Here is a 63,704-nt window from a genome sequence, read left to right as displayed (position 1 = left end):
TTGAGTCTTGACCAGACTCTATTCACTTTGGCTTGAGTCAGCTCAGTTCTCCACAGTTTGAGGTCAAGATGTCTCCCCACCCTCACCTTGTTCTCAGTGGCGTGTTTCTCCTTTTCCACCTTGGCCAATGACAACTCCAGGTCATCAATGTCCTTCTTCAGCTCTGAGCATTCATCCTCCAGCTTTCTTTTCTTTGCTGTCAACTCAGCATTCATCTCCTCCTCATCCTCCATCCGCTCAGTCATCTCCTTCACCTTGGCCTCTAGCTGGATCTTGTTCTTGATCAGCTGGTCACAGCGCTCCTCAGCATCAGCCAGGTTGTCTTGCTCCTGAAAGGGATAAGATTGGTTTGAGATGAATGAAAAAGGAGAATAGGGCTGGGATATCTAGGTCACTCACAGCCTGCACTTGGAGCTGAAGGTCATTCTTCTCCTGCAGCATGGAGACCATCTTCTCCTCTAGCTCCTTCCGCCGGGCTTCTGACTTCTCTAAGGCCTCCTTCAACCGCCCAAACTCTTCTTTCATGTTCTGTGGGAGACACAAAGGTGCCACATAAATCTCATTTCTTCCTTTTTGTCCCCACCTACCATTTCCTCTCTCCATCCACCCACCCACCTTCCCTACCCATGGCCCTGTCCTACCTGCATCTCTTTCTCTGTCTCGGCACTCTTCAACAAGGGCTTGATCTTGAAGTAGAGTTTCATCCAAGGCCAGTTCTTCACCCCCATGAAGGCCCTGATGTTCCACTGGATCACCAGCAATGAGTCTCTGGAGAAGCCACATCAAGACGTGGGTCACCAGGGGCTTCCACTCAACATGGATGCAACACCATCTCCATCTCACCACCTACCTGCGCTCTAGGATCTTCTTGAACTCCTGACGGGACAGGAAACCACGGACTTGGGCTTGCAAGCGAGTCATGATCCGGGCCAGGCGCTCATCCCTCATCTCCTCCAGCAGCCCCAGCAGCCCAGCCTTGAAGAAGACCTTTGAGGAAAGATGAAGAAGATAAGTGCTGCTGGCATTTGAAGGCAGGATGGGGGGATGGGTGGTGATGTGGATGGAGGGAGCTCAGATGGGCAGGTGGACAAGCAGATGATGGGACCATAGAGTCCATCTGGTCCCACCATGAAAACCTTGTGAATGATGGGACCACCAGAACTGAGATCAAGTGACCTCACCTTGGTGTGTCCAAATTTGTATTGGTTGTGGTCAATATCAAGGGATCCCAGGAGCTTCTCAGCGCCTTTGCGACTGTCAATGAACTGCCCCTCAGGGATAGCAGCAGGGTTCAAGATGCGGTACCTGGTGACCAGAGAGGACAGGAAACATCTGAATTCGGTCCCAGTGGGGTTGTCCACCCCATCCCCACATTTTCTCCTCTGTGCCTACCGCTGTCGGAAGTCCCCATAGAGGATGCGATTGGGGAAGCCCTTGCGGCAGATGCGGATGCCCTCTAGCACCCCGTTGCAGCGAAGCTGGTGCATTACCAGGGGGTTGTTCATCACACCTGGTAGGTCATCAAGACTGGTGAGTCAAGGCCTGCCCCAGAGCACTGCTCCCCACCACCACCTTTGGCCAGAGCCCCACAGGGTCCTCTGGAGCAACCCTCAGGGACTGACTCACCAGGAGACTTAGTCTCATTGGGGATGATGCAGCGGACGAAATGAGGGTGGGTAGACCGCAGGTTGGTCATCAGCTTGTTGAGATTCTCCTGAAAAATGGAGGGGAAGATGATGAAGGTACTGAAGACATCCCCCCAGCCTGTCCCACCAAGGTTTATCCCTTGCCCTGGGACATGTTTTCCATGCCCACACACCCTGGGGTCCACCAATAACCCTTGAACGCTCACCCGATGCAGGGCAGAGACAGTTTGGAAGGAGGAACCTTTCTTCTTAGCTCCTTTCCCCTTCTCCACAGCTGTTGGAGAAGAAGAGAGGATGAGATAGGACAGGGACAGGGTGGAAAGAACCCCAGATGCTGAGGAAAGGAGTTCCTCTTACGTGCATCAGCCCCAGCATAGTTGGCAAAGAGGTTGGCCAAGAGCTTCAGGGCTGATTTCTGGTAGAGCCCCACAACCGTCTCATTGAGAGGATCCTTGTTCTTCTGCAGCCACCCGATGATGTTGTAGTCCACTGTGCCAGCATAGTGGATAAGGGCAAAGTGGGCCTCTTGCTTCCCCTTGACATTGCGTGGCTTCCCAAAGTTGGCAGACTTGCCCAGGTGATTATCAAAGAGCTTGGCCTTGAAGGTCATGTCTGTGGCCTTGGGAAACATGCACTCCTCCTCCAGGATGGACATGATCCCCATGGGCTAGGAAGAAGAGACCTTGTTGGCTACAGTGAGCAGCAAGTACAACCCAACTGGCCAAGGAACTTTGGGGTTCCTGCCAAGCTGCAACAGAAAGGGCTCTTCCCCAGCCCACATAAGACCCTGGGGGAGGTGGTACCTTCTCAATGAGGTCAATGCAGGCCTGGAGGTCCATGCCAAAGTCAATGAACTCCCACTCAATGCCCTCCTTCTTGTACTCCTCCTGCTCCAGCACGAACATGTGGTGGTTGAAAAACTGCTGTAGCTTCTCATTGGTGAAGTTGATGCAGAGCTGCTCAAAGCTGTTGAACTGGGGAAGGAGAGAGGAGATGGCCAATGGGGTCAACAGAAAAACTAATATGTTCAGCGGGGTCAACCTGAGCCCCAGCAGGGTCAACACAAGTGAAAACAAAGTCATCTGACCATCCAGTAGGATTAAATCTATATCCAATGCAGTCAACACAACACAGTCAATCAGGGCTTACATCAAAGATTTCAAAGCCAGCAATGTCCAGCACACCAATGAAGTACTGCCGTGGCTGCTTGGTCTCCAGTGAATTGTTGATCCTGGTCACCATCCAGTTGAACATCTTCTCATACACGGCTTTGGCCAAGGCTCCGACAGCATAAATCACCTGGAAGAAGGATGCTCCACCAGTGATTGGGCCTCTTGGTGTTCTCCTTGCTGGAGATGGCACCATTTTGCCCCAAAAGGAAGATACTTTGTGATGTCCTACTCACCTGCTGGACATTTTGCCCCTTGGTGACATACTCATTGCCCACCTTGACCCGAGGGTGGCACAACCCCTTGAGAAGATCAGCTGAGTTCAGCCCCATTAGGTAAGCTGACTTGTCTGCCTCTGAGGATGAACAAGTGAAAATATGAACCTGGAAGGATCATGAAGTTCACCCCAGTTTCCACCTCAACCTTGGTTGGACCCAACCTTCTGTGCCATCTGGTTCTGCCTGCTCTTCGCGTTGTTTCTGCTTGAACTTCATGTTGCCGAAGTGCATGATGGCTCCTGTCAGTTTATAGATGGAATTCTTCTCCTCTGGAGTGAATCCCAGGACATCAAAGGCACTCTGTGGGACAAAAATGTGTTCAAGATCTTCTACAGCCCACAGAGACACATGCACACTGACTGATGGCCTCCCATCTTACATCCGTGGCCAGGAGCTCCTCCCCATCATCAATGGATGGAACTGTGGTCTCTCCTTGGGAGATGAAGGCATAGTCGTAGGGGTTGTTGGTCACCAGCATCATGTCTGAAAGGAGAAAAAGAGGTTGGGACAGGCAGGTCCCAAAAGGGGTGTGGGATCAGGTATTTATGGCATCAGGTTGGGAATATAGCTCACCCAGCAGCTCTGGCTTCTTATTGGAGAGGATCTGGTAGTAAATGTGGTAGTTTCTTTCAGCCTTCAGCTGGAAGATCACACGGGACTTCTCCAGGAGGTCTGGGATGGGAATGAAGAGGAGTGGAATTTGGGATGAGGAGATAGAGGGTCAGATGGATGAATGGAGGGAGGCTTGAGGATATGGAAGGGTAGATGGATGGTGGCATGAGGAGAAGGATGGACAGGTGGATGGAGAGATAGAGGAAGGCATGGTGGACAATAAGATGTTCTCTCATGGAGCCCTCAACCTACTCACAGGTCTCAATGTCAGCTGATGCCAACTTCCCAGTGGCCCCAAAATGGATCCGGATAAACTTCCCCTGGAAGAATAGTGGAAGGAGGTGGAGGTGGCCACCTTTTCCCAGAACACCCCAACCCACAGACCCTTCCCCACAGACTCCTCCCCCTAGACTCTTCCTTACAGACACCACCCCCAACACTCACAAATCGGGATGAGTTGTCATTCCGGACAGTTTTGGCATTGCCGAAGGCTTCCAAGGCAGGGTTGGCCTGGATGATTTGGTCCTCCAGGGTGCCCTGGATGGAGTGGGACAGTGTCAGGGGGGTTCTCACACTAAGGTGCAGGGAATGAAGGGTGTGAGGTTTAAATGAATGGGAGAACACAGTGAAGGTTTAGCAGGTGGTCGGGTTAGTGGACAGGGATGTGTGTTGATACCATGGGTGGATGGAGAGACGGTTAGTTGGTTGGATGGGGATAGGACAGATGAATGGAAGGTTGGATAGATGGTTGGTTGGTTGGTTGGTTGGTTGGTTGGTTGGTTGGTTGGTTGGTTGGATTTTTGTGTGTTTCGTTCAGTAATTGTTTGGGTGGTCGATTGTGTCATTGGTTGGACAGACAGGTGGCAGAATGTTGGCCACACCCCAGGGTGTCATGCCCCACCTACTGCCCTTACCTTGCCCGGGGCCCCTGCCTCCTTCTTGCCACGGTCACCGATGGCAGCGATGACAGCGAAGTACTGGATGACCCTCTTGGTGTTCACAGTCTTCCCCGCTCCGGATTCTCCGCTGAAGGTAGCCAAGGAGAGCAATGGTTGGATACAGGTGCTATGATGCTGGGGGTGGGAACTCACTGGGGAGGGAGGGATGGATAATGGACCATGTAGTGATACAGGGTTGGCCAGTGGGCATGACTTCGAGAGGGAAGGGGAGGGGCTGTGTGCCAGGTGGGGGGGTCTTAGCTGTGAGCAGGATTAAGACAGTGTTTACAGATGAGATTACTCACGTGATGAGGATGGATTGGTTCTCCCGATCTGGTGGGATAAAGAGAAGAAACATGAGGTTCTGAAGCTCATCTTGGCTCTGCCCCACCTCTCCTGCTCCCCAAAAAGGATCAGGGAATATGGTCATGGGGTCCCCATGACCCCCTACCTGTTAGCATGTTCTGGTAGGCATTGTCAGAGATGGAGAAGATGTGGGGCGGAGCTTCACTCCGCTTCTTTCCCCGGTAGGCAGCCACCACCTCGGCATTGTAGACAGGCAACCACTTATAGGGGTTGACGGTCACACAGAAGAGCCCTGAGTAGGTCTGAAGAAAGGAGTAGGTGGGTCAGAGTCAGAAGGTGCCACCCTACCAGGTGGTCAAAGAGGTCTGCAGAAGTAACCTCCTGTGGCTAGGCCATATCTTGGGTTTAGATGACCCCTGTGGTCAGGAGATGGGACCCTTCAGGTCTGGAGATGGGACATATTGGATATGGGAGACCAAAGAGGTCTGGAGAGAGTATGTCCCAGTTCTGGGTGGCCCATGTGATCTGGAGAAGGGACATTGTGGTTTTTAGTGACCCAAAGGGTCGGGGATATCTTGGATCTAGGCGGCTCAAGGGATGTAAAGAAGGATCATCCCAGTTATAGGTAGACCATGAGATCTGGAGAAGGAATATCTTGCACCTCTGTGGCCCAACGGGTCTGCAGCAGGGGCATCTGAGTTCTGGATGGGGTCTGAAGAACCTCAGGGGTTCACAACTCACATAGATCATCCAAGATGCGTAGCGGTCCTTGAGGTTGTAAAGGACGGCGGGCTCGTGGAGGAAAGTCAGCATGGCCATGTCCTCAATCTTGTCGAACTTGGGGGGGTTCTGCTGCATGATCTGGTCCTCCTTGACCGTCACTGTCTGCTCAAGGTAAGGAGGACCCCATGGAGCAGGAACACAGGGCAAGCAGTTGCCCCAGTTGTTCCCTCCCAAAGGGCTGGGAGCTGGGCATCTGAGTGTTCACTTGAGAGCCAGAGGAGGTCTAGGTGTCCCTCAAGTGATAGAGAAGATGTTTTGGGGTCTGTGTGTCTCTGGGATAATAGAGGAGGTTGGATGGGGTCTAACTGTCCAATGGGTTCTGGGAAAGGTGGAGCAGGGTCTAGGTATTTCCTGGGTTCTAGAGAAGATGCTGTGGAATCTGAGCATCCAGTGGGTGCTGGAGAAGGTTGGGGTCTAGATGTTTCTTGGGTTCTATAGAAGGTGGGTTGGGTTCTTTGTGTCCCATGTGGAATATTCTGGTGTCCCAGGAGTGGCTGGGGTCCCCCCACCTTGCCATGTTCGGTCTCAGCAGTGATCTTGGAGCCCTCACGGCTGATAATGGTGGCCTTGACATATTCCTCCTTTTCATCAGGCACGAAGATGTCCTTCTTCAGGTCAAAGGGGCGGGTCTGGGCAGCCAGCCGTTCCTTCTCCGACTTGCGGAGGTAGGGGGCGGCCTCCCCAAATTCAGCCATCTCCACATCAGGCATGGTGGCGCTGGACAGGGCTGGGTGAGGTAGGAAGGATCAGACCCTCCAAGTGCTGCCACTTCCTCCCAGCTGACCCCATTGCAGCTCTTTCCTTGGTGAACCCATCATTCCCTGTTCTTCTCCACATCTACCACTTCCTCCTGGTCAACCCAACTCCTTCATTCCTCCCCAGTGCTCCCAGTTCCTCTCCAATGCTCCCACCCCTCCCAGCTGGCCCATCCCAAGTCCATCCTCAGTGCTTCCATTATCTAGAGTTCCCTCTCAATGCTTCCAGTTCCTCTCCAGTGCTCCCAGTCAGCCCCATCCAAAGTCCATCCTTGGTGATCTCATCTTCTCCCATTCTTCTCCAGTGCTCCCAGTTCCTTTACGGTGCTCCTAGTTCCTGCCAGTCCTCATCTCCATCCCAAGTTTCTTTTTGGAAGTACCAGTGCCCTCCCCAGTGCTCCCTGTTCCTTGCAGTGCCTCACACTGCCTGCCCTTTATCCCACCCCCGTGCCTTCCAGTACCCCCCAGTACTCCTGCATCCCTCCCAGTCCTTTCCAGTTCCCTACAGACCCTCCCAGTATCTTCCCAGACCCTCCCAGTCACCCCCAGTCTCCCCAGACACCCCTCAGTTCCCTCCACTACTCAGCCCCACCTCTCTCTGTGGTCTCCAAGTCAGGGGGTGACAGTGCAGACTCAGGGCGGTTCCAGTCCTGCTCCGGGACACAACAACCCCCCCACAGTATGTCCCAGTACGTCCCAGTATATCCCAGTATGTCCAATTACATCCCAGCATCCCTGCCCAGCCCTGCCAGTACTTCTCCAGTACACCACCACACAGACACATACACACACAGACACACACACACACACACACACACAGAGACACACAGAGTACTGCTCAGTGAGTTCCAGAATCCCCCTAGGATTTATCTAGTACCCTCCCTCCCCCCCCAGTATCACTCCAGTCCCTCCCAGTTACCACATAAACTCTCCCAGCATCATCCCAGTCCCACCCTGTTTCCCCACAGATGCTCCCAGTATCATCCCAGTCTCCTGCAAAGACCCTCCCAGTTCCTTCCTAGATCCTCCCAGTCCCTCCCAGTCCCTCCCAGTTCCCCTATAGACCCTCCCAGTATAATCCCAGTCCCTCCCAGTTCCCCTATAGGCCCTCCCAGTATAATCCCAGTCCCTCCCAGTTCCCCCATAGACCCTCCCAGTTCTCCTATAGACCCTCCCAGTCCCTCCCAGTTCACCCACAGACCCTCCCAGTTCCTCCCAGTTCCTCCCAGTTTTTTCCCAGTCCCTTCCAGTTGCCCCTAGTTCCCCCATACCCCTCTCCCAGACCCTCACGGTGCTCCGAGTGCCCCCTGCCCCACCTGCCCCTGGGTCTGCAGGCGCTGCCTGGGGGACCCCCCTTATATCCCCCCCTCCCCCCTGCAGCTGCGTCACCAGGAGGGGGGGAGGGGGCATGCACAGTGACCTCAGGGCCACCTTACTGCCCTATAGGGACACGGTGACCCCTGTGGATCTACAGTACACTCCCCAAATCCATAGGGACCTCCCTCTGCTCTGTAGTCCCACAGGACCTTCACCGCCCCATAGGGTCCAGTGACCCCTATGGACCCATACAGCTCCACCAGTCCCATGGGACCCCCATATCTCACACCCACAAGGATTCTATAGCTGCCCCCTACCTCACAGGACCTACTTCCAACTCCATAGGACTCCCCCAGCCCCATAAGACATCACTCCAGCCCTATAGGACATGCAGAGAACCCTTGTCGGCCCCACAGGGTTCCCATTACTTCCTTTCTATAGGATCCCTGTAAGTGCACACAGCCCCATAGAATCCACTCCCAGACACCCCTCTCCAGTCCCATGGTCCTATAGGACCCATATCCAGCCCTATAGGACCTCTAAATATTTCCCTATAGGACCCTCGTGGTTTTCGCTCCTTACCACAGGCCACTACTGGCCCTATGGACCTTCCATACAACCCACTCCTAGCCTCACAGAATCCCCACAGGGCTCCCCCAGACCCACAGGACCCCCCAGACCCACAGGATACCCCACTCAGCCCCCATAGGGGCCCCCTCTAACTCCCCTTGCCCTCCACCCCCCCAGTTTATTATGGGATAGATGAGGCAAGCCAAAAGACTCGCCTGGATGCCTGGGTCCCCCTGGGCTGGGGGAGGGGACAGACAGACAAAGGACAGGTGTGACCCCCCCTTCCCCCTCCAAGGGAACTCAGGCATCTGTGCCCCTCCTCCCATCCCTTTGTTCCCTCTCCCTCCCCCCACAATGGGATATTTTTGGGACATCCCCCCCCACAGGCCCTGACATCCGATCAGCTTGTGACGCCAGTGGGGCTGTGGGGCACCTTCACCTCATAACCATATATGGGGCTGGCCCCACAGGTTCCCCTTCCCCCCCTCGACCCCCAAAGCTCACCTAAGAATAGACAGGGGCACCCAGGCATCCAGGCCCCATCCATCCCATTAGATGCCCTACAGAGAACCAGGTGTCTGAATTTCACCTAATTCTCCTTATTCCCCTCAAAGTTTTTTAATTTTTCCCCAAATTTCTTTTCCCCCTGATTTTCCTAAATGTCCCCCTGTTTGCCACAAATTTCCTTGGTTTCCCCCTGTTTTCCCTGTATTTCCATCAATTTGCCCTGAATTTCCTTGGTGTCCCCTAATTTTCACAAATTTTCCAGGTTTCCCCCCAAATGTCCTTATTTTATACTGCAGTTTGCCCCAAATTTCCTGGTTTTCCCCTTGATTTCCCCAAATTATGGCCAAATTTTGTTTTCCCCAATTTCTCCTAATTCCCTCACTTTGCTAGTCTCCCTCAATTTTCCCTTATTTCCCTGTATGTCCCCTAATTTTCTTATTCTGACCTTTTACACCTAAATTTCTCCTTATTCTCCCAGTATTTTCCTTAATCTCCCTCAATTTGCTCCACTACCCCCAAGTTTTTCTTTATTTCCCCTACAATTCTCTAAATTTCCATACATTTTCCCTGATTCCCCTAAGATATTTCATTTGTTTCTCCTAATTTTTATCACTTTCTCCAGATTTCCCCTAATTCCATCCTACTTTGCTGCAATCTCCCCCAATTTTCCCTCATTTCTTTAAATTTGACAGTTTCCACAGTTTTCACATTTTCCACAATTTTCTCAATTTCATCCTAATAGCCCCTGATTTTCCCCAATGTTTTCATAACTTATTTTGCTTTCTCCATATTTTACCTAATTTGTTCCAACACTTTATTGGATATGAGGGGAAACATAGCGGCAAGGATGAGGAAAATGCTCAGGTACTCAATGCCTGCTCAGCTTCAGTCTTTAAGAGTAAGAGCACTTGTTCTCAGCATACCCAGGACCCTGAACTGGAAGACTGGAAGACTGGGAACAAGAACAAGGCCCCCAAAACCCAGGGACTGTACCACTCAGGCATTTCCCTCTCAGACATTCCCTCCCTGAAATGCGCTCCTGGTCTTGCAGAAGCTCCTCATCTTCCTAGTACAGGTGAGGTTGGCTACAGCCTCTCCTTTGGCTGAACAAGATTTGACTTGAACTTGGTTCTGACTGACAGAGCCAGAGCTTTCCTTGACTTTTCTTTTGGCAATTTGGCCTTTTGTGTCCGTCAAGACAAAACCTCTCTGGGCTTCCAACCCCCTCCCGCCCCCATCCACTCTCTAATGACAGGGCTTCCTTTCCTGGTGCTTCCTCAGTGCCAAGAGTGGTCTCATCTATTCCATTCGACTATTTGTGTTCCCTGACCATCACACAGAGCTGTTTCTGTGCTGCCCCATCTGCCATCCTGCCTTCCATGTGTGCCAAGGGCTGCCAGCTGCCAGCAGAGCCACCTCCCACCCGCCCCAGCCGTGCTCCACTGCCCGTTTGTATCCCCAGCACAATGGCCATGCACTCAGTCTGGGGAAAATAAATGGGATCTATTGCCAGATAAAATTGACCCAATACCTGCCCCTCTTCTTCGCCAGGATCCCTGTGGGACCTGACTCAAGACAGTCAGGAGCTGTGGCTCAGGTTCCACAGTGGCCCAGCATCTGCAGCCTGAGGTAAGAGAAACCCCAGAGCGCTCCTTCTGAAATGAGAAAGGGAAATGAGTGGCCTTTTCCTCTGGTGTGTGACAGAGCAGTGCCACAGAGATCAGACTGCAGCAGCACATGTAAACACAGACTGCTGAGACTGGCCTTTCTTTACAGTACTCCCTTGAGGAGGACTCAAGACATGGATGGAGAGGAAGGTACGACTAAGGCAATTCTAATTCCCACCATGGAACTCTCTTCCTCTATCAGGAAGTCTGAGACAACAGGAAAAGGAAGTGTGGCCATAACAGGGCCTATTTAGTCAGCACCAAACTTTTGGCTGGCTTTGACAGGTAACTGGAGGAGAATACATGCTGGAGGGAGGAAAAAAACTTCTGCAGTGTGCCCTTCCTCACAACTCCAGTAAAGCCTGGGACCCCAGCCTGGTCCAAGCTTGGCAACAGCCTTCCTGTTGCCATCATAGATGGAGTCCTGCACTTCACTCTCAAAAGAAGAGACAATGGATTTTATTGATACACAAGCCAGTTAACAAAGTTCAGTAGCAAGCATGACAGTGACTGCACAACTCTCAAGGTCAGAGCTTCACTCAGCACCTCTCTTAAATGTTTTTCTTGCAGGGCAAGAAAAAGGGAGGAATAGAGGCATGGGAAGGCAGTTCCTATAGAAAACAACCATGGAAACCACAGGTGATTAGCTTTTTTCTTTTAAAAGCAGTCTGCAGTCGGGCTGCTGTGAGTTCAGAGGCAGCCGACAGGTGCACAGCATTCTGATCCAGTGCACGTCTGCCCAGTCTGAACTCACAGTTCCTGCTGCGCCTGGAGCTCGGGCAGACACAGGGAATGCTGCAAGGCACAAAGAGCAAGGGAAAGCTGCTGCTGTTGCCAAGTGTTTCCTATCACTGACAGTGGTCTCCTCTGCTTTCTTGCTTGTTTCTCTCCCTGAACTCTGGTCCTACCGAATGCTCTACCCCACTCTCTCTCCTTGCACCAACCCTGAACTGCTCAGTCCTTTGGGGCACTCTCCAAAATATCCTCTCTGTCCATCGGGGCTCAAAGCAGTTCTGCCCACAGCCAAATTTCTGAAATGGTCCCATGCAGAAAGTTGGGGCAGCAAGGCTCTAATGCTGATCAGAACCAAAAGACTCAAGTGTTCATGCCAGTACAATGCTTTGCTGAAACCTTCATGGGCCCAGCTCTGCCTCAGCACTACTCTCTATCAGCTGTGTGTGATGCCACAGACTGTGGGGACCCTGCTCTTGGGTCCAGCTGACCTTTGCCTGAATGGCCATGGTGGGTGACCAGAGGGTGGCCACTCAGAGCCCTGACCACAGGCCATGAGAGAGATGCACTGTGTGCTCTGGCATTGCACCAGCAGAGCCAGCCTTGGCCCAAAGAAACCCCAACATCCCCCACTGTTGAAGGGGACAAACACAGAAGGAGATGCAGGCCTGGTACAGTGCTGTCTCCTCTAGAGGTATTCTCCATCAAGCTGTCCCACGTGGTAAACACTGTCAGACACATGCCAAAGCTCTCCTTACACTTGGAGCTCAGTCCAAGATGGGATCATGCCTCAGGGTGCCTGCTCCTCTTTCTGTGGTCACAATGGCACTACAGGGGCTGCAACAGATGGACATCCCCTCCCCTAGAACATGCTCCTGGTCCTCCAGAAGCTTCTCAGCCTCCTGGGTCGGGTGATGTTGGCTACTGCCTCTCCCTCAGCTTCAGAGAACTGGCTTAGCCCTCCTGCAGAAGTTAAGCCCCCACTTCCTCTGAGGCTGGGGACATTGGCACATCCCTGTTGGCAGATTTTTGCTCTTCCCCTGCTCTGGTCACAGCAGGGGAAGTGCACCAAGGCAGAACAGAGCCCTAGAGATATTCTAAAGCACCACCCTCAGGTGTGAGCTGCAGAGACACTTGTTGAGAAAGGACAGGCAGACACACAACACCAGGGTCACATCTTCAGAGCCGTTGTTTTCTTGCAGGGCAGCAAGGAGGAAAAGCACCTTGAAGCCTTCAGTACCCATGCAGTTCAGCAGCAGACTCAAGAGCAGCAGTAGGGACTGCAGGTCTTGAACCTGGCATCCCTGGCTTGGACCGGCTTGGTCCTGCATAAGCCTGAGTCAGTTGTAGAGTTGTCTCCAAGTGCACCAAAGGTCACCTGGAAAGGCAGTGTTTGGCACCATTTTGTTAGGGATGAAGGGCTCTGGCTCCAGAGGAGAATAAGGAGCTGCTACAAAAGCTGTGGCCAGACCTCTCATCTGTGGGGGTGGAGAGGAGCTCTTTGGAAGTGGAAAGGAGATAATGAACACCCATTGCTCCTGTCACTAATGGTACCTGTGCTGTTGCTGTTCTCTCCATCTCAAGAGAAGGGTCAGGGCAGTGCCCTTACTGTTCAACAGCCAGCAGGGCTTGTGTTTCTCCTCTCCAGCAGCATTTCTTTACTCAGTTGAAGTTTGTCAATGACCCCAAACTGAGTGGGGAAGTGGACTCTTTGGAAAGGAGAGATGCCGTGCAGGAAGACGTGGATAGGCTTGAAGAATGGGCTAGCAAGAACTTTATGAAGTTCAGCAGGGACAAATGTAAGGTCTTGCACCTGGGCAAACATGATCCAGGAGGGCAGCACAGGCTGGGATCTACCTGGGTGGAGAGCAGCTACATGGGAAGGAACCTGGGGGGCCTGGTAGACAAGCAGCTCAACGTGGGTGAACAGTGCAGAGAAAGTTAACAGGATGCTGAGCTACATCAAAAATCATGTCACCAGCAGAGGCAGAGGAGTCATTATCCCATTCAGTACAGCGCTCATCAGGCCACATCTGGAATACTGTTCAGTTTTGGTCCCTGGTATGCAAACCGTATGTGTATAGGCTGGAGTGGGTCCAGAGAAGATGACCCAATGACTGAAAAGCCTGACACATGAAGAGAGGTTAGGTTTGTTCAGTTTGTTCATTTTCTGAGAAAAAGAGGCTTATGGGAGACTTTATTACCATGTTCTAGTATTTGAAGGGTGGCCACAAAGAAGACGGAGATTCCATATTTACAAGAATCCCATGGAAAGGATGAGGGGTAATGGGTAAAACTGTTCCTGGGGGAATTCTGTTTCACCACAAGAAGAACATTTTTCCCAGTGAAAACAATCAGTCATTGGAATGATCTCCCCCAGGAAGCAGTAGATTCCCCAACATCTTAAATGGATGCATTTAAGATCCAGCTGGGTGAGGTGCTTGGGCCATCTTGTCTAGACAATGCTTTGACAAGAAAGGTTGGATCGTCCAGCCATTCTCTGGTTCTATGATTCTATGACATGTACCAGAAGCGGATAGGGAGCAATTGGCTTCCACCTGGCACAGATTCCACTATAAACATTTACTCCTTTTGTTCACATTTTAATCAGTCTGACCACTGCTGTTTTGTCGGAAGGCCTGGAGACATTCCCATTGCCACAGGAGGTCACTGTTGGGCAGTGTATGTGTGCGTGTGGCACTGATAAGCACTGTCATTCCACTTCTGAAAGAAGCTGTTACCAGCTTACAAAGGACTGGCAGGGACTGAACCCTTGACCCAGGGAAGGAACATAAAATTGCATTGCCAACACCTATTCTTACACCTGTGCTAGCTGTTAAAACACTACCTTTAGGTGCAGCATGTAGGCCCCCTGTACAGGGTTTTGCCATCAAGTTTTGCTACACTGCCAATGACACAACAGGTCCAGTCAGGTAGCTTTTAAAATAAATGAATACAGAAATGTTGTCTTGGGCATGGAGTTTAGTGGACTTTGCAGTAACTATGTTGACCTCAGAGTAGGGATGTAGGAGGAAGATTAAGCCAGTTGTTTAAAAAAATGGTGTCACTAATCAGGAAATAAATTTATCAGAGGCCATGCAAGTTTTAAAATCCTGACAGACAGCAACTGGCAGTCACTGTATAAAAGTTTTGAACAATTTCCTGCTCTGAACCAACGGGAGCAGGATGCTTTGAACACCTCAGTGTGGCATCCAGGACATCAGGCAAGAATTCACCACTGTTGCTCTGAAAATGCTGGGTTACTTTGCAGTGTGTTTGAGGGAAAGGAACATGGGAAATGGAAGTGAAATTTACCATTACAGAGTAAATACAGTCCAAGTCATAAGTCCCAAAGAGCCAGCGATATCCTGGACATGAGTGAAATGTGTTTGTTTGCTGTGGAAAGTGTCCATCCAGCAAGTACAGTACCTATTCCTTGGAACTGCATTAACACTCCCTGTAGTGGGATGTTATCAGCAGAGAGAATGTTGACAACATCTAGAAAGTCATTATCCTTCATATATCAAACAAGCTTGACCCTTCCATTGGGAATTCACACATACTGTTAGAGAAATGTTGATGCGCAGTGCAACAATCAAGCAGACCTATGGATGTGGTATAATCAAGCACACCTTTTCCATGATATCAGCTGAGGCCCAGTATATTCAAAACCCACTAGTGAGGTAGTAAGAATCAGATATCTGTCTGACTGCCTATGCCTTACATTTGTTGAAAGATCTCTCCCAGAATCTGGCAACCTGGGCTTGGGTGGAGAAATTAATACATTATGAAGGACCCCCCCCAAAACAATCACAACACTATTGAAGCTCCTGCTCTTCTGTGTAAGTTTTTCCTCTTGTGCAGTTGTACATGTGTGAAATAACAGATAAAGCCACAAAGGATGGTGATGCCTGCTGGGAGACAGAACCATTAGAATTCATTTTAAGTCTGTGAGCCAACTAGCCATCAAGATTGCATCCCACAGGGGGCAGTAAAAAATTTGAAATTTCCCTGGTTTCCATTCCCACTAGTACAGCACTAGTAGTTAGTCAAGGATTTCCGAAAAGATTTGCAATTTTTACCTCTGAAGTTTTTGGATGTTCTATCCGGGTTTGATGGGACAACATTAGCTCAAGTATAATTCCATTGCTCATAGTGGATAGCACTTACATGTGAACAATGCTGCTGTCCCACCAGAACATCTGCAAAGTTAGGAATCTTTCTGGAGGATTAGGAACAGTCAGATTGGGCACAGGAGCATTGAACTCTATCAGTTCAGAAATCCTTAATAATGAAGTATCCAGTCTAGGACTATTAAGCAGACAAGCTATAATTGAACAGACCCTGGATATAAAAATGGCAAGGATGCAACTACCAACATCTTGATAATTAGCCTAAACCCTTGGAGAAAACTCCAGAAGATTTTCAAGGAAATGTATGCTGATGTTCCCAAATCTGTTTCAAATTTCAGCAGTGCCATTGCTTGTGTTGTGATGCAAACCTTTATAATAAATGAATTTGGACTGTAAGCCCATTGGATCCATAATGGGAATCTTGTGATGTTAAGGACTCAGTTATTTGGATTGATGCCAGTATCATAACTTCCACTTATCAAAGCTTAGGAGTAGCAAGCAAAAGCAGTCTGTTAGGTAGATCTGTGTAGCACCACACCACAAGTAGGGAGGGTGAAAATGAACCCATTTACACACCCTATTCCCTATTATTAGAGAGAATGTGCCTGTAAGTTCAAGGGGCCAAATGCATGGATAGCAAAGGTAACCCAGTCAATACCCATGGATGAAAAATGGGGAAGGCACTAATGGTACTGCCCTGAACACTTAGAGCTACAAGGCCCTTGTACAAATAATATGGCCTCAAGTAACTGCTGTTGAGGCTAGGTGTGTGATTACTGCATGGTTGTACTCAAGTCAAAATTGGGTTGTATATGCATTTGGTTTGCTTTGTGGTGTTTTCTGTAATGGCAGGATGACTTTATAGAAACTAAAAACCTAATTCGTGTTTTTGCTGCTGGAATACTATCTTGCAACTTGGACATGGCTCTTAGGAATAATGTGGGACATGGTACATTCTCAAACCAAAGAACTAAAAATTTTAATCAACAAGTGTAAGAAAACAATTGCTTATCAAAAGCAAATGACTGCTTCTATACTGACCAGACTGTCAAGACTGTACCAGGAATTGAAAAAAGCTGCTAAATATCATTGGTATGAGATTTTTATGGATTGTGCACCATCTTCAACTGGCATATTGCATCTTAGGTTGAAACTCAGGATCTTGCATTTTTTTCTGTATTTTGGTTTTTTATGCGTCCAGAGTTAGTGCTAACATCATGCTGAAAGCATGTTATCTAATAATAAACTGTGATGCTAGACTTTCCAATGGGAATGGACTTTCCAAGGCTCAAAGCTTTGCCCTACCCTCACTCACAGTGGGGCAGGAAGAGTAGCAGTACCCCACCCACTGCAGCGTGGGACTTACCAGAATTTTTGCCTATACTTAAGTGGGGGAGTGTGGCTGATTACTTGACTCCTGCCCAGGTTTTGGCCCAACAGGAGCAGCACTACTAAGCTAAAGTGAGAGCAGCACTGTCACTGGCTGAGAGACTGAGTTTGTGAGCTATTGCCTTTGTCAGCTAATGAATTTGTGAATTAGTGAAAATATAAATTAGAGAGTTTTCAACTAGATGAGTCTGCTGAAAGAGGATTGGGCCCTTGTTTGATTTTTACCTAATGAGGTAATGAAGTACAGATTGGCACACAAGAGAGCATTGTCCTTTAAATTTGAGAGATCCAAGTGAACTCTGGCATGCATGTAATTCAGAATCTGCTACGTGACTTTGCTGGCAGTCCACTGGCTGTTTGTTCCTTTAGCAAGGGATAGGTTTACATTCAGTTGAAAGCATTCGAGTGCTTTCTGTCCCCCAAGTATTGCTTAGCTATATTGGGACAGAAAAATTTGCAGGGAGCTGATACCTGTAACAGTACTGTGAAAATTGTCATTGTATGTTGACAACAAAAGAAAACTTCTTTCTAGTTTTGTCAAGCTCTGATGACAAGCTATGGTTTGTTTTCTTCTTTCTATACTCCCATAAAATTAAAGATAGCAATTTATTGGTGCAGGGAGAAAAGAGAAAAGATGAGAGGAATGGAAGAGCTTTGCATTTCTTAGCTTCATTTCCTATTTTTGTGCTGGGCGGCTCACTGAGATATCAGCTTTCACTGAACAAAAAAATTCCTTCCTCTGAGAGACTGGAGTCATGCCATCATGCTGCCTCTTGCTTGACAAGTGTATATTAACTTAAATGGTTTGTTTCATCTGCTCCTTATGGTGCTTTTGTATTAACACCAAGTGATGAGTAAGAAAGGTCTCTTTTCTTTTTGATTCCAACTTTAGAAGTCACGATCACAGACACATTGTAGGGTAATAAGGTATATAATTTTTACATGTTTTTTTCCCATCAAAAGAATTAGAGTTAGTCATGTGCTAAACAACATACTTTATTTCAATAGAAACACTACAGAAAAGCATAGTTAAACTTCATTTTCCATACATGTATCTCTTCTTTTCCTGCAACAGCCTGAGCCATTCATAATTAATGTTTCTCATTTTTTTAAAATGTAACTTTTTTACAGTTAGGTGAATGAAAGCATGCCAGATTTCTGTACAGCTTAGTTTTCCCAAGAGAAATTATGTATTTTATCAAATTATTTGCAACAAGCTTTTTTTTTCACCCCTAGAATTAATTCTACAGTATCATTGGGGTTTATGCCAGGAAGTGATTGCCCCTGAGCCAGGAGCAATCGCAATTTGCAAAAAAATTTACATTGCAAAAATTGTGCTCAGACACTTTTTTCAGATCATCCTGGACAAGTCGGAAATGCTGACAGGACAGGAGGGCTGATGCTGGTCTTTATAATATATATATATATATATATATAAATATAAATATATATAAAATAAAGATTATAAATAAAGAAAAAAAATTAAAATATTATAAGTACATTGCCTTAATAGAGTCAAGGGCCACCCCAGTTCCTTGAAATAGAGATTAAGGGTGGGACAAGGCAGGACAGGGCAGCAGCCTGGTGAGGGCAAGAAGAACAAGCTATGCCAAGAAATGGAAAACACAGGACAAAAGGTGATCTGTTCCATTCATCACCCCAGGTAGTATTTTTCCTATATTGCAAACTGAAACTGCAGTCAAGGAGTAGGAAAAGTGGGAAAGAAGGGGTGATTCCTGCACTGGTGGAAACCCTTGTCCATGGGAGCCCACCATAACCAGGTGGATGTGGTGGATGTTGGTGTTTGCAGAGACAAGGCCGTGGCCACAGGAGCCTGGGGAAGGCAAGGGGAGCTGCTGCCTGGGCAGCTGGGTGAAGGCTTGCCCAGCTCTGGGAAAGGGCCACAGACCTGCAGACAGGAGCCACAGCAATATCACTCACTCAGGCACTGCTGGCCCATGGTGGAGCAGCCTCATGCTCTTTTGGAGAGCTGGGCTGATTTGTAACCCCAAATCTGATTTAAAATGCCAGAGATGCAGCTCTTTCTCCTACCTGTTTCTCATCTACAACTATGTCACGCTAGCCACATGTTTGTTTTCTCCAAAGACACACCTGGGCAGCAGGAAGCTCGTGTTGAACAGTGTTGGTGATCAGGGATTAGGTAACACTCAGCTGTGAGGGACCAGAGTGGGAGGATTGAACACCTGGGAGCCCCCTGAAGTGACCCCTTTTTTCACAACTTTGTTCAATAGTGTGGATGTTGAAGTAAAGCTGACTCAGAGCAGGGGCAGCTTTTGCTGGGTGAGCTCCCAGGCAGCAGGTGCTTGTAAGAAGGCTTTCACCCACAGCTTTTTATTTGTAAAGAAATTGCAGATGGCACCTGGAACAAGATGATGCTTGTCAGTATTCAGATTGTACCTCAACTACACTTTTTGTGATGCAAGATTAGTCATTTTCTGCTTAATTTTTTTCCTTCTAAATGAAGATTTTAAACCCCTCCTTTGTTTCAGCTGCTGCAGATTTTAACTGAACAACAGGAAATCATCTGGGTGAGGTCTACTGTTCTTTTGGTTAAAAGATTCAGGCAGAAAAATTTAAGTCATAGAAAAATTATCAGGTACAAGGATATGTTTATTTTTGGTTTGCACAAGAGCAAGAACTAAACTTTCTGTGCAGCTTTAAAATCTGTGCCTTCTGCTCAATACACAAAGTTTCTGTACATTAACATTTTCCTATTTCTTCTGTCTATGCAAGTTAGTCCAATAAAAAATAAACTACCTTCTCCTAGTTGTCAAGAAGTTTTCATTTTTTTTACTAGTACCCAACTACTAAGTTCCCCAGAAGTTGGTTTTGGGTTGCATCTACAAAACACATACAGCCTTTACTTACCACTCCTAAAGGCCTGGGGAAAATGGACATAAATCCAAAATTTCTCAAGATTATCTCAAAGGAAACTAGAAATTTGAAAGACTTATAAAGCTTGCTTGAAGCTGCTGCTGGCCACCTTTGTTTTGAGTGAAACTGAGCCTGCCTATACTGAAGGAGTGATCTGGACATGGGATTCTCTCCAGGAAACACATTTATAAAAAAATGTAACGGTAAGTGCTGTCAGAGTTCTGAAAATTTGTAATGAATCATTCATTGCTACATATCGGCCTCCTCTTCTCCCACTGAGTCATAATTTTCAGTAGGAGTAAGCATGGGCAAAATGAAATTTTATTATCCCCTTTTGCCTTTCTCTGACGACTGGTCTACTGAACATCAGAGTTAATTAAAAGGCTGCTAGCAGGAATTGAATTTGGTGATATAAAAAGGGCAAACATCATCAGCTTCAGTGGTAATTGTAATAAGGAGAACAGGAGAGGCTCTCAGTGCCAGCTACAATATATGGATAAATATCAGGGTGTCATGGTTCAAAATTACAGATGAGAAAACATCTGTTCAGTTGCTAGCTAAACTTGAAAACACTTGAAATTCACTAGTCATGTCCCAGAGAAGTTTCAAGGTTCTATATATCCTACAACTGAAGTTCTGCATCTGCTAAAATATCTCTTGGCTGAAACTGGAAAGAGCAGCAGTGAAATCCCAAGCTATGCCCAGTTTTTCCTTGGACAGTGGTGTCGGTGGCCATCCTTCTGTCATGAGCCTGTGCTTCACCCAATCCTAGAGCTGCAGGGAGAAGGTGAATTCCATAGGTGCCTTTGTATTACCAGATGATAATGCCAAACTTGTGGAGCCAAGAGGACAAGAAGTAAGAACAGCCTGGACTCTGTGTATCTCTAAGATAATTGTATTTCTGCTCCAGCAGAGATCTGAATCCAGAAGTCCCATTACTGGGCAAACAACTTAGGGCAGGAAGTTTCAGGCCTTCAGCCTTGCTTATTTCAGAGCCACTGAATCAATTCTCTGTCTGCAGCAAACTTTCAGCAAACCCTCTGGAATAGAAAGAAAAAATGCGCTGCTCTTCTGCAACCCCTCAGGTGCCCTATGCAATTCAAGGAGAAAGACAGGCTGCTCATTCTGTTGTTACTGATGTTAGTTTCTTGGTAAACATGCTGGATTTGAGGCTGTTATGTGAAGTGTCTGATCATCCTCATGCAATGCACAGGAATCACAAGTATGTAGCTATGATGCCTTATATTTCTGGGGTGGGCATTTAAATCCTAGCCTCTAGAGCCCTTTTGTAAACTTCAAAGTATGGAATGCATCATTTAGTAGCATTAAAGATCTGAGTATACATCATCCCTGTATTATCTTCAAAATGTCTGTGTACTCTCAGGCAAACAGGAAGTTTTACCAAAAAAAAACTCTAGGGAAAAAACCCACACTGCAAAAACATACAACTGCTTCTAAAATGGCATCCTGTAAGAGCTGGTATAAAAACTGAAAATTAAAAGATGCCAGCAAATTCTCTGTGCTGACTCACAATAAGGAAGGCTTTTAGAAATTCTTCAGATCCTGTTTTACTTTCATCATGTTCAAGTACAATCTTTTCAATAACACAGTTTCACTGACTCCAAAAAACAAAAATCTCTACTTTACCTCCTCCATGCAGTCCTGGAGCTGTGATTAAGAATAGTCTCTGATATATCTGCATGGTTTAGATTCATGGACAGGAGCTAAAGCAATGGCTGTGTGGAGGGAGATGTTGAGTAAACATGTACTTTCTTTTGCTCTTATCTAGATAGTGCTGTTCCTGCCTTGGCTTGAAGGAATGACCATGATATATATGACAAAGTCTGAAAGATTTGGCCTCAAATTTATGAAGCTGGCATTCACGTCTAGCGCTGTACAAGTGTTTCACAACAAACTAGAGTTGTACCAAACGACCTCCTTCTGTGCAAAGTACTGCTGGGGGTACCTCAGCTGCATCTGTCAGACACGGATACACAATTGGAACAGGTTGCTCAAAGGTGTTGTGACATTTCCACTTCAAAAAAAACCCTCACAATATAGCTGGAGAAGATCCTGGACAACCTGGGCTAAGCTGACCTAACTTGGGGAGACTGGTAGTGGGGAAACCTCCAGACATCCCTTCCAGCATGTATTATTTGATGAATTTCCAAATTAGTGTAAAACTCTGGTAGAACAGGAGAGCAGTGAGAAAGAGACTTTGCACCAGTGAGAGCAAGGTGGTGGTTCTGAGCTCTTTTTAGATAATTTTAAGCTATAGGAAGATACCACTCTTGGATGGGAACTAGTTTCTCTCAAGGCAGCTGTGTGGGCAGGAGCAAGATCTGAGGTCTGTCTGCTCCTGCTGGTGTTGATGCATTTTATCAGCATAGCCTTGAGGTTCACATAGGAATGATTTCACCCATGTAAACAGTGAATCCAGACATTTGGAGGGCAGCTCTGAAAATCATCTTGTCCCAAGCCCTTCAATGAGTGAAAGACATTCAAAGTTGAGTTTCATGTAACTTCAACATGTCTGATATGAAGGCTCCTCAAGTTAAAAGAAAATCAGAAATAGTATTCACCTCTTATCTTTCAGTGTTGCAAGGAAATTTAGAATGGCTTCACATATTTTGTTATTTACCTTAGCACACTGAAATGAAAAAATACAAATAAATATTGAATAACAGACTAGAAATAACTTGCTGTGACTAAAGAGATAACAGATCATATCTAAGTTATTACTGACATTTGATAGATCTCATTTTTAGTTTGATTAATGAAATGCACTCATATCAGTAATGATCAACTCTGATGGAAATGTGGAAAGGAGCTGAAAATTTATGAAGCTGGCATTCATCTTTCCATAAATTCAAGTATTAAAAACATTTATGAATTAAGACTATTTAGTATTAACTATCAAAAACTGCAGAAAAAAAGTAAAGCTAAAAATGAAATGTTGAAGTAATGAAGAAACTAATGGAATTATGAGCTATAAATCTAAGATTAATATATTTCTTGAATAATTTTGTATCTGGATTAATTTCAAAAACACTGTTTTTTCTTTGGGAAAAATCTGCAGTTGGGAACAAACCAGACTCCAGTTCTGGGCAAGTTAAAATCTCTGTGAGTCCTAGTGTTTCTATCTGACAGCTGTTGAATAATTTATAGAATGACATCTTCTTTGTTTACATCTAAAAATAGTACTAGTAATCTAATAGCAAGTATAACTATTTTCATTCAAAATATCACTGATGCCCTTTCTGCAAAGGAACCTCATCTGTCTCTCTACTTGAACAATAGAAAAACTACATAGATGGTTTCTTTGGGTGTAGGGAGACAGGAAAAGGGTCTTCCAGAGGGCCTTTGGGGATCCAAGAGACTCCCTTTGACATGTACAAAGAGTCCTGTGTTTGGTCTCCCTTCCACTAGCAAAAGAAACTGGTAGGAAAATAGTAGGATCCCTTCCTTCACACACTTGTCTTTTTCAGTAAAGGCAGTTAAAAGATAAACTTTTCCCAAGTATACTGGGAACTAACTGCTAGGAGTTTCCTTGTTTATGTCACAAAATCTTCTCGGTCAGTGCTGCTCCGAGGGCTCATTCCCCTCAGTTTGAGTGCTTTGATGGCTGTTTACTCAGCTTTGTCCTTGGTGTACAGCTGATAGCAAGTGTTTATGGCTGGCTGGTGCTGCAGGAGGCAGTGGGACACTTGTGAGCATTCTCCCTGCTGGCCATGCTGACAGAAAGGATGGTTAGATTGCTCTGCACGTTGTGAGGTCATTGCAGGACACATGAAACCATGACTAAAAGGGGTCTTGAGTAACCTGGAGAATGGAAATTATAGCTTTGAGTACTACAGTACTTCAAGGAACTTATTTACTTCACTCATTAATTTTTTGCATCTTTTGCTGGTATGATTCCTGTTTTTACTTTTATGTTATTGATGAATACCCTTTCCCCTCATAACAGATAAAGTTGGGGAATTTAATAAGGAAAAATTCCATGAAATTTCTTTAATGCAAAGTTTCATTGGTCCAGAATGATATTGGTACAATACAATTTTCTCTTCTGTGATTCAGAAGCTCATATGAGTCATGCATTATTTCAAAGGCAGTCCCAAGGGCTCAGTCAAGGAAATATTTGGGCACCATTTAGTGCTGCTCTGTCCTTTGAGTCCTAGATGAGACAAAACCAGTAAAAAGGAACACAGCAAATGAGTGCCCTTGGAATGAAAAAAAATGGCATGCATTTATGTATTTTCTTTATTATCTTGTATTTTAATGATACTACTGAGAATGAGATTCCCTTTACATTGGTAATTATAAAGAAGAGCAGATGGTGAAGGCTTATCTTTAAGTGTTAATTAAAATAGCTTACACAGCCAAGCCTCTACTTGAATAAAGTACTTCAGGAAGATATAAGACATGAGTGAGTGCCCTATTCCAGTGAATTATTCTTAAATAAAGCTACCTTGGAGCAAATCCATCAGAGATACTTAACATCATGTCAGTGAAATCTCTTTCTCTCAAGTTCATGAAACAAGCACTAAATGACAGGTTCTAAGTGAATGTTTCTGGAAGTGAAGGGAAGTATGGGTTCACTAGGAGGATTTGTATTCCTGCCTACCTTAGTAGGTATTCAAATAAAACAAGTGAATCTTCCTCACTGTCTCTATAGGTTTGTTGGCAGGCATGTGCAGGATCACTTCTGTGTGGGCTGTGAGGAACTGGAGGAATGCCAATTCTCCTTCAGGATCCATCCCGTTAATTCATACAGGTGACTCAACACAAGACAATTGGTTCAGAGGTAGTGCCAAAGCCTCCCACCTTCCTGAAAACCAGTCTGAGGGTGGTAGCAGTCAGTCTGCAATACTCTGCTCTTGAAAGAACTTGGCTTGGTTACTGAAGACATGGTTTTAGATGTTTGGGGGTTTTTTTGGGTTTTGTTTGGTTTTTTCTTTTTTTAAATTTGGGACAGAGCTCTGTAAGTCCTCAGCAGCAGCACATCATAGCCACCTAGATATTTTGTAATGAAACGTGAAGTCATCCACTGGATCAAGGACTAGAACCCAGTTGCCCATATATGCTCTTAAATGATCACTGGACTAGTCACACATACAAACTTTTTTTTATTATCTGAGCCACTACATTTTTATTTCAACTGTAAAAAAAAATTGAAAGGCAAAGAGAGGAATAACATTCCCTCTTCTTCTTTTCTCCATTGACATTCTGAATAGCTGAACTGATGACATTGGAAGCTATGAAGATTGAGACTGGACTGCCCTCTTCAGTTCATTTTTGTGCTGTTAACAATTTTGTGCTCTGGGTTAAGAATATGGAAAAAGTACAAGTTACATTAATGTGTGCCAACTTCAGTGCATTCGTCTTAAGGGACAATTTTCCCCCAACCAGGTACTGTAAACTTCTGCATAGAGCTTTGTTTTAAAATAATAATAGGTGGGGGGAAACAGTATTTCTGTCAATTCTTTACATCACTTATATTGGGTAGGTTTTGGCAGTAAAGACAGAAAATATTAAAGATCATCTAGTAGGATAAACAAGATGTCAAATGCTTTGACTGCCTTTCCTTAAAGGCTCAAGCTCTCAGACTTTTTATTTTCTGAAAGGTTACAGAAATAGCTCACAGTTTGTCTTTCTAGCTGCAAAATTGTTCTTTAACCTTGGCTTGCTTAAAAAGTACAGTTGGCTACATTCTGGAAACATAACCAGTTAAATGGCTTCACAAATGTGTTTGCTGTGTTCTTCTGTCATCTGCCCTTTTTACTTGATGTCATTAAATGTTCATTTGTCCTGAAGTACTGAAAAATTCTGGATGAGTGAGAGGTAAACTGTGCTAAATGCTTCCTGATCCCTGAGCACAGCAAGACCAAGAAGTCAACAAGTTCCAGGCTGGAATCTTCAGTGACTTATGGCATTATGGTAGATCCCAAATACATCCTGGCCTCTTGAAAACTGGAAGGTGGAAGGGGTGGCTGTGGCTCACAGTGGAGGACGAGTGGGACAAGCACAGGAGAGGAAGCATTTTTTCTGGCTAAGCACTTCAAAGGAATTCTGTTGTTTGTAAATAGCCTACCTGATTTTTCCTGTGAAAAATTAGTATTCAGGTCATATGCAAGATGGGAAACTGCATTTTCCCTTCAGGCTCTTTTTTCTTGCCCTGTGTGCTTTGACCAAGTGCTTTGATGTTGCTGTTCTCCCAGTGTTCACTCTCCTGTAACAAGCTACACGTAGGAGCAGCTTATGCCGGATTTTGCCTGAGCACTGCACATGCCTTATAGATGCTGCACCTATTGTCAGAAAGTAGTCTAGATTTCAGACTTCAATAGGGTTTTATAATGAATATGGGGAAATTGGAAGCCCATTCCATTTTAAAAAATCTCTCTGATAGATTCAAATTTTAAGCAATATATTTTTTGCAATAAAGTCAACTATCTACCACGAACAGAATATTCTGCCCTCAGCATTTTAGAAACTGCAGTGAGGCTATTTATCCTCTGTCAGTTCCTACTGCATCCTGTCATTCCCAAAAGACAGTCCCTATTGTCTCATTCAGATTGCAAGCAGGAATTTAACTACTATGGTTTTAGTAGCCTCTCAGTTCTAAGCAAATCTCTCCTACCCGGTGTTCTGAGCATTCAAGGCTGCTCAGAGAAAATAAAATACTGCAAGGAAAAAGTCTGAGATATTGTCAGATAACCTGATATGAAGACTTTTTGTACAGTACACTGTGTGATTATTTTTTCTCCCTGTTCTAAAGAATAAAATAAGCTAACAAAAAGTCACTTCGGACCAATATTACATCGAAAAATTGATTTATGAGCCAGGTGCTAAGCAGATTCCTTCTAAATCTCACCTGACATTTCTGTTTCAATTTATAATTGGAAATATACGATATTAAAAATTGCTTTATAAATTGCAGATTTATTGCAGAGCTTATTCAATCATTACTCCATGCCATTACTTAGCTCCCATTGTTCATGCAGACTTAGCATGGAGATGCTCACTAAACAAAGGAGGTTCTTCCACCTCCTTTGTTTAGTGAGAACCAAAACCTGCACAATACTTTGACTTCTCTATCTGATCTCTGCAATGTCACGTACATAAAGAAACAACTCTTGTCTCCTCACTCTGCCTAAAGCAGATATCAGAGTCAAGCCATCTTGTTATGACGATGCAACTATGAATAAGCAGAAGTAAAAGTTAAAATCTAATTGTGAAGTTTGGATTCAATCACACACGGTCATTGTCCCACTGAGACCTTCCTCATGCTCAGCCAGAGAGGGGGGCAGGATGAGGCTCTTGGTGCCATTTATGTTTGTGTGTGTGCTGAGTGTGCCTGTCTGTCCTGCTTCTTGTGCCCAGGAATGCACACAAAGGCTTGTTTTTAAATAATAATAGGTGGGGGAAAACAGTATGTTTCCCTTGTATGTAGGTACAGAAGTACTCTCTGTGTGTAAGTATGTGTGCACAGTCTTGCTGGGAATACACGCTGGATTCAGCCACTCCAAATTCTGAATTCCCAGTGGAACTGGGAAAACTTCATCTACCAAATTTCATGATAAAATACCAAAGTGATATTCCCACGCATGATGTCCCATAAATCAGGGAACAGATAGTAGCTGATCAGGGTTCATTTGTTTAGATTGGTAACTGGGTACAGAGGCTCTTCCAAAACACATCAGAAGAACTGGTTATTACATAGGAGGAGATGGGAAGGGAAAAAAGGAAAAAGTGTAATGATGCCAAAAGAATACATTAATCTGAACAGGTCACAAGTAATTTTGGACCAAGGCTACAACCTAAGCCCCAACTAAGTTTACTTTTTGTGTAGCTTAAAGAGACTCTCTGTTGGGTACATTCATTGGGTACATTCATGGTCAGGTGTTGGGAAACATCTGAAGGAGAGGAGAACATACACATCATGACAGAATCCATTGGAAAACATGCTATAGGCAAGTATAATAGTCTTCTCTCATTTGTATTAAAACCACGCTGCCTTTTAATGATCTCTGTGTTATTATTAGCATGGACTGTCATCACTTCATAGTCTTTGACTGGCCAGTAGCTGAACTGATGCCTACATCGATGCTTTGCAATACAATTAGGCAGTGCTGTGCAGAATTTCATTATGTTTTCTGATTAACATTTATTAGAGCAATTTTGCCAGACCAACATAAGGTGTTTCACAGTTTGATAGGTCTCCTTTCCTTTCAATGATAATTGTACCAGAGAACATTTTGAGGCTTTACATGATCACACTTCTCGAGGGTTTCTAAAGATTGATTGTTTTGCTTCCTCTGATTTCATAAAATCCTTGCCAAAAGGAGTGATTGTGCATATAACTAGCATTTCTTTCTTCTCATCTACAGCACTAATTTAATACCACTCCAGAAAATTTAAGCTTTTGAAATTTGCGTCTTCAGTCATTAGTAAACTTTTGCATTCTATATCTTAATTACTTTCAGAGCGCCACAAAATGCTTGTTTACTGAGATACTTTCACGATTGCCAATAGCTTGAAAATGAGCACAAGTAGTTTTTATGGGTGACCATTTGGGGTTCTAAATTTTCCCACAGTGTTTCTGTCAATATATTTCAGTTCAACACTTCAATAGAGTATGTTCACCATAGCACATGTATTCGAACATCCTGACTTCTGCAGTGAAGACTTTTTCATGCTTTGAATTAGTCATAAAATAACTGATATCTGTATTCTCCAGGGCACAGGTAGAACCTCTTAATCTTTAATATTTGAATGGGACATTCCTTCACCAAAGAATAGTCTATAGAGCTTGTAGACAGAAAACTGAACTCAGATTCAGATGAAACTCTAGCTTCTGGTGGAATCATGGTGGAATCATGGATCTTATATTTAAAATATTATGGATATATTCTTTCTCTACTTCACTTTCTTTCTTTTTTCTCTTTTTTGGGGGGGGGAGTTTTGTTGGGTTTTTTTGTTTGTTCATTTGTTTTGTCTAAGATCAGCCTGCCTATGGAGGTGTAGAAATGGCCATCCTTACTGGAAATTTTCTCTCTATCTGGAACTTCTCTGGTTCAAAACTTTTTTTTTTTTTAATCCATCATAATTTCCATTTCTTGTTTGCAGAATTGAGTCAGCTAGGCATTAACTTCAGATTTTCAGTCTATGTTCACATGATTTTGATATCTGTTCTATGCTTTCCATTGCCGCTCATTAGTATTTATACCCTGGGCTGAGTCTGTAGAATAATGGTTGGGGAAGTTTCTGTTTGATTAGTAAACCTAAGACTAAAAAAGGCTCTTCCTGGTACATGTGTGATATGAATGTGATGAATTCAAGATGTTCTGTACCTTAAGAAGGGAGAATATCCATTAGGATGTGTCAGCTTTTTCAGGAGTCCTTGCTAGACCGTGGGCATGGTGAAAGTGGTGCGTGGAAGGATATATGGGAGAGTGTGCAGGACTGTGATGTGGTTGATACTTTGCCTTTCAAACAAATAAATTGGGATTATCTGACTGCCTGTGACTACATTTTCAGTCAGTTCAGTTATCTGTACCATTCCTCCTGATGTACGTGCAAGTGTCAGAGCCCTGGCCTGAGCACAAAGTAGCTGAACTGAACATGTTAAACAGCTGAATGTGACATGAAAAATTCATGGACTTAACAAGTATCTGAGTGAGAAGTGGTCAAAAGTTGCCGATATCTCTGTGAGGGACAGGGCACGTGAGGGGAGTTCTGTGAAAGGTTTGGGGTCTGTGGGCTCAGACTCTGTCTGTAATGAGAACTTGCACCCAGCCTTGCTGTGAGCTCCACATAAAGATTGAATCACCCCTACTGAGCACTGCCACTCAGGGCTGGAGAAATACCCAGGGTCCCAGCCCTCACTAGGCAGGAAGGAGAATTGCTCTGCATCCCCTATCACAGAATCATGGAATGGTTTGTTGTGGAAAGAACCTTGAACATCATCTAGTCCCAGCCTCCTTGCCATGGATATCTTCCACTAGGCTGCTCTTTGACAAGGTTGCTCAAAGCCCATCCAGCTTGTCCTTGAACTTCCAGGGATGGGGCTTCCACAGCCTCTGTGGGCAACCTGTTCCAGTGTCTCACTACGTTCACAGTGAAGAATTTCTTCCTAATATCTAATTTAAACCAACCATCTTTCAGTTTAAAGCCAGTTGCCCTTGGCCTGTCAATACATGGCCTTTAAAAAGTCCCTCCACAACTTTCTTATCTCCAGAATTTTTTTTTTCTCTCTGGTTCCTGTAGCAAACACACAGATACAGTGGGCATGCAATTGAAGTAGATGGGCTGTGGTCATGCAGAGTTAATTTTAGGTGTATACGATGTAAGCAACAACCTGTTCTGTAGTTGCCTTCATACTCACTGGGAACAGCACAGATACAAAACTATTTGCAGGGCCAGAATCCAAGATATGAGATGGTCTGACCAAATGATTTTCAAAAAACTTTTGCTGATTATTACTAAGGGGCTTCCAAGCAGTGAGCAAAACCTGGGATGTGTTCAAAATTAATGACGCTCCAATGTATTCCAATGTATTTTGCTATGCTACAGGTTGGTGTTGCCATGGTGTTTGAAATGTGAATAGGTTGCCAGAGAGTGAAATTTCTGGCTAGACATCAGGTGGTCATAGCTCTCTTGCTGGCCCCACTGTTGTTTATTTGAGTGCAATATGTGCAGACAACTTCGGGTGAGTGGTCTTTGAATTGGCCTAATTGCAGTATATTTGTTCAGAAAAGCACTTAAACACACAGGCAGCTGTGTGCCAGTGAGAGCTGTGCTGAGGGCCAGCTTCAAATGAGGTGTGTGTGCTAGTGCCAATCTGGCGTGGGCAGGAATCACAGAAGTAAAATAAAGCAGTGCAATGAGTGTTATTTTCTGCTTTTTGTCATGAAAGGTCTTTTGCATGTCAGTCTCCAAATTACAGACCTGGAAGACTCAAGAAAATAACTTCTGCAATAATTCTGAGTGCATGTTTGAGACAGGAAGGCTTATAACCAAATGCAGCTCTGGCATGAGCCTGGAGCTGGAGAAGCCTTAAGAATTTAAAAGTAAAGAGCCTGTTAGGAGATGTGGGGGCACAAAATGTGGGGATGCAGGAAACATTTTTACAGGTTGAAAAGGCCATTTTATAACATCTAGCTGCTGAAGGAAAGGGAAAATCTGATCACTCATGATCTGATGTGGGTAAAAGTAAAGCTTCCTCGCATTTTTGTTTACTTTAACAAATTTCACCACTATAGAGTTTAAAGTCCCTAAAAAGTTCGGGGTTTCTTTTTTTCTTTTATTTAAAATATGCTTAAAAATATAAATTTTTATAACAATTCCAAAGACAATGATAGAATGAAGTCCAGTAACAAGCTGGAGTTTTAAATAAAAAACATCAGAACAGGACTGAGATTTTTACCCTTCAGAAGAAATGTTTGCACTTATTGCTGTCAGATGCTAAAATTTTGAGGTCAACCTGAACTCTCTGTGAGAAAGAGAAGGCAGAGCAGGCCACTTTCATGAAAAGGGAATAGAAGTGAGAAAGAAAAAGGGTGCACAGATCTTTTCAAGTAAACTGCCAGCTGCTTGGCTGTATAGAGGTTTGTGTAATTAAGGCACAAGGCACAGGATTTCTACCTCCAGGCAGACTTATTGATACAGTGGTGGACAGATATCTTGAAAAAGAAACCTTAAGATTTGCTATAGATCATGGGAGTGGAATTAAAAGAGGGCTCTTTTTTTGAAGTTACACAGTTGTTGGCAGAACACCTTGAATATAGACTGTTTTTCCAAGATTTTTGCTATTGTGAAAACACAGGGGAGTGTCTAATAAGAAAAACATACTGTTTTCTTTATTACCAGATATATAACAAGATTGGAGATCTTAATTAGATGCAAGTTCACTGAAGGACCTGTTGGGAATACAAGAAAAAAGCTGTGCTGGAGCTGGGTGGAGAGCTGTTCTTGAATGCATTTCAGCTCTCCTTCTGCACCCCTCAGGTGGGAAAATCCGTCAGGAGGGAATGCACAGCCACACTGCCTGAAAACATTCATTGCCTTCGGGCCCAGATCATGATGGGTGTAACAGGGGAGGAGTGTGAGCATGGTCAGCACTGCTGGGAGATAAAGCACTTCTTCCTTTTTATGACTGGATGAAATTACATCTCAGGCAGGAGAAAGAGGGTTTGGAATTTCCTGTATGGTACAGTGCTTGGGATGGTAGGGGACAAGAGAAACTCCACCAAAAGTGAGGTGTGCATTTCTATGGCACAAAATATGCACAGAACAGTAGCAGATAGTAAAAGGAACAATCCTATGCTAGCCCTCATTGTAGCACATTGTACTGAAATAACTTTGCCTAAGGAAAAACGTTGATAAATCTGTGTGGCAAACTTATTCAAAGAACAAATTTCAGTACCCTGAGAAAGCCTGAATTTTATTTTTTTTTTTGCTGTTACCTTTCCTTGGTTTCATCTTCTGACTTAATCAGCAGTGAAATGGCAGCTATTATAGTCTTTGGATGTATGCCAAAGACTATAATACATCTGTCAGAAACATGCATGTTTTAGGAGGCCATTCCCCAGTCCTTTTATTTGTTTAGGATGATACAAACATGGCTCAGCTTCTGTGGCATTTCTGATGCAGGGGGTCAGCAGAACCTTCCTCAGAAGGTGCTTTAGGGGGCACCCCTATGGTAGCACCTGGTGCCCCCAGCACATCATGCTTGTGTTTACATGCCCAAGAAATTCCAGCATGTTGGAGGGGTGGGAGGCCTGCATAACAGTCAAAGGGATTATTTGAAATGCTACAAACCAGTGGGGTAAATAAATCTGTTTTGACTGTATAAAAAGAGCTGGTTGTCCCCAGCTGTACTGTGACTGGGAAAAATAATCTTAAAAAAGAGATGCAACACATATATATGCATAAGAATATACATATAATATATATTATACTATGTATATATATATAAAATATCTATTTGTATATATATATATGTATAAATGCAGAATAAAAACAGGGGAAAATTATGAAAATAACCCTTAAATATCTAACCAGAAAAATTGGTTACCATAGAAAAGGATTTCTCACCAGCTGTTTTAGAAAACAAATGTATATTAGAAACATCTTTTGAAACTTAAAAAGTGAACTTCAGGAAAAAAAAAAAAAAAGAAAATAAGAGCATGTTGTGGATGTTGTCTGCTGTGCTGCCATCCTCAAAAATACTGTACAGTGTTCTAGTTACTTGCAGCCTCTGTACAAAGGATTGCTTGGCTGATTCTCTTGTTCATTTTTTTTCTGTTGGAAGGATATCCTTTGGCTAATTTCCAGATACCAGAAAGCATGGTTATTTTTAGATAATTTGATACAATCTGCTAGCAAATGAGAAGATGAAAAGCGATGAGTAAACGTGGAAGGAATGGAATCTGAGGATTACAGGAGTCTTGATGTCATGCAGGCAGCCCAAGTTTTCTTCTACCAAGGAAAAACATTCAAATCTAGTTTGAATACCAAGTGTGTGTAATCCATGCCCTCCACCCCCACCATGCAGAAGCTCTTGGTTACAGTTTTCTCAAAAAGGCATCATCTTTTACCTCCTAAGAAAGCCTGCTTCATCCTTTTTAAAGCTTAAGTTGCCTTTTTCCTTCTGTTTCCTCATTTTGGGTGTCAAGAGTCATTCTTCTTCTTCTTCTTCTTCTTCTTCTTCTTCTTCTTCTTCTTCCTCTTCTTCTTCTTCTTCTTCTTCTTTCTCCTTTCATCTTTCTTTTTTCTCCTTTCTTCTTTCTTCTCCTGCCAATCTTGGATCATGACTCAAGGAGCATGACTCTGGATCATGACTCATTGTCCAGACTAATACGGTTTTGGCTCTGTTTGTCTCAAGTTTCTGTCTTGTGGCCCCATAAGACCTTAAAGCAATGCTGTATCACATTTTTGCTCTTTCTTTTTTCTGTGAACTTTCTTTCTCACACAAAAGATGTTGTGGGGAATTATTTTTCAATATTCTCCAGGGAGTCTCATTTTAGTTCCCCAGTCCATCAGCTAGTAAGTTTGTAAAGAGCTATTGTTTAAGCTATATTTAACTTCAAATTTTCTTAAAACCCCTTTAGATTTTTAAAGTTTTCTCTTCCTCATCTCTTCAGTTATATCTAACTTTTTCCTTTTATCTTAATTATTAAAATGCCTATTGGAAGCCTGAATCTACTTCACTCTGCTATTACTGAATTTCTCTCCAAATGAAAGGAGATAGAAAATGGTTTTAACGTTTGAAAATAGATTTTGTTCTCCTTTCAGCCCTGTGTTTATGTCCTTTCATTTTAAATATGTGCTTTTTAAAATGCTTTACTGATATGTGCTACCCACCTTTATCAGTGCAGTACCCAACTAGTTACTATCCATTCTCCCCTTTACTAAATTCTTTTGTTTCCAGATCCCGAAATATCAGTGATTTCTTCAGCTCCTCATGAGACTTTTTCTTTTTTTCTTCTTCTCCCCTGTGGTATTTGGCTTTTGACATACAATGGAAAGAGGACACCTCTGACGTTTGTGTGTCTGCAGAGTGGGCTACAGTTAGTGACACATGCTTCTTTAAGGATCTGAGTACAATCCTTGTTCCCACACTGGTTCACAGCAGGTGTAAGCATTAGGAAGTGACCTGGAAGGGCAAAGCATGACACAACAAGCCAGTGAGAGCCCCTGTCCTACCCGACTGCTCCACGTGAGTAATGTGTTCAGAACTCTGGAGCAAAAGAGTAAGGGAAAACAGACATGAAAAACGGAGTGTGGATAGAGAAATTGGTACATTTAAAATGAGGCAATGGTATAAAAGAAGATGATAGATGGGCATAAAACACAGATGTAAAAAAATACATTATTAGCTTTAATATTTATCAATAGTTTTGTCATACCTCTTTGTCTGTGTTTCTCCTGAGAACGTGAGGAAGATGATACAATGAATTACTTAATGATTTGAGCTCTTCATCTCAGAAAAATCTCACACCACAGCATAAAGAGGTAAATGTTTTATGATAATAGGATCAATAAAGACCATTTGCATTCATAAGGGAGGAAATGCTATGGCTTAATGACTTCTAAGATCAGGAAAAAATTATAGGCTTGTACCAGTCCTTCAGTCATATCACTATATTCCATGTGAATGGTCACATAGTATTTAATAGCTGAAGATTAAAAAGAGCAAAACCTTTCATTTACATTATCTGATAAAACGATTTTAACTTATAATTCTGCAATCAGTCTTAGTCAGCAAGTACTCAATGCTTAAATGTAGAAATGATTCATCAGATTACACAGCATTACAGCAGCTGTAGGTACTGTCCAAATTCTGTCATTTCAGATCAAACGGTGAACACCCAGCCCAATGCTTTACAAACTCAGACATGCCACTAATGAATGCATTATTTCTGCTGTTTTCTTTGCCTTTGGTGTTTTGGCACTTTTTTCCTGGGTTTGAGCTTCTGCAGGAGGTATAACTCAGATAAGCCTGTTTAAATTTGGTGAAATATTGATACAATAAGATTGTGGATACCCTGTGTTCCCATTCCTGCAAACCATGGAATCATTTTAGCTCATCAGTATGAGGTGTCTGTGCTCAAACTACACTGGAGCAAGCACTTCCTGAATTATGTTTGCTTCTGTTTTCTGCACTAAACACATTCTCTTCTCTCTACAAGGCCTCTTTTCACTTCCTTACCTTCTGTATAAGCAATGTCAAAGAGGTTCACCATGGTATTTTAGTCTGTAGTCCTGCTTTGTACTCTTTTCCACAGGCCATGGACAACTTTTCTACCATACAATCCATACAGGAAAAGCTGTGCAAGACTGAGAGGTGTAAAATACCAACAACAGACTTCAAAGATATACAGGAAAGAAATCTCAGGGAGTAGAGAATGAAAAACAATCAAGATTATATTAAAGACCCCTGTGGCTGCCAACCATCAGAGTTTGTTGTAAAGGGGTGGCACTAACTAACATGACTCTGGGTTCAGCTGCTGATCCTTTCAAAGATTCAAATTCTTGCAGGAAGTCAAAGGCTCACTTAAATAGGTATCAAGAAACAGAGTTAACATCTTTTGAGTGTATCTGCTTTAAATAATAATAATACACACAGGCAGAATGAAACACCTACTGCTGAGGAAGCAATGTCCAGATATGCTGCACATAGATATGCTTCTGGGAGCTTTATTTTTATCAAGCCTTGGCCTGATCTCATGTATTGAGGGGTCATGTGGAGCTGGAGCAGATTAGGTGGGCTGTTGACACACACCTTCCCGTTTAGTTTCATGGCAGAGTGCCAGAGCAGCAGCCAGCCTCCTTCATCGTGTCCTACACCAGTGGAAGCAGAGGAGTGTGCCCTCTGGAATCACTGTATTAGGAAAAGACAGAAAGACTTGCACTCAAAGTTTCCATGAGCCCTTAGTTAATACATTCAATGAAATTAGTTAACCAAATCACCTTCGCTAAGCCCGCATTACCATGGTTACATTATTATTATAATTTAGCCAGCATGTCATTGCCAGCCAAAGAACAGCTTCACTGTAACAAAAATATAAAATCTCTTCTTTTTCTCCAATAAACAAGGTCACTGTGACCTTTCCATTTAAGAGAGTGCTCTATTTATTAACCTACCTGTTAATAAATGCAACTCGGTTCTCAGGCCTAAGTATTCTCCACTCACAGTTTTGCAAAGCTGAAACACTTCAGCTGGGAAAAGGGCTCCCACTACTCCCCTGTGGTGTGGTGCACATCTCATGTCCCTCTGATTCTGGGCCCTGGAGCTTTCACAGTTCACTGCTTACTACATCCCAAACAAACCCATGTTATTGAAGTTACATCTGAGTAGTGAGCAGCCTGTTTACAGCTTAGGCTCCAGGATTACTCATCTCTACCCTATTTTCTGGTTGTCATTTATTCCTAAGTTTTCTGTACACCGCTAGGAACAGATAATTAATTTAGGAGTTAGTCCTGATTTCAATTGAGGCACTAAACTAGGTGACTTTGGGATGTCCCTTCAGACTTTAGGATGTCCCTTCAAACCCACACCCTACTTTGAATCTATGACCAGGAAAAAACTCTCTGTATATTTGTCCTGGAAAACCTTCAGTTCTCATAGCAATTAAGCATTTTTTGCAATGAGTGTTGTATAGAATGCTGTATACTATTGTCCACCTGGAAGATAAACCAAACCCAGAGTGATCAGCATAACAATGTGATCAAGCAACATGACTTTTAATGAAGGAATTCAAACTTGCCAAAGTCCACCTTATGAATGCTGAAAAAGCATTTCATAATACTAGACTTATCTAGATTTCTCAAAAAAATCCCCAAGTAGGCTGCTCTTGAATCACAGGATGTAGTAAATTTGTAAAGTTTTGTTCCTCTTAGTAATGTAAGGGAGGGAAGGTCCTTGATTGAAACTTCTCTGCTTACATTAGGTTTTATCAAGCCCACACATAAAGTAATTTAATGAGGCCTGTGTGATCTAGATTAATCCAAATTTACAACATGTCTTTATTTTGTTCAAGATAGACCTTTTCAAGGATCAAGGTATCTCGAGTAATTCTTTTGTTAGCTAAATACTTTTTAATGTACCAGACAACAGAGCCAAAAACCAGGGATAAACACTTGGTTAATGTTATAGCAAAACTAGCTTCCTGATCAGCTATAAATATATATATATATGTGTAGAAAAATATCTTTATATATATATATATATACACACACATACTCTTATATGTCACCTACCCTTGCATCTATATTTAAATTTTAAGAAAGCTCTGACAGAAAAGCCATATGTCTTTATTAGTTTTAAAAAATCTGCCTGGAAAGGCATAGACTATCCAGGGATAGACTATCTAATATCACTCATTGTACACTGAACCCAGTTTTTTGGTTATCATCAGTAGCTGGTAGAAAGGTTATACACATGTGGATCAAAACAAAATTAAATGGAAGAGGTGGTTCAAACTCCTCCTGGAATGCTCTTCACACAGATTTTTATGAACTATGAATTTTCAAGGTCATTCTTAATAACCCTTCTTTATCACTTTCAACAAGCACAGAGGGCTTTAGAAACTGGGAACTCAAGTACAGTATTCCTTGAAAAGGTGAAGGACAAAAAACATCTTGGAAAACACAAATAAGAAGTGAAAAATAGTAAAACTATTTCAAAATCAGTGGTTTTTATTTGGCCAGATTGTAAAACAGATTGCCAACCAGCCAAGTGTGTAATCTATTGCTTAAATCTATTTTGCTACCAGTAAAATAGAAAGTAAATGTCATGGAAAATTTTTAAAACTGCCCCTAGGTGTACGAGTCAGGAAGTCTGTCTTTGGTGTAAGGAAAACTGAGTGAAAGTGGAATGTAAGAGAAAATTAATAGATCTGTGATCAATGATTAAGCAAGCAAAAGTCAACACGGATTTTGTAGAGAGAAATTATCCCTCCAAATTCATGAATTGTTCTTTTAGGCAGTGAACAAGGAAATGGATAAGTATATTTGTATTTAAAAAAGAAAAAAAATCCAGTTAAGATGTCTCCTCAAAAAAAAAAAAAAGGAAAAATAGAAAGAATAAAAGAAAAGAAAAACCACTCATTAAAGGCAAGAAATAAAGGATGAGGCTAAATAGCCAGATCTGACCACAGTTCTCTTACACTAACAGGAATATACCCTAAGATGTAGGCTCAATATATTCACAAATTACCTAGAAATGCCGTTGAATAATGAGAAATCAAAATTATTAAAAGTTGACAAAACTGAAACTGATCTCAAAGATTTGAAAAATGTCTTAGAACTTTAAAAGGCCATCAGATCAAATGGCAGAGGGAATTCAGTGCTGCTAATGACAGAGCTGTGGGAAGGGCAGCAGGAAGCAGCCCTGGCTGCCCAGGTACAGCAATGAGCCATTAGTGCCCCTGACAGGAATCTTGGAGCTGTTGACAGTCATTCCTGCTGAACACTAGTGCCCAAGGAAGGAAAAAAAGGTAAATTAGGAATTAGAGAACCAAAATAATATTTTACTGTGCGCTTCCACAGTCTATTCCAGATTCCTGTTTGCCGGTTTGGCTGCACAGTCTTTAAAGGATGAGTCACAGCTTAAAGGTACGGAGGGATAAACAACAGTGAGCATAAAACCAGAAAATCAGAAAATGGAAAATCCCAAGTGGTCTCAAATGAGTGAAATATCATTATGTCTTTTGTGTTTGTTCTCATTTTGGAGGTCTCTCCTCAGCCCTAAAGCAATCACAGCCTGGCTGGCAGCCCTCCACAGCCCAAAGACTCAGTTTGAATAGTAACAAAGTGGAGGCTGAGGGTGTCCCTGAACGACCTCTGCCATCAGCCTGGGATGGCCCAGAGTTTACCAGCAGAAATTATCAGAGTTTATCAGCACATGTGCTGCCCAGGCTTTTGCCAGAGCTGAGGCAGAGCAGGAGCAAGCTCTGGATGCTCCCACAACTCCTAACATGCCCCACTGCTGGAATGCAGAAGGGAACTCGCTCTGGTGAGCAGGCACTTGCCTGGGCAGATCTGAGCATCATTTTGTCACAAGCATTTACTGTCTCATGTCCTATCAACCAGCTCCCTTCTTCACACTTGACACCTTGGGAAGAATAGCTCTCCTCTTGCCAGAGAGCCAAAGCTCCAAAAATGCCCAGAGTATTGCCCTGCCTTCTGTATGCTCCATGGGGAATTTCCTGAGCTGGATGTAGTTTAATAGTCAAAAGCCAAGGCAGCTTACAAGCACAGGCACAGGCCTCTTCATGCCAGCTGGCCTCAGTGCCAGGGTATGTTTGCTACCAGGCATATTCAGTTTACTGGTAGAAACACTTGTTAGGGTTCAGTGTAATATTACTTTCCCATGCTGTCTTTCTAATAATTTCTACAGAGAACTCTTGCTGCTGTTCCTTCTGTGATTTTTTGGTGAAGTCCTTTTGACCATGGATGATCTGCCTTTGTGCAGACTGCCTGGCTCTGCCTGCTCTCTGGCTGTGTATTTTTTGTGCAGGCACCATCTGCCCTAAGTTCTGAGGGCAGAAATAATCCTCAACAGCCCTTACCCACCTAGGACCTCCACCTAACACCCTGTCCCCAGGACCAGGAGCTCTGTTTATGCTCAGCTCTGAATGTTCTGTTTCTCCCCGAGCCCAGTCACTGGAGTATTGCTCTCCAGTTCAGCCGTAGTCCCCACTGACCCAGTCCCTGTCCTGCAGACTAAATTTCTGGCTTGGCCTGGGACCTGCCACAATAGCATGAACGTGTCTGGGGGTCTGGACCCTTGGCTGAAGCCAATCACTGTCCCTGGTGCTGCCCTACTCCCCTTGCAGAGGGGCTGTGGGACTGGGCTCTGGCTGAGACCCCTGCCCTGTCATCTGAGTTATTGCTCTTGATTCTTGTCTCTCCGTCCTTTAGGGAGAAGCAACCCATTGCTGCTCTTTGATGTGCCCAATCTGACTCCTTTTCAAAAGAATAATTGTTTCTTGCTATTAGGATTACTGAGACCAGGAATAGGACCCTGCTGCTGTGTGGTTTTGCTTCAACAAGGCAAGTGTTTTTGTACCATTTATGAAGTCAGTCAATTTGTGTTATGTAGGATAATTGCACAGCATTTTCATTCTGTCTCTGCATGAAAATCTGTTAGCTTAGCAGATCCCCTCTTCTGTCTCTTCTGTAATCTCCTGGCCCATGTTAACATAGTCCATGGAGTCTGGGGTTATATCTATTGACACAACACGAGTCAAACTGTGCCAAGCACATAATCTAATAGTGATACAGGATTCTCCAGGCTGATTAACATTTAATAAGCCCCAGTGGCAAGTGTTCAGCCTCTCCAACTGGCACACTCGTCAGCTGTGCCTGGGCATGGTCTGGAAGTGGCAACAATCCCAGCAGGCAGTATGGACAATATCATGCCCTCTGCCATGTTCACTCTGGCAGTCTTGGAGCCCTATCCCAGCTGACCTTGACACAGTAACCCCTCTTCCATGTTTATACTTCATAGAATCAGAGAATCACAGAATGACTTCGGTGAGAAGGGAGGGGACCTTGAAGTTCCAATCCCCCTGAAAGGCAGACGCTTCATTAGACCAAGTTGCTCAGAGCTCCATCCAACATAGTCTGAAGCACCTTCAGGAATGGAGCATCCACAGCTTCCCTGGAAAACCTGTTCCAGAGCCTCATCACACTCAAATTAAAGAATTTTCATATCTAATCTAAACCTAGTTTCTTTCAATTTGAATCCTTTCCCCTTTGTCCCATCACTGCATGCCCTTGTAAAAGTCCCTTTCCAAGCCTTTTTGTAGGCTCCCTTCAACTCCAGGTACTGGAAGGTTGAAATTAGGTCATCCCTAAACCATCTCTTCTTCAAATTGAAGAATTTTGAACAATCCAAATTCCCTCAGGCTTTGCTAGTAGGAGAGGTGCTCCATCCCTTTGATCATCTTGATGTCCCTCCTCTGGACTCGCTCCAACAGTTCCCTGTCCCTCCCTAGGCTGTGGTCCCAGAGCTGATGCAGCCCTGCAGGTAAGGTCTCACCAGAGCAGAGGGGCAGAATCCCCTCCCTCCCCTGCTGCCCACGCTGCTTTGGATGCAGCTCATGTTTGACTTTCTGAGCTGTGAGTGCCCACGGCTGGGTCATGTCAGTTTCTCATCCACCAGCAGCCCCAAGTCCTTCTCAGCAGGGCTGCTCTGATCTGTTCATCCCCAGCTTCTGTTGGGGCTGTCCTTTAGGGCCACATCAAACACAGCCCTAGCCCTTTCTCTACTACAAGGGAAATAGCTATTTTTCCTCCTTCCTAGAATATCAGCTCAAGGGAGAAGAAGTTTTTAGTTCTCATTGCAGTCAAAGGACAACAGATAGTTTTGTACACTGAGGAGATGGCAACCATTGCCTCTCTGTGTTAAGATCTCCCATAGGATTGAGGGTTTGGAGAAGATTTGGATAACAGCTGCTGTGTCTCTTGCCACTTGAAGAGAGTTAACACAGCAGCTGGGACAGATAAGCCACACATAGATGAGCAGCCATGAAAAAATATAAATGTTTAAGGCAGGGCATACAAAGGATCAAGCCTGCAGCCCATGTTCTGGTGTAGCTCAGCATGAATCCCACCTCTTTGATAAGACAGAGCTTTTGGTCACTGGCAACTCAGGCTGGAATGCAGTGGTTCCCTTTTGGGGACCCATTTTTCAGCTAAGCCTCTTGGCCTAGTGTGCTGGGAGGGGAAAAAAGAGGCAGAGGATGCCATTAAGGGCTGTTACCCCTCAGAGGGTATACACTGCAGAGGGTGTGCATGAGAGGGGCTTGCACTATTCCCCTGAGTGCAAGTGCTTGCACACAGAGCCCTATTTCATTCTTGACCAGGCGGATGTAGGGTCCTCCCTTCAGCCAGGAAAACTAATTGTGTGTGCCCATCTGCAACCCTGAAAATGTTTCAGCTCAACAAATCATTTTGTGAGTCAGAAAGCACCAGTGTTGCAACCCCCTGCCAAATGATGGATCAACCAGGAGATGTAAGGGTGGCTCTGCCTGACATCTGGCTATTTAACAAACAACACCTTGAAAACATCAAGGAATGCAATGAACCAGAGTGTTCCTAGTCTATGTACTTTTCCCTTATGGCTAGGGATGCCTGATATGAGGGAAGGGAGTATACAGAAACTAGTAACATGTCAAAGAATATTTGAAAATAGTATCTTAAATTAAACACTAGTGTCATTGAGTTTCACCTCTGATTAAAAAAAGCCTTAATTCTTTCCTATGGGCAAAGAGTGGGGATAGCTCAGTGGTGCTGACAAGGGCCTCATCTCTGGGTTACCTCTCTATTCTTTGTCCACGGCAGAATCAAGTCAGCTTGGTTTCCATGGTTTCCAGCCGGGGGAGAAGGAAGAAAACAGGGATAGATTTTTGCAGGGATCGGGTGCTTGGTATGCAGTGTACACAAAGCTGGGCAATATGCCATCGAGAGTGAGGGGAGAAATCTTTCATCACTTCATCAGATAGTCTCCTATAGCAACTGCAGCAGTAAAAGCAGGAGCTGCAGAGGCAGGCAGCTGCATAGCAACCAGCTATGTCATACCAAGGGTCCCACACCCCCTCCTCATGCGTGCACACTACTATTACAGAACAATTTGGTCAGGTACATGCATCTCCCAAACAGATCAAGCTTTGCAGGCACAGCACCCAAAGGATTCTGCTTCCCTGCCCTGGAAGAGGATGGAGTATCATACTTGCTGACCTCAGAAAGGTTCTCTAGAAAGTAACAAATGCTGCTGGATTTGCACAATACCAGTGAGGTGAAGCAGTGGTCATGGCAACAGCTCTCTGCCCACACCTTGTTAGCCACGACTGCACTGCAGGTTCCTTTGCCTCCTCCCTTGCCACCTCAAGGAATGGAGCACCTTCCACTTCACCATTGGGTGCCCTCATCAGCTCTCGAGCAGCCCTGCCTGCCCACTGCTGGTCAGGGATGCTCCTGGCCACTGAGCACACTGTGCAGGCTGCACTGCCCCCACCACCTCACAGCAAACCTGGTGCATGCTGTGCAGGGCTCTGCTGTCAGGGAGACATCTTGGGAGCAGGAGTGTTTACAGCACGGATGCCAGAATAGAGGGTGTCATGGACATGGGGGAAGGTGGTACCCGTTTGCTGTGGGCATGTTTATTCAGTGCTGGTGTCTGGGCACACCCAGGAGAGGACCAGCAAGGGGTGCAGTGGTGGCCACTGGCTGCCCTCCCTAGGACTCCAACATCAGAGTTCTTCATCTCATCCCAGTGGAGAGTCTGGGCATTATACTGGGCCCCAAGAGAAGCCCAAAATGCTGGAAAGTGATATTTCCCCCCGCCCCTAGTTATTGTAGAAAGATTTCTCCTCCTGCCATTTAAGGCCATGATTCCTTTTTTCTTTCCCAGGCAGGTAGAGGAGGTACTACCCCTGTCCTTTCATCTCATTGGTGTGTCAGGCCCACTGGGCTCTGCTCAGGTAATTCTGGCCAGCCAGTGTCGGTGCCTGGAGAAGGAGAGACATTGGGAACAAGAGGAGGAGTTGGACTTTCTGAACACCAGAGGAATATTGCTCCAGAGCTGATCCTTGTCAGGAAGTGTGTGTGCCCAGCTGTGCTAGCTGCATCCATCTTCCTTGTACTTGAAAGACAGCAGTCCATCTGACAGGGATGCTGGCCATGCAAGCCTGCTCTCCAGTGGCTGATCCTTTGGTTTGTTTTCAAGTCAGGCTGTCAGCTGAAGAGATGACAGATGGCCCACAGTGCAGACTCCTGTGTTTGCTGCCCAGTACCATGAAACATCTGATTCCAGCAAAAATCCAAGTTTTTTTCATTTTCCTTCCCTTACCAGCCAGAGGGAGAAGGATACTCCTCATACCTGCCTCTGTTCTCAAGGCAGATGCTGCGGGTGGTGGTGATGAAGCAGGAGATCTGTGTCTAATCCAGCAGGAAAAATAGACCACCCAGGAATGGCCCCAAAGAGGCAGCCTGTGATGCTGCAGGCCAGGATTCTGGCTAAAGACCATGGAAGCTGAGGAGGATAGGAGGTTTTGTAGGGTCTCAGTTCCCAGAGGCAGGGTACAATGTCACAGCCAAATATTCTGTGATTAGCAGAGTGGGGTCAGCCATGACTGGTTACACTGGATCAGCCATTCAGGTCCCCAGTCTGCCTGGAGCCCCTTGTGGAGCTCTAAAATTAACCCTGACACTGGCTCACAGTCTGTACTCCTCATACTGTCACACTGGGTCCCTCCAAACAGGGAGGGAAACATAGCAAAGGCAAACTTCTTCCCTCTCCTGCACTTTCTCTTCACAGGGAACTGCCAGAAGTGGGGGGAACCTGAATTCCCATCAAACCAGAATGCCCCTTTTCCATCTGCCAAAATGGAGGTTCATGCTACCCTGGGGTCAGATTCCCTTAAGCACATAAATTAGAAATTGTTAATGCTATTTCCCCAGGTAGATTGTTTAATAACCTTCTCATTTGGCTATTCATGGACTCCAGTGATCAGCCTTGCCTTCCTGTCTGCAAGTCTCCTTGGAGATAAGGCAAGGTACAAGCAAAAAAGTCAAACATCTGCTGCAGACTTTTGCAACAAGAGAGTACTGAGAATGATGAAAGAACAAACTGAAGAGGGAAATCATACATATAAATGAGGCAGAAAATCTTGGACATCTGGAGGTAGTGACGTCTGAACACAAGGAGGAAAAAAGTGAGCTGAAAGGGATCAGCAAAACAACCAAGGACTTAACTGTAGGAGGGCTGAAGTCTGGCTCTAAAGCAGAACAGCAGGTGCAGTGTATATATTATGCTGTGACAAGGTTAATTCATCAAAAAATCTTTGCTAATTGGATTTGGCACAATGATTTTGTCATTGTATCTTTTGGGGCAAAACATTCTTAATGCAATAGCAATAAGCTTTAAAGCTGAACTCTGAACTCGGTCAAATAAACACAAATGAGGACGAACAAAATGTAGCTCTCACTAACACACCCAAGCACATCTTATCAGCACAATGAAAAACAAAATATTAGCACATCTTATAGCAAGTACATAAATGAAATTGATTTTTGGTTCTAATTATGCACCCAGAACACTTGTCTGCAATAAAGACAACTTGTCATTTTCTTGAAGATTAGATCTACTTAGCATGTCCCAAAAGTGATAGCATCTCAAGACTGATAAAGAGTAAAAACATGATTTACAGTAATTGGAAAATGCATTAGGCCCTTGCTTGTGTATGGCCCATTTGTACCAGCATTTACACCTTTCTCTTCTACAGGAGGAGCAGTCAGAGCCTTTCAGGCTTTTGAAAGCTTCACAGTCTTGTGGATTTGGAGGCCAGGGACAGCCTTAGCTACCATGACTGCGAGATGGTGGAGTTCAGGGTTGTGAGAAGAAGGAACAAGACAAATTGCTGAATAACAACTCTTGGCTTCAAGCTCAAGAATAATTCATCCTGACATGTAGAAATTCAAGAAAAAGTAGCCAGCAACTTTCAGTAGCTTCTGACTAAAACAGGATCAAGGAGTTCCTGACTGAAGACACAACTAAAAAAGTGTACAAGAAGTGTAAGCAAGGAGATATCAACCAGAAGAGACACAGTGTGAGCCCACAAGGGTGGGGCTGGGGAAGCCAAAACCCATCTCATGTTAAATCTGGTGAGGGACATGTAGGAAAACAAGAAGAGCTTCTACTGATGTACCACCAACAAACAGGAGAGGTAGGAAAACAAGGCCCAGTGCTGCATGGGGCAAGTCAGGAAAGAGCATAGTGCTCAGTGCATCTTGGCTCAGATTTTACCAGCAAGAGCAGCCTCCAGGAGGGCTCCAGGCCCCTGGAGCAGTGGAACAGGCTAGGGCAAGAAAGACTTCACCATCATTAGAGTTATTAAATTAGGGATTGTTTAAAGAAACTGGACAGGGTCTGTGTGATCGGATGGGATGCACCCACAGATACAGAAGTTGCTGGCTCAAGGGATATCCCTATGACCTTACATAACCTTATCCCCCAGTCAGAAAAGGATCTGCTGCTTGCTTTGCCTTACAGTTAAGGCCATCAGAGACTGCTAAAATTCATTTACATAAAAAAGTAAAGTACTACAGTTCTCATTTCAAAAGCATCTGAAGCATCAGGTAGAAGCGCAGCCTTTTGCAGAAAATCAATGCATTGATTTGCTTGGCTTTTTTTGTTAAACAAAGACAAGGAGAGAGCAGAGAAAGAGATAAGGGTAAAATGAGAGGGCCAAGCACGAAATCAGATATTTGTTTTGGAGCAAGGAAGCCAGAAGCAGCAAAAGAAAAGAAAAGAGGAGCAGTCTTTGCAGCAGGCATATATGGAAATTCAATTTAATTGAAGATACTGTAATTTCTTTTTCAATCTGGTGGTGTAGTGATGGCTTGATCAAAATAATGCAATTGACATTGCATAGGGTGATGGCATTTTAATTTCCACATAGCTGATCAGACAGACACATTTGTTGTTTTATTCCTGCTTTTTATAGCCATCCATGACCATTTGCACATCTGGTCATCAATCTTTAAAGAGATTCAGCACATCACAGAAAATTGCCCACATTTCAGTTTTCATCCGCTTTGTAAAAAGAAATGTTCCATAAATGAAAGGGGGAAAAAAAAGCAAAACACAAAAAATCATAAGGCTCAAATTGCTTGCTCATGAGCAGCAATTTCTCAAGGCTGTTATCTTATTTAGGAGAATACTACTACAGTTACTATTATGTGCACCTATGATGTCTGAAACATGTAAGGTTACCATTAATTTATCACTATGTCTAATAGAAGGGCTTGACTTTGTGATTCTTTTCTAGGAAAGAATGAAAATAGATCTTTTTGTAAGAACAAATATTTGAGAATAAAATATTTTACCTGAAAAAAATTTAAAAATCATTTTTAAAAAGAAACAACTTATTTTTAAAATACCTACAAGCATCCTGTCAACATCAGTAAAGGAGGGCATAGGCAGAGGGAAGTCATTAAGAAATCTCTAGAACCACTGGCTCTTGCCATGCATAATCAGGACAGGTGAGATTTACTAGAAATAAAAAAGCAAATACACATGAGAGGGGAAAATTAAATGCAGAAAAGCCATGGAAATTATCAGTAGGACCTACACAAGTAATTTGGAGATAAAAAAGGCAGCACAATATTATAGTCAGGCATTTTAAACCATCAGGAGATTCAAAGAATTGATGTCTCTTGTGAGTGACACATTTAGAAAATGTGTTCCTTATACCAGGGATTCTGAAGAGAGTATAATGGCAGTATCAATGCTTCTATACCACTAGCATTGTTGTGGGTTTTTTTTTCTTTAAGAAATTGAATTTTCAGGAATCAATGCATTCTAGAACTTGTAAATTACATTAAAGTGTTGTCCTTTTCAAGAAATAGGAAATAAGGAGCTATAAAAATGCACTGAAAAGTGTATCTTCCTTATTTTTAAAATTTAGCCTGCTTTGTGGGGAGAAGTGTAATGGTAACAGGCTTTGTCTACCCCATCACAAACCTCAGTCAATCAGAGTTCCATTTATGTAGCAACACCTCTACAGATTTATTTAAGCCATCCCTAATGTGTGCAGCTCAATAGGTTTCAGTCTGTAGTGAGGGGCATGTTTTTAAAGAATGCACTTTGAACTCCTGATTTGATAACTGATATACTTTAATCATACAATGGCTTTGCAGAATAAGAGGTTTAATCTCTATGTGATGAGCCCTATAATGGCAAGAGGGCAAAAGTCAGCCACCACTTATTTTTTCAATCAAAAAATTGTTTCATTTTTCCATCCAGGCTGTTGATTTATCATAGAAATGCAGTTCTTTACTGAATTTCACTTAACCCACATCTTTGATTTGCCTATGCTTCATGTTCTAATAGTTCAAAAGACAGATGCAATGCATCTTCAGACCTCTGCACCATAACCAAAATATAGTCAGGGTCATACAGACACCACTAAAAAAACCAAAAAAACAAAATAAAAAACCAAAAAACCAAAAAAAAAAAAAAAAAAACAAACCCCACACAACCCAAAAAACAAACAAACAAGAAAACTCAACAAAACAAAACAAAGAAAACCCAAACAAACAAAAAAAAAAGAGACTAGAAAACAATTATTTAATTCTTATGCAAGCCTCTAAGTGAGTAAAACAAGACAAAAATTGACAAAAGTAATTGAACATACAACTCTGTCCGGAATAGATGAGAGTTATATGCTTTAATCTTTTGGTTTAAGGCAGTTTTTTGCAAAAAAGGAGTTTGGCTGTCAGCCAAGGGTAGTCCACCACGCCCCTTCAAGAAAAAAATAATGTTAAGGAAGCTATTGAAATTAAAATATTTCCAAGCAATACAACAGTAAAAAAAAAAATCACTGAGTTTTAAACTTGTAAAATTATAATAAACTTGAAAAGGGATTTCCCATAGCTTTAAATTAATCTGACAGGATCTTCTCTTGTTTCACAAGAATTTATGCTAATGCTGGTCTGTGGTTGGATTAAAAAGAAACCAGCATTAATAGAAAAGTCAATTTATTGGAATTCAATCACAGATTTTCTTCACAGCTCTTAGCTAAGAAAACTTGGTTTAATACAATTGAAGAAACCTTTTGTTATATTCTTAAACAAAGAAACAAAACCCAAAAAATATTTAGAAAATGAGAAAATATTACCTCTTTGTGCTGCTCTTAAAAATGCACTTTTCACCGAACTCAGAAAAGCTTCTTTTGTGTCATCTTCAAAATTTTATGTTTTTCCTTAGAAATAACAGGGCAGATTCTGGGGCTTTGCCTCCAGGTAGAACCTGATGGAAATCAAAGATTGTTTTGCGCAACTACAAAAAGTGATCAGCAATTCAAAACCCATGTTCTTGTTTCAGTTTTACAGATACTTCAATGCATTGCAGACAGTAGTATTTCTTTATTTTATTCTAATAAATTCTGATCTGGACTAGGGTTTCTGTTAAAACTGTTTCTTTTGTGAACACATGAAAAATTAGGCCTCTTTCACTCAGAGGGAGTGGAAGAAATTCTACATTTTATTTTTCTGATGTTGTCTCAAGAACAAGAAGGCATATGTAATTGCTTGCGTAGAAGTTTTTGCTTTCCCCAGCAACAATTCCAGCGCTGCAAATGCAGTCCAGCATCTCTGACTGTAAACACAGAAATCCATCAGACTTTGCTGGGGGATGAACTCAGTCCTTACTGCCAAACGTTGCTATTTAATGAGATGGTCTCTGCTGTGTGTTGTGAATATAAAGGAGCTTATTGACTGCTGCTGTGAACCAGTGCTTTTAGGTGAGGGGCACAGGGAAAGGCTCTGTAGTTTTGCTGAAGAGAGAAGATGTAAAAGTATTTCTTTGCTGTATTATTACAGCTTTTTATGTTGATGTTAGTCCCGAGGAACTCATGTTAAGCAAAGGAGAAATTCCTGAGTATGCTTCCTATTGAAAACATTATGTTTCTTTCAGCTGTAACACTGAAAATGTGTCTTCTACATCACAAAGGGAGATGAAAGGATATTTTAATAAAAGGATGACCCTCTCAGTAAAGATGCCTATTTTCCCCATGTGCAGCACGTAACACCTGCTGTCTCCCTATAAAACAAATGATTGATTCTGAATCACTTTGTATGGCAGAGTTACCTTGGGAACAAAATCGTGGAGCAGCTGTGTCACAGCCATCACTCAGCAATTAGCTGAACTGGTCCTCAAGCAGAAACAATGTCACTTTATCTCACAGGTCAAAGATTTCAGGTCAAAAGAACACAGCTTTTTATTTAATTTCGTATATCTAAGTCAGTCTGCAAAATGCTGTAAAGAGACTTATGGGGAAAACTAAGAGGAAATCTTATTCTGTTGCACAGAGATTTAATAAACTGAAACTGGCCAAAATTAAATATTGCACTTGTTCTCTGAAAAACATATTTCACTTTCAATACTGAGGCAACAGACCTTCCCATAAAATGTTACCCAGCTGCTAGATGAATCATGTGATAATTATGATAATCATGGACTTCATGATGTTAGAGGTCCTTTCCAACCTAAATAATTCTGATTCCATAAAATGCAGTCTTATTCTTGTAACATAATATAAAGACTAAAGATTTGTTTAATTCTTGAGTATTCTGTATTTTGAAAAAAAAAATGCTAATTTAATCAATTCAGGATCCTTTATTAGTGAAACCAATCCTGCTAAGAGAGCTCGATGGTGACTTCACAAGATTATATTTGCTGTATTGACCTCAAACTTCCAAAAACACTGTGGTTCTGCTATTTTGCTCATAAAACCATCTTGAATGGTGGGACCCCAGTTCCCTTGGAAAGAATTCTATTTTACTGAAGGCTTACAGGTCTACAGCAATTCTTTGAGATTACACCTTCCCTTATGAACCTGGATGCCTAGGCATGGCTACAGAATAGAGTGCAGTGCAGGGGTGCAGGTGCAATGAATTTTTTCAACCCTACCCATTCCTTCTCTCTCTTTCACACAGGAGGGAAGCAGTGAGAGGAGCAACGAGTCAACATATTCCGGAGTTAAAGAAAACAAAAAAGGCAGCAGCATGCCAGCCCTAAAAGTATACAACTCTAACTATTGTGAGTGCCAGCTTGCAGCAAGTTCAGTCTGGAGCCCTGGACCTGAGTTTGGTCCTTGAAATAGTTTTGCATGTTTCCCTAAAATTGTAGGAAAAGTTTTGCTGAAAGAGATCTCTTGAGGTCTAGCACAGTCCCCAGATGCTTGCTCTCATCTTTTTACTTTTGTAATACATCATCCCCACCACTATATTTTTTTGCAAATGACAAAAAGTATCAGTAAAGGTGATGCAGGGCAAGGTGGAGATGGATACAAAACACAATGAATACAAAAAGAGGTAACCAGCAAGCTTTAATCTTTCACCAGCCTTGATGACAGAAGAATGGAATGTGTGAAAACCAACTAATCATCTGGATTCCTAGGAACCTTCTAACAGGTGCATGGCAGCTACCCATGGAGAGCAAGGCTTCTTTGTTCTATAGCTCCAGCTTCCCAAGTTCAAGCAATGGCCTAGGAATGTGCAATCACTGCCAGAGGTGACACTCTGCTTTACAATCATCACTGATAGTTCCTTGCAGTGCAGACATATCACACTTGGGACAGGATTTTGTCTGAATGTATGGATTATCTTGAATCAGGAAACTAGTTACCCAGGGAGTTTATCCTATTTGGAAGGGAGGGGAAGGCTTCTGAAGGCATAGGAACTAACAGACACTTTTCAATGTAGAAAAGAAACAATCATTCATTGTTCCTTTACAATGAGGCTATTATGAAAAAGGTGAGTTGGGTTGTTTTAATAGTGAGCTGCAGAGCAGAAGTGCAGCGATCTTGATCAGATTTAACTGTTAACACTATCCTCTGTCTTTCTAAATACCTCTGGATTTGCATGTTTGGGTGCCTAAGAAATATTCACACGTAAGATGGTATCCACAGTCTGTTGATTGAGAGAAAATATTGGGTAATATTTACAGAGGAGGGAGTAAGTCATCTATTGCTACAGAGATAAAGCTACAACAAAACTAAGAACTAGTCAAGGCTGTAAGGGATAGGTTAGGAAATTATTAATACTAACAGTAACAAAGGTTACAGTGAAGTTTTCCTGTAAAGGAAAAGCCTCCAATTAAGGTAAAGGCACAATTTGTGTGTTATTCTAACATGAAATAGTTAATATTGCTTTAAAAATCCTGGACATTTTGAAATATCTGACAGAGATGAAAGAAGCAACATGTAGAGGTAAATTTTTATCTTTGATGACCTGTCATGAAATGTATTGAGTACCAGCTGCTGTGAATTTAATTTCAAAGTTGTTTTTGACAGCTTGTTCCAATTATATCCTTATTGAAAGGCTAGATTTTTGGTAGATTGACAAGTTTCCTTTTTATTTTTACCTTCTAATGAGCAAAACAATCTGTTACAGTATATTGATCCAGCTTATTTATTTCTGGATATTAAGAATATGGTCTGTTGTTCTTCTCTTCAGATACTCTTACCACCTGCAATACAGCAATAAATACACTTGCATTTTCAAAAATAGGTGGGGGGAAAGGTCACTTTGAAGGAATTAGTGTTTTTTCTGTGAAATGAAACTATATTAAGAGCTGTGGGCTTGTCTTACTTAGAGAGAGGATAAAAGTATTTGAATGTGATGGACATAGGCACACTAAGGGTCATTAGTCCCCTCCAAAAACCTAATAGACCACATAGCTCCTTAAATGGCATGGATAATGACTAACATTTAGATACTCTCAGTATCTGTTGGCATGGTTCTGAGCAGGGCAGGAGGACCTGATTGAGGATATCACAGTTGCAGAGTCATCCTGTGAGAGTGATCGTAACACATGCAGAGCGTGGGAGCGGCAAAGACAGCCCCTGCATCCATTCAGCCCTGCATCCATTCAGCCCCAGGAGAGACACCATCAACACTGGAGAGCTCCTCAAAGCATGGGAGACAACAGCCACAGCCAGTAGCAGGGGACGTTTTGAATGAGGCAAAGAAATCTTTACTAAAGCAGGTTTAGACACTGCCCAGAGAAGTGACAGAATCACCATCCTTGGAAGATTTTAAAAGCGCCCATAATGAGGCCTTGGCCAACTTGATCTACCTTTGCAGTTAGCTCTGCTTGGAGTAGGTGACTGCAAGAGGAGCTTCCAGCATAAAACCTTCTCTGAGTCTATTATTATTTTTTTAAAAAGAAGCTATCAATTAAATAAACTATTCACCCAGACAACAGAGAGAGCATTCTGATCATCCATCACCTTGGAAATCCAGAGTACATTCCACTTACTGGGGAGAACTTCACAAAGTCCAGAAAAGAACTAGAATGGTTGAATGGTGGTGCAAAAGAAACAAGAGCAAGGACCATTACAGTCCTTCAGTAATAAGGAAAAAGGGAGGATGATCAATACTGTTGGATTAAATGTAAAAGTATCCTAGGACTGTCCAGGCATGAAAATTAAGAATAAATAATTTTTAAATGCTTCAGGAGATGAAAGGCAGACAGACAATCAGCAGAAATAATAAGGAAAGGATACAAAAGGGACAGAGAAAATATAACTCAGCTGTAGAAAAAATACTTATCACCAGTTTATTATTTCTCTACCATTTCCATCTTAGAGGATACATGAAGGATCAATATATTGTAACATGAAACCAGTTCAGGGATACAAAGTTGTTTTAAGCTTTAAGATAGGAATGCTGCAAATGAACCAGCAGAAAAATTACCAGAATAGAAGTTCACAAGGTTAAAAGAAGGACCTAGTCCTGAGATTGCAACTGATGGTATAATCAATGGAGTACAGCTGATCTGGAAAATTCAGCAATGGGGGTTGGGTCTCAGCTTTGTTGATATTAATTACATTAAATTTTCATTTAACTTGCTTTTCCTGTTAATTTAATAGTGGTGCAAGGTATTAATGCTATTACAGCTAAAGTAGCATCTTAATGAGATGAATCAGATTATGGCCATAATAAGAATTTTCACCTGTGTGAGCATTTGAATTTCCATTCTGTGAAGCAAGAATGGAGATTTCAAAAATACACCTGTGGCTTTTCATACCATGCATGAAAATGTACACATGCACCTGGAACATCATTAATACTGCAAGACTGCATTACTAAACATTCTGGTCAGGACATATTTCTACAGTAATTGTGTTCTTGCTTGTTTATCTTGTAGCCTCAATGTTAAATTCTGTATGCAGGGTAAAAGCACATTTTTGTTTATTCTGCTGGGACAATGTGCATTCGTACTTTAGTAGTATATAATATAGATTTGATTTGTTGATAATTCTTAAAAGCATGCAAAATATTTTCCATCTGTTCATGCAATGGGACTGAGAATCAGAAAAGCATAAGAATTTCACCTTATGCTTTGATGCTGGGAAATGCTGAACACATTCAACTCCCATTTAACTTTAGGATGGTTAATCAGAGTTTAAAAGCTTTGTACTATGGACAAGGAGATAACAATGTTAAATTTGATACTGTTCATTAAAATAAAAATTCATATATGTTCATCTAATACAACATGCCCTCCCCAAATATTAAAAATCTGTGAAACCTTATCCATAGTTTCAGAAATTATTGGAAACAGACAAACCAGATAATTAATTATTTAAAATATCCTAAATTAAATAAAAATCAGATTGGTTTTTGGGTGGTTTTTAGCAATGATGTGCCTAAATATTTCTGACAGATGGCTGTTCAGTTTGATTTAGTTTCTAGTAACTTCCCTGTATATGGTAGATGATTCTATCATCAGGTATCCCATCCTTCATTCACAGTTTTCAGCATTCAAAGTTAAGCACAAAAATATCAGATTTTATTTCCTCCTTTTCTGCTATTTATTATTTTAAATGTCTTTATTTTGCTTTTTGAGGGAAAAAAATAAAAGTAAGCTCAGGCATTCTTTATCTGAAAGTAATTCTGTTATTTTGAAGAAACATAAGAATGCACAGAGACCCTTATTAAAGGAGATGGAATATCGAGTATTTTGCAGTTCATTGCTTGAAGAGAGTGCACAAAAAAATCAATTTGGCTAATTGAATATAGTCCTACAATGTAGTTAAATGTCTTTAGAACCCTTCCAACCAAAAAAGCAGGTCTGGTTATATTCTTATACATATTCCATCAGAGTTAAAACATTTTTGTCAGCCAATGCTTTATCCCACAGCTAGAAAGGTTTTCTGCACTGCAATCTAAATTTCTTTTATTGTGATTTCATCATCTTTATCCTTATTAATGTTTCTCTTTTCTGGTGTTAATGAGTTTTAACTACTTGTAGAATAAACTCATGGGTTTTAAACAAGAAACACTGGCTGTTATTGCTTTACTGTGCCATGTATCTTCTCAGAGTTGAGATCATTTTGACTCTCTGCTATCAAATCTCTCCAGGATGTCAATACTGGGTAACAAGAACAGCCAAACAAGATTGCACATAGAGTCTTTGTTGCTTAACAATTGGTTAGAGTGCCTGTTCTTTTCCTGGTGTGAGATGTTGTTCTTCATGTGCCAAACAAAACTTGGCAAAACACGCTGCACTCTTTCTGATTTATTGCCTAGTCTCTTCCAGACTTTATATTGCTGAAAGGCAAGGATACTTGGGCAAAGTCAGTTTAACCCTCTCTTCTTGTTGTGCAGCTCAGGGGGAAATAACCATCCACAGGAGCAACTTGGAAGGGCTCCCAGTGTGATAAATTGGGAATAGCAGTTGTTTGGGAACAGCCACAGGGCTTTGCTATAATTTTTATCCACCACTCAGTCAGATAGCATTCTAACTTCTTTTTTAAAAAGACAACTTTCATTTGAAGAGAAATTAGAGTATTCTCTAAGCATGTGTAATTTGCCACTGTCTTTATTAAAAAAAAAATAGTATACTTTCATCTATTTGGCCCTTTCATCTAATTGGCCCAATCGTCTTTATTGGCCCTTTCACTTATTTATATCAAGGCATACCATCCTCCTCCTGTCTCCAAAAGGAAAAATATGCAAAGGAAAAAAAGACTGAGGAGAAATAAATATAATAAATAAACAAATAAAACTAACATGAGGGAGAGAAAATGAAAGTAAAGGAAAGGAGTCAAAACAGTAAAGCTGAAAAAAGAGCATGGGAGTGTATCATCCTTGTCCTAAAAGTCTTGCATTCTCTTGATTTGGCTTTAATATTATTTATTGAGTTCACCATCTGTTCATAGATACTGATGAGAGCTTCTGCCAGCTCTAGGGCAACACTACTCAAGATGTTTCTTCCCTGTTCCCACTAAATTGTAGTGTTAATGAATCAAAGCAAGATTTTTGACTGCACAGATTGAAAGCACTGAACAAACTCTCATAAATACCTTTTCAAAACATCCGTGTGAATCACATACTTGTGATTTATTTGTGATTAACCTACTTCTGCAACGAGAAGTACAATGTTCTTCTAGATCACAGGTATAATGAGAAGTAGAAGAGAATCTGTCATTCCTGGTAGGCATTTTACCTGTCCAGAGCCCCGGTGGTGGCTCCCCACATGGACACTCATCACACTTTCTCAAGATCAGCACCATTCATTGTCATGCTTGCAGTAGTTAGGGCACCTTGCCCAAGCAGCCTTCCTTCCTTCTAGCCCTCTCACTCTCCTTCCAAACTGCCCCAATCTCTTCAATGTCAATTTGTTGCGGCACCTCTGGGGATGCCTAGCAGGTACAGGAATGGAGAACAGGGACGCTGACTGATCCAATTCAGGGAAGTGGAAAAGTCCTGCTGTGCTACAAGTAGGAACACGTTTTGGATGAGCAATTTAAGTCATTAAATTGAACTTCATATCTCCCTGAAAACAATACCTAAAGGGTTTCCCCTGATTATGGTTTTACGACCTTCCTTCCTTCTGGCAGCAGCTCACTGTGTGCCAGTAAATTCCCCCTCTTGCAAAATCTGCAGAATCTGCCAGCTGGAATGATGTGCAGTGGTGTCCCATGGACATGAAGAGTGCACTGGTTTTTGGCAGTGCTATGGACAGCTGAGGAGCACACTCAGCACTGCTTTGGAAAGGATCTACATTGGACAACACTCTTAGGCACACAGTGTGATTCTTGGGGTGTCCTGTGCAGGGCCAAGAGTTGATTTAATGATCCTAATGGGTTCCTTCTGATTCAGCATATTCTGTTCCATGATTCTATGATACACATCTGCACCCAGGGTTCTCCTTCTACCTGATGCAGAATGCCTATGGAATGCCTCTGTGGACATGTCAAGTGAAGTCTAACTACACTGAGATGAACTGCAGTATCAAGTGGGGAGCAGGTACCAAATCCTGCCTGGTTTAGGCAAATTCATTAATCCCTACAGAAGGCAGAGTCTGACGGTACTTCTATGCCCTTCTCTTCTGCAGACATCTTCTAAAAAAGACTAAGGTATTCCTAAGGTATTCCTCTATAGATAGGAACAATTTTGAATTTGTTAAGTTGTGTGACCAAGCCTTATTGAAATTTTTGAATGACTTTTTGTCTGATCCTTTTCACTAAAGCGTCTATGACAGACAAGGGCAAATACCCAGTGGACAATAATAACCCTTGTTGTTTTGGTAGGAATGTCCAAGAAATGTTGAGGCTGTATCTTCACTCTCCAGTCTAAAACACTTAATTCATAACGTTATGTTTTTTCTCTCTGATGGATGATACAAATTTTTGTCTCCCATCTGTATCTGTTTCATCAGCTAGACACTGCTCCTGGACTTCTAAATTGTTTCATACTTCACAGGAAGAAGATGTGCATTAAAGGCCCATTTCAACTGTAATAAAAATAGAATCTAATATGGAACAACACATTAAAAGAGAAGACATCTGTTCACATTATTATGAGAGTCTCAGTCCAATTACATTCACTATAAATTATGGAAGAACAATTGAGATAAAAATGTGCATATTATTGTTTCAGAGCCTTAAGCTGAGTTGAAGATTAGGGCTCTCTGCATCCTGAATTCTGAAAGCATTCCCTGAGATATCACAATCCAGACTTAATGCAGTAACATAAAAAATTATATTCAAAAGCAGGTTAAACACAACTTTGTAAATATATTTAAACATTTGTTGGCCAAAAAACCCCCCCAGGATTTAAAATATCTAGGATTTAAACACTGTCTCTAAATAAGAAACTGTGTCATGTCATACTCTCCTGGACAGATACTCTTCCAATATAAAACTGACCTTCTTTTAAAATTGATACTTGGTTTACATAGAAATCAGGAACATTCAGTGCAATTCCATTCTTTGATGCAGCCATATCACTGGTGAATTTAACCTACTGTTTTAAAAAAGACATTTCTAAATAATCTGGCTCTGCTCAGATGAGAAAGGATTTCATCTTTTCTGCAGGCATCAGCAGGATCATAGGATTAGAGAACTTTATATGTTGGAAGGGACCCATAAGGATCATTTTAGCTCAAACTCTACCTCTTAACAGACACAACTTAGATCCCATTATTCAGGGCATTGAGCAATTACATTTTAAATAATCCTGAAGCATGACATTTAATGAAGTCTCTCAGCAATCTCATTAATTTTTTCCCCTAACAATTAATTAGAATTTCACACTTTGCAATGTCTGTCCATTTCCTCTCACCCTATCATTTTTATCCCTAAAAAGCATCTCTCTCTATCTTTTCTAAACCTTCTCTTTTAGTAGTCAAGGAAAGCAACAGGATCCTTCTCTTATCCTTCCAATAAATATCAATGGAGTGGCAAAACTGGGCACAGTTGTCTTGATACAATTTCACCGGTGTTGAACAGAGAGGGGAAAACTTCTCTGCCTTCTGGCTTCACTCCTGCTTATGCAGTTTCAGTATTCTTTGTGCTTTATCACAGGGCTGCAGGGTTGACTCACCATGTTGTGTTCCTGAAAATCCCCAGGTCCTTTCTGACAGCAAATGACATCAATGAAAGGGAGCTGTTTAAGGCTGGCATTATCCTGGCATTATTTATTTAAAGAAAAGATTTAATAAACAGGAAGAATATGAGATGGGTCCACATGCTGGCAATTGAGTTTGAGCTTATCAAAAACTGTTGCTACAACTTCAGTGTGTCACAATCTATTAATACCTCAGAGCTTCCTCTTACCTCCATAATAGGGCTTTTTATGAAATTAACCATAATTTTCTTCTCACTTTTGATACTAATAACCTATAATTGTTGAAGAACGTGAAATGCAGTCTGTATCTACTCTGTATCTACTTTGCTGGCTGCCTTCAGTGACTCTCTCTGGTCAGCCACTGGAGGCTGTCAGGCTGCTCTAGTATTCTGGTGTATGAGCACCTTCCCTTCACATTTCCTGATGTGAGTGTAGGTTACTTGCCTCTGTGCTGCAATTAGACACAGGAAATTCGCGGACAAAAATTCCTGCTGGTTTCCCTAACTTCTGGTAGGATTCCATATCTCACATGCTCTTTACTGGTTGCGATAAGAAAACCATAAGCTGGAAAGAAAATACATGTGTTACATCTTGGTTCACAAATGACTGACAGAAACCTGGAAAACACTTGAAATCTCTAACAATTGGCAAATGGGAACAGCAGTGATTGGACCACAAGGAAGGACATAGGTTCAGGCTTTCAGGTTATATATATATATACACATATATTTGGTATTTAACCTCCATATAGGCAGTGTCTGGATTTCAGTAGCTTGTAAGAATGTTCCTTCTCATTTCAGCACACAACCTTTTGGTTCCCAGGAACACTACAAGGATCTCAGACTTCTGCAAAGACTGAAAGTAGGTTAACAGCTTGGAATGATTATGTCCTTAATTTAGTGCTGCAGGTACAGCAAATGCATTGTTATTCATTCAGTAAATGAAAACTAAACTGGGTAAAGCATATCCACCACAGAACCATCTACTTGGGTATCACCTTCCAAACTAATTTTCTTCTCCCCTACATATATTTGCTGATGGAGAGATAATGCTTAGACAACAAAATAGGAAGCCATAGGTATGCAGAATAGGTAAGCAGATAGGTATGCAGAATTATTTTATCAACATATTCATATTTTTGGAATACAGATGTTTACCATAACTGTTATCATCAAGGATGGCATCTACCAGTCTTACATTTCTATCTTGCTAAGCTTTTCTATTTCTTTCTTTTGTAACACGGAAAGCCAAGCAATTTTATCCACCTTTCTATTGCTTTCATCTATTGCAGTAATCACTGCTTTTCTTTTGCAATGGATAAATAATGGGTATTTTCCCCTTTTTTCCTGGCCTAACTTATTTTCTCAGTCCCTCTCTGCACGACATGCTTTCTAAAATGCTCATATCCTTCCTCTTAGAACTCATTCACCAGCCCCTGGATGCAGATCTAGTCTGGTTTTCTTTGCATGCCCTGAGGTCTCTGAGCTCCTGTTACAAAAAAACTTCCTTTGTGTTGGGATACCATCACTTGGGGTAGATCTGTTGCACCTTTTTTTAAAATTAACCCTACCAAAAATATCCAAAGATCTTTTTAACTCTAAAGTTAGGTCTCATGAGAACACAGACTGGACTGCAATTATTTTGCTGACAATGAAAATTCATGTATTTGGGGAGAGATAATTCATAACCATATACATAAACAACAATAAATATACCATAAACATAAGGATAACCATAAACAACTTTTGTAAACAACTTTACCTGTGCTGATTGTCCAGGCAAAATTATGTCAGATATTTAGCTATAAGAAATACCTCACTGGAAATGTGTGCGAAGCCTTTCTTCAAACAGCCGAGGGGAAAAAAAAGAGAAAACCACACCAAAACCAACCCAAAACTAAAGAAACTCAATCCAATCTTCAAAAAAAAAAAGAGAACTTACTCTGAGCAAGTTTCAGACATGTTTTGTAACACATGAAATGAGCTGTGTGCGTACCTGGATTGTCCTTTTGGAGAAGATATGACAATATCTAGATTTTTAGTGTGACCTTGGTTTTTGGCTATCATCTTAGAGTGCAAGGATCTCCTGGTAGGAGTTGGAGATTGTTCCTTCCCTAGGGAAGAACTGGGTGTGCTTATGGTGTGGCATGCAGGAGAAACAAGTGACAGCATGGAGACAGAAGTCTACAGCCAAAGAGAAATCTGAACAGCTTTAGACTTAGTTTGTGCTTTTCTTAATAGGTCTGAGGGAACCTGTGCTTGACTTGAAGTGCATAGTCTGAGGATTTCTTTCACATTTTGTATAAAAAGTGGCTGACTTCTTACATGCATTTAAATATTTACTTTGCTGCTTCTCTCTATACATCAGCCATTGAAAGACTGTCAGAAATGATAACTTCACTGAGGCAAATGTGCTACCCATTGCTCAAATACTCTGTGCTAAATAGATTTGCTCTATCAGCAAAATTATCAACCACTTTCATGGTGTTTCTGAAATTTCTTTTATTACTGAATCCAAATCTCTGGTCCAGCATATGTCAAATTATTACTCTAGATAATAAAAAATATTATCTGGGTACATCTGTCCTATCAAGTAGTTTAAGTTACATGTTCATGTTACATGCCAGTTCCCTGGTGCCCTGGTTGTTCAAAATACATACCCACATGTAGGTTTATTTTTTTCTGAGCCCCACCTCAGAGTAAGTCCAACTAGTTTACTCTGCAAAAAACGTAAATGCAGTTCCACTGCATCACCAATTGAAATGGGAAATATGGGTAAGAGGATGGCAGAACTGGCTCTTTCTGCCAAACTCAACCATCTTGACACAAGGACCCATGGCCCAGAGCACATGGGCACACATTATACCAATGTTACAGAAACAACCATCTGGTGGGCTGGAACAGAATCCTTCAGGGTGTCCCAAAGGCTTTGAATGAAAAACCCACGACACCTAATAACTGTATCCTGGGGCCATGACTTGGCTTTTGGTCTACAAAGACCATGTGGTTCAGGGAACCATCCTCTTGCTCTCAGCTGTATGGAGCCAGCCTTACTCAGCTCCACTTACCCAAACCAGGTTGGCAGTGTAGGGGGATAGAATATAAGAAAATAAAGATAGTGTAGAAAGTAATCTCACCCCTAAGGAGTTGCAGCTGGGCCAATTATCAAAGATTAGGAACAGGCCTGACTTTAACAGGCCACAGCTGTAACCAGTGAGAAGAAGAGTGCTATAAAAGAGTGGGGTGGCTGGGTGAGAAGGGAATTGGGGTCAGTTGGTTGTTCTGTGAAGAAGAAGAAGAAGATGGTGCCAGTGTTTGGAGGTGCTGCCCATGCACAACACCAAGAAAGTATGAAACTTCTGTAATAAGGAGACAACAGTATTGAACCCCTGTGATAAGATGACAACAGGGCAGGGAGGGGAGATGAATGGAAATTTGAAGCACACATGAAGGACAATGTCATGGATGAAGGCCAAGTCATTTAAGCAGTTCCAGCTACTGGGAGGCTGCTGTAAGGACTCCCCAGAGCCTTCTCCTCTCCAGGATGAGCAGCCCCAGCTCTGTCAGCCTTCCCACATGCTGACGGTGTTCCATCATCTCCATGACCTCATGCTGGACTTTGTCCAATAAGTTTGTGTCTCTTTTTGTCCTCAGGAGCCTGGAGATGAACACAGCAGTCCAGAAATGTCTCACCAGTGCCAAGCAGAAGAGAAGGATCATCTCTCTTGACTGCTTCTCCTAAAGCAGTCCAAGATGCTTTTGGACTTGGCAGGCTCCAGCCCATTGCTTTTCTCCCAGTTCCCCCAGATTTGAGCTCTCCTGAAGTGCATGTGTTTATCAAGCTTTCACATTGTTTAATGCTGTGAAAGCAGAAATTTATCTGTTTACAGCAATGCTCCTTCTGCAGCTTACTTTAGTCATTGAAAACTCCTTACAAGTTTCAGTTTCCACAAGGAGGAGTATTTTTCATAAAAGGGCTGTAAACAACATATAATATGAACATTTTCACAGTAACACATCCCACCTCCCAAGACAGCATTTTAGCTGGCAGCTATGTTTACTTTACAATTTTAGCTCCTAAAGATGGCAGTTGTAAATCTGTATATTATTAATTGTTGTGGCATATAAAGCAGTCAACATACCAATTTGGCAAAAGCAGTCTCATAATGCAGAATATGCATATGCCATGTGGACTATTAATAAGGAAGTCCCCTGCTGGTGAACAGGATTTTTCTTAGTATCATTATTATTGTGATAGTAAAATTACCTTGATCAATACTCTATTTTACTGGTACATTTCTCTTGAGTGCTCCTAATGGCACAATCAGGTGTGTGCAGGTCAACCACTGATTTTTTTTATATAATACTTCTTACAATGAAGAGTAGAATCATGGCAAAGTTTTGGGGATAAATTACTATCCTCATTAGAGAGAAAAAAAAAAAACTGAAATGAATGCAAGAATAGGTTGGTTCACATAGAGACATTGACGTGCAAAAGTTTCAGTGCACATTCTGTTCTTGAGTTACAGAAACAAACTGAAGAGTATATTAGTGCACAAGAGGCAAAAACAAAGTACAGTAAAAACAGGAGAGTCAAAAAGTGCCAGAAGCAAGCACCATTTGTTATTTCCCTCTTTTCCTGCCCTGCCCAAGTGCTGCAGTCCATTTAGAGCTTCACCCAAACAGTGAATGCTTAAAAGTAGACTCAATGGCTTTGTCCTTTTGGGTACATCTGCCCTATTGCCAGGAAATACTGACATATGCCTGTTAGCTGTAAGCAGGACAAACTTGCCAGCCACACAACAGAGTCAGATAACTGGATAAATTGGCACCAGAGAAGTCCTGAAGCTTCTGCAGGGACCGGACTCAGGGACCTGCTGCAGGTACCAGATTCAGCATGTTTATATTTGTGTTTGTTCTGAATGCAGAGAAGAGCTGGGAGAAGGAGAGGCAGGTTTATATTGGGTTATAATATAAGATGATTTGGACATATTAAGCACAGTTCTGACTCAATACATCCTCATACAGAAAAAAAGGTCATAATTTTTAGTCTTTTTCTGGGAATTCTGCA

The 63,704-nt window shown here is 42.6% G+C and overlaps 1 protein-coding gene and 1 long non-coding RNA gene across 3 annotated transcripts in view; one reads left to right on the top strand and one right to left on the bottom strand.

Annotated features, from left to right (window-relative positions):
• Nucleotides 1-7,246, bottom strand: part of LOC134421811 (myosin-7) — a 13,845-nt gene extending 6,599 nt beyond the window's left edge. The window contains exons 1-23 of the mRNA XM_063163130.1: nucleotides 7,080-7,246; nucleotides 6,242-6,459; nucleotides 5,691-5,834; nucleotides 5,095-5,251; nucleotides 4,949-4,976; nucleotides 4,620-4,731; nucleotides 4,150-4,242; nucleotides 3,962-4,025; nucleotides 3,667-3,765; nucleotides 3,473-3,576; nucleotides 3,255-3,393; nucleotides 3,052-3,170; nucleotides 2,796-2,945; nucleotides 2,450-2,620; nucleotides 2,004-2,313; nucleotides 1,853-1,920; nucleotides 1,627-1,714; nucleotides 1,393-1,510; nucleotides 1,182-1,305; nucleotides 851-987; nucleotides 642-768; nucleotides 400-528; nucleotides 87-329 (exon numbers count right to left, since the gene is read on the bottom strand). Of these exons, the coding sequence (XP_063019200.1) occupies nucleotides 87-329; nucleotides 400-528; nucleotides 642-768; nucleotides 851-987; nucleotides 1,182-1,305; nucleotides 1,393-1,510; nucleotides 1,627-1,714; nucleotides 1,853-1,920; nucleotides 2,004-2,313; nucleotides 2,450-2,620; nucleotides 2,796-2,945; nucleotides 3,052-3,170; nucleotides 3,255-3,393; nucleotides 3,473-3,576; nucleotides 3,667-3,765; nucleotides 3,962-4,025; nucleotides 4,150-4,242; nucleotides 4,620-4,731; nucleotides 4,949-4,976; nucleotides 5,095-5,251; nucleotides 5,691-5,834; nucleotides 6,242-6,442 (2,925 nt within the window). The 5' untranslated portion in view covers nucleotides 6,443-6,459; nucleotides 7,080-7,246. The remainder of the gene's footprint in view (nucleotides 1-86; nucleotides 330-399; nucleotides 529-641; nucleotides 769-850; nucleotides 988-1,181; nucleotides 1,306-1,392; nucleotides 1,511-1,626; nucleotides 1,715-1,852; nucleotides 1,921-2,003; nucleotides 2,314-2,449; nucleotides 2,621-2,795; nucleotides 2,946-3,051; nucleotides 3,171-3,254; nucleotides 3,394-3,472; nucleotides 3,577-3,666; nucleotides 3,766-3,961; nucleotides 4,026-4,149; nucleotides 4,243-4,619; nucleotides 4,732-4,948; nucleotides 4,977-5,094; nucleotides 5,252-5,690; nucleotides 5,835-6,241; nucleotides 6,460-7,079) is intronic.
• A 3,045-nt stretch (nucleotides 7,247-10,291) lies between these two features.
• On the top strand, nucleotides 10,292-62,470 carry LOC134430029 (uncharacterized). Of its 2 annotated transcripts, XR_010030708.1 has the most exons (4): nucleotides 10,292-10,510; nucleotides 11,119-11,187; nucleotides 50,709-50,811; nucleotides 62,288-62,470. It is a non-coding gene; the product is annotated as an uncharacterized LOC134430029 (long non-coding RNA). The 2 variants fall into 2 exon arrangements; XR_010030707.1 differs by lacking the exon at nucleotides 62,288-62,470 and having other exon boundaries at nucleotides 50,709-51,878.
• Nucleotides 62,471-63,704: the final 1,234 nt, after the last annotated feature.

The sequence above is a fragment of the Melospiza melodia genome, chromosome 1 (genome assembly GCF_035770615.1).
Source record: "Melospiza melodia melodia isolate bMelMel2 chromosome 1, bMelMel2.pri, whole genome shotgun sequence".
Classification (NCBI taxonomy): domain Eukaryota; kingdom Metazoa; phylum Chordata; class Aves; order Passeriformes; family Passerellidae; genus Melospiza; species Melospiza melodia.
This window is presented reverse-complemented; position numbering and strand designations above follow the sequence as displayed.